Genomic DNA, 72,089 nt, shown 5'->3' with positions numbered 1-72,089 from the left:
ACTTATATTAGTGTCTGATGTAGGTATGTAAGCTTCTTCAGAGATATTCTCTAATTCAATTAATTCACTTCAGGAAATTATAGGAATAATTAATTTTTTAGGCTCGAATACCACATTGAAGCATGCCTGCATCTCTAAGTTCAATAATTTGATGGAAACAAAACCTATGTGTGAATTATGTTAATGAGTGCCAAAATTGGTGCTCAGTCGTTTAAGTATTTATATATCTCTGGCGATCCTAGAATGATTCCCAGTGATTCAAATATTCTTCATTTCAAAGTGAAATTCGCAGACTTTTCAAGTTTATTTTTATTGATGAAGTATCATTCTAATTGTGAATGAAAGACACATGAACTGTAAACCGCTTAATGCAGGAAGTGGATTACAATTAGATTTGCTCAAAATATACGATAGTCAATTCGAGATATATGGGAGAAATAATTCTTTATTTATCTTTATAATAATAAAGGTCCAAGGATTGACCCTTGTGGTATCCCAACCTTGATCTCCTTCAGGTCAGTGACGATATGATTCCACTTTACTGCCTGAAATTTGGATTTTCCTGAGAACTACTATAGAGAGCTGTTTGAATTTTTTCTCGAAATCGATTGCAGATACGACAAAACTATAACAAACCAAAAAGTGTAGTACTGAACCAGAGTTTCTTTATAAATTTTTCTAAACTACCAGAAAAAATTCACCTATTTTATCTGATTTCAAAATATAATGCAAATCATTTATAAACACGACGAATAAAACAGGTCCAAGGATTGACCCTTGTGGTACCCCAACCTTGATCTCCTTCAGGTCAGTGACGATCTGATTCCACTTTACTGCCTGAAATCTGTCTCTCAAATAGGATCGGAAGATATTCAATACCTTTCCTCTCACATCATAATGAAAAAGTTTGCTCAACAAGATTTCGTGGCAGACACTGTCGAACGCCTTGCTCAAATATACACACACCAACTCTGCTTCTTCATGGTTATTTAATGCTTCGAAAACTGTCTCCACTATATCAACCATTGCTGTGATTATTGATTTTTTTGTCTGAAACCATGCTGGGAGTTATGGAGGAGTGACTGCTGTTCGAGGTAATTCACCAGACTTTTTTAAAATTGATTCTAAAATTTTAGACAATGCAGGCAAGATGGAAATTGGTCTATAATTTGAACATTCTAAGGAACTTCCTTCCTTGAATACTGGTGTTACAACATCGATTTTCAATTTTTCCGGAAATATTTCCTGGTCGATACAGTCGTTGAAAATTTTACAGATTGGTTCTTTTATAAATGGAATAATATCCCTCAAAAGTGATACAGAAAGGCCATAGATGTCTGTGGTACCATTGTTTTTCAGTTTTCTTCTCACTTTTACCACTTCCTCCTCTGTGATTGGCGCAAGAAACATAGAACCGGAAGTATTCACACAAACATTTTTCAACAATTCATGTGACTGTTCTGGTGATGGTTGGACCTGACCCTGAATTCGCTCTCCGACCGATGAGAAAAACGCATTCATATGTTCAGCATTCATATCAATGTCAGCTGAGGAATGTCGCCCCTTCTTTCCAGTTTCCTGTTTGATCAAGGACCACATGGCCTGAATTTTATTTTCCGCTTGATGAATTTTTTTTTATTTCACTTTTTCCACTATTAGTTCTCTCAACAAGTTTTTTAGATATTTGTAAAGTATTTCAGAGTTTCCATCTCTCTTTATTTCAAAAATTGTTTTGTCTGCCTCTTCTTTATTTCTTAATAATTTTATATCCTTGGAACAGTGATATTTTTTGTGTTTCTAATTTTCAGTTTCTTTTTAGGAAAAGAACGATGAAATAAATCCAACAGGGCTCCGTGATATGAGTTGAACTGTACCTCAGCATCGTTGTTATTTAGGAGTTCCCATTTGTATTTTTTCGCGAGTGAAATAAACTGGTGAATATTGTTCTTATTGATTTGCCTCATATATTCGAATTTAGGTTTTTGTTCTGTTACAGGTACTGTCGGATATGGAATTTTCATTACTTGCGCTCTATGATCTGAGATGAAAGGTTCACAGGTTTTTTTTGACTGTCCTCTTCCGGGATATTCGTATAGACATTATCTATGCAGCTACTTATGGTAATGCTCCGTGAAGACATGGGCAAGACCAAATATGTTGAACAGTTCTGTGAGTTCAGTTCGCTGGGCAGAAGGCTAAATAACATCCACGTTAAAATCCCCAATGAACATTATCTTGTCTGTTGAGTTCTCAAAACAACCATTCAGCACTTGAGCAAGCACAGACGTGAAAACTGAGAAATCTCCCGACGGAGGGTGATCATAATGAGTCTTAATGTTGGTAAACGAATTGCTGCTATTTCGATAGTTTTCTCTATACCAAATGATTGTATGTGCTGCAGTTCATTACAGAGCAGCCTTTTTCGGACAAAAATTGCTGCACCACCATAATATGACTCAATACGACAAAATGAACTGACCAGCCGATAATTTTGAATGTTTACTCTTTCAATTATCTCGTTTGAGAGCCAGTGTTCAGTTACACAAGCAATGTCAATTTTTTCATCATTCATAAAAAATGTGAATTCGTCTATTTTACTTCTCAATGACTGGGCATTGAAGATTAAAATGGCGTAATACGAGGATCGTCTAATCGATTTTATTTTCTGCGTATCGTCGAAAAAAGAAACGACGTACTGTGATTCTACTTGGCCAATTCTCACTATTAACTAAATCTAAATCGCCGCCTACCTTGAATGACATATACTAGTAGACTCTGCTTTCTGCTTGAGTTCGTCTATAATGGAAGATCGACCAGGAAACAATTGTTTTAGGTGGTTTTCTATAATCGCTGAAGTTGTACCCAATTGAGTTTTCCCAATATGAAGCCATACTCTCTGTCTGGTAGCACAAAACGCACTTTGGCCTTCAGTCGTTTCTCTTGTACCTTTTATTATCTTTGTAGTAATTGTATTCTTACTACTTCTAAGTGGATCCTTGTTATTGGAATTGTTTATTTTGGACGTTCTTCTGTTTTGGATCCAGCTGATCTCACCGTCTGTTTGCAATTATTGTTTATATCTTGATTAGGGGGCAATGAACTGTTCTTTTCTTTCATATCAGGAAGCACCTCTACATCTGGAGTTTTGTTGTCTTTCATTATCGCCGAATATTCCTCATTCTTTCCATGTTTGATTTCTGTATTATTTTTCAAATCACTTACGTCAGTAATTCTGTCCTTTTCTAACACAGTAATCTTGAACAAGAGGAGCCGGTTCTTGTCTTCCACCTCGGAAATCAGCTTCTTCAAGAGAGTATTTTCTTTCGAAATAAATTCGTTTTCACGGGATAAGTCACTTATTATTTTTTCATTTGTTTAAACTATATCTTTGATTTCAACTACCGTTTTGATAGAGGAGTTCAGATCTTCTTCACTGTCGCTTGTATTTTTTAGGTTAACTGCACTCTGTTTTAATTTACAACATCTTATTCGACTTTCATCTGTTTTAACTATATCACTGAAGTACTTAATACAACCTGGGTGCATTAATGTTCCACAATTTATACACTTCAATCCGGTACTCGGCATATTATGGCACTTTTTACATTTTTTCACTGGGAGCTCATATGAACACGTCTTACTTTCCGCCATCTTGAATCTTCATTATATTGTGCAACAAGTGGGCAAAGCCCAACTTTTCTCACGAGTGTGGAAGTTTGTGCCGCAAACACACGAGCGAGAAAAGGACTTTCTCCACATGTTGCACACTATACTTTTCCTACAACTGCACAAATTTCTATAATTCAATTAATTGACTTGATTCAAAACAAACAGTATGTGCTAATTTATTGCAATTCCATAAAAACGACTAAAAAGCCCAATTTCATTGGTCTTCCAAGCGAGGTTTGGGCAAAGTGCCGTGAGAAATAATATTTCCCACAGTATGAGCAATACATAGTTTTGAAATTGAGTAAGCTATTAAGAATACGCTACTTTCCATAGCAGTTGTAGGAAAAATGATTTTTTTACCGTTCCTACTTTCTTATGAATTGTGATATTTCATTTTATATTTTTATGCTTCAGTATAAATAAACTTAATGTTTTTGTGAGATTTTCAATCAATAGGTTTAGTTGACCCCAAATATCGAATGTGTGCATTAGCCTTCTCATTGAGACCCTGTCGAAGGCCTTGGCAGTGAAATTTGTGCTTCTTGCAAATTTTTTAGAATCCTCCATATTTTCATGACAACGTTTATATCATATCCAACGGAGGCGATCCATAACAAACAGTAGAGGTGAGATGATATTGGGTAGGTGAGAAAACTTTCAGTCGAACTCCACCAAATACAAACTTCATTGATAACGTGGGTGTAGTATCAAAAGGGACATGTTTCGAAGGAACAATCCTTCATCTTCAGCCAGAAAAAGGTCTACAGAAAAGAGAAATGTCAGTATTGTGATTAACAGTAAAATTTTCAACCTACCATATGTGGTGGAAAAAATAATAACCAAGAATATATGTGAATCTTAAAAAACTAGAAAACCAAGAGTAATTTAACCGCAAAACTTTGCGGGTCCCCTAATGTTAGGGGTTGTGGTTAGATCGGGCGAAAATAAAATTTTTGTTTATATAGTATTAATTAATAAAATTGTGACCATGTGTTGTTTTTGAAAGGGTTATGACAAGGAAGTGACGTTTGACATGACATGAAGTTTGAGGCCGATATCTGTCATCCACCGAGCGAGACGTCACGAGCCAAGGCGACAGAGTTACTGTCCAATGGACCTATGGTAAAGAGCAATAATCAATAGTACAACATCAACTGACCGCAAAATTGGGAATTTTTAAAAAAGCTGAACTAGAAAAACTGTAATGTGTTACCATGGTTGTTGAACGATTGCGAAGTAAATCCAATACAGAAAAGAAAATTACTTCTTTTTTCCAATTCAAACTTACCCACTTATCACATACTGAACTTATGTTCTCTTGTGGATTTAGTTCTCAAACAGAATTTCTTTCAATTTAACAACTCTTTTTAAGTTCAAAAATCAGGTCTAGCCATGGGCTCTGATCTTAGTCCTTTTCTAGCTGAGGTTTTCATGTCAAATTAAGAATCCACTATTTCAAAACACCCTAGTTTCTAAAAAATTTTATTCTGGCACCGGTATGTAGATGACATTTTAGCAATTTTCAAGGGTACATTGGACGACCTTAACAATTTTCTAATTTTGCTTAATTCTTTCAATCCAAGAATCCAGTTCACTATGGAAGTGGAATCAGACAATAAATTACCTTTTCTTGATTTAATGATTCACAAATCAGATACCCTTGAATTTTCCATTTACAGAAAACCCACCAATACGGATAATATCATACCGTTTCACTCCAACCATCCATACAACCACAAATTTGCATCCTTTCATTCTCTGTTTAACCGTCTGTTTACTATTCCACTGAATAATTCCAATTTCTTGAATGAACTTAATATAATTAAACAAATCGCTCACAACAATGGTTTTCCAATACATTTAATTAATAGGTTATATTACAGATATGTAAACAAATTTTCAAACCATAGATTAACTCAACCCAAGCCACAGAACAAATATTTTTCTCTAACCTATTTTGGTCCTATATCATTGAAATTAAAAAACACATTACTTAATAAACTTAATACCAATAATATTTCACAATTCTCAATTTCATTCAAGACTTCAGATAATTGAAAACATTCCTTGGTAAATTCAAAAGACAAAATCCCAATGTTGGACAAGTCAGGAGTTTATAGGTTGAACTGTTCTAATCCTGATTGTAAAGTTTGTTATATTGGCCAGACTGGTCGCAAGATTAAAACTCGATTATCAGAACACGTTAGATTAATAGAATCCAATTCCGACAAGGATGAGATCAACTCTAACTCAGTTTTTTCCAATCACATTATTAATGAAAAACATAATTTTGTTCCTAACTCCGATGTTAAGATTTTACATGTTTGTGATAAAGGGAAGAACCTCAATCTACTTGAGACCCTAGAGATGAATAATGCAATGAAAAATTCAGAAGTTCAATGCATGAACGAGCAAACCAACTTTGACAGCTTAAAACTATTCAATTCCTTATTGTTTTGATTGATCGATTTGTTGATAATTTTCTTTTCTGTTATGGATTTACTTCGCACTCGCTCAACAACCATGTTTACACATTACAGTTTTTCTTGTTCAGCTTCATTAAAAATTCCCAATTTTGCGGTCAGTTGATGTTGTACGATTGATTATTGCTCTTTACCATAGGTCCATTGGACAGTAACTCTGTCGCCTTGGCTCGTGACGTCTCGCTCGGTGGATGACAGATATCGGCCTCAAACTTCATGTCATGTCAAACGTCACTTCCTTGTCATAACCCTTCCAAAAACAACACGTGCATGGTCACAATTTTATTAATTAATACTATATGAACAAAAATGTTATTTTCACCCGATCTAACCACAACCCCTAACATTAGGGGACCAGCAAAGTTTTGCGGTTAAATTCCTCTTGGTTTTCTAGTTTTTTAATATTCACATATATTCTTGGTTATTATTTTTTCCACCACATATGGTGGGTTAAAAATTTTACTGTTAATCACAATACTGACATTTCTCTTTTCTGTAGACCTTTTTCTGGCTGAAGATGAAGGATTGTTCCTTCGAAACATGTCCTTTTTTGATACTACACCCACGTTTCAATAAAGTTTGTATTTGGTGGAGTTCGACTGAAAGTTTTTTCACCTACCCAATAACGTTTATATCATCCTAACCTAACCAAGTTTTATATGAAAAGCAAAGAAGTTATTTTCTCTATTTCTGTATCGTAATGAGTTCATTACAGTTCTAAAAAACAGTGCTGTAATGAACTCATTACAGCATCGTTTTCAGATATATTTTTCGTTTTGTGGTTGTCTATGCTGACTTCCAATCCTATCAAATTTCAACAAACGTCAATAATTGTCAATATAATATAAGGTGTGTGAATAAGTCTTTCCCGTTTTTTTTCAAATTTTGAGCCTTTATTGTGAAAAAATGGTTACAAATGAATTATTGAAAGTATTGGCCATCGCTAGCTACAACTTTTCCCCATCTTTCTGGCAACATACGAATCCCGTTGCGAAAAAATTCGACCGGTTTGGCCTCTATCCAGTCATCGACCCATTTTTTGGCTTCCTCGTAGGAATGGAAGTGCTGGTCAGCCAGGCCATGCGTCATCGATCTGAAGAGATGGTAATCAGACGGAGCAATGTCTGGACTATACGGCGGGTGGGGTAGGACTTCCCATTTGAGCGTTTCTAAGTATGTTTTCACCGGCTGTGCAACATGTGGGCGAGCATTGTCATGTTGCAAAATAACTTTGTCGTGCCTGTCGGAGTATTGTGGCCGTTTTTCTCGCAGTGCGCGGCTCAAACGCATCAATTGTCGTCGATAGACCTCGTCTGTGATCCTTTCATTCGGTTTCAGAAGCTCATAGTAAACCACACCTAGCTGGTCCCACCATATACAGAGCATGAGCTTGGCGCCATGAATATTTGGCTTGGCCGTCGATGATGATGCATGGCCGGGTAGTCCCCATGATTTTCTTCGCTTCTGATTATCGTAACGGATCCACTTTTCATCGCCAGTCACGATACGATGCAGAAAACCCTTTCTTTTATGTCGCTGAAGCAGCTGTTCGCAAGTGAAAAAACGCCGTTCGACGTCTCTCAGCTTCAGTTCGTACGGCACCCAATTTCCTTGCTTTTGGATCATTCCCATGGCTTTCAAACGCTTGGAAATGGTTGTTCGGTCAACTCCCAATGCTTCAGTAATTTCTTCTTGCGTTTGACACGAATCTTCATCAAGCAAAGTCGCCAATTCTTGATCTTCAAAGATTTGCGGCCGCCCGGAACGCTCCTTGTCTTCCACGTCGAAATCGCCACTTTTGAAGCGTCGAAACCATCCGCGAACACTTGAATCATCGACACAACCTTCTCCATAAGCTTCCTGAAGCAACCGATGCGCCTCGGCAGCAGATTTCTTCAAATTGAACCAATAAAGTGAAACTTCCCGCAAATGACGTCGACTCGGCTCAAATTTCGACATTTTCACGATTTCAAAAATTTATGATGCGAAAAAATTTCAACTAATATGTTAGTGTGGAATTGTTGTGTGTGTGGAATTGTTGACAGATGAATAAGCTTTGATTATGACATATGTAACCATTAAATACTCGCACAGTATTGGTGGCGCCATCTCTTACAAAAAACGGGAAAGACTTATTCACACACCTTATATAATTTGGGGATATAGAGAAATGATTCGCTACATTTTCGCAAATTCTCATAATTCTGGTAGTGTTCAATCGATTTCGTCTGACATAATTCACGAATTTAATGTTTAATTGTAAATTATGTCTAAATTCGAAACATACGATTCATATTCAAATTCCGTAATCTGTCAATTTTCGTAACAGTCACACAAACTGCCAAGATACAATACAAAAGTCACTAGGATATATAATCTGAATTTTTCATTGAATTTCGACAATATTTCGCAAAACTTGACTGAAATAGAGAAAATATCGTCTAATACTCGTTGCAGAAGGCAATTCCAACACTCATGCGTTCCAAAACTCGCTCCTTCGTCGCTCGTTTTCGAATTTCGCATTCGTGTTAGAATAGGAGCCCATTCTGCAACTTGTTTTAGAATATACTATTTTCTATTTCAGTGTCGTAATGAGTTCATTACAGCTCTAAACACAGTGCTGTAATGAACTCATTACAGCTCTAAAAACAGTGCTGTAATGAACTCATTACAGCATTGTTTTAAGTTATGTTTTTCGTTTTGTGGTTGTCACAGATATCCAATCCTATCAAAATTCAACACATCAATTATCAATATAATATGATTTGGAGTAAGTGAAATGTTTTGTGGCGTTATTCGCAATTTCTCTTAACTCTGTTGTTAAATCGATGTCGGCAGACATAATTAACGAATTTAATGTGTAATTATATTATAAATTATTTCAAAATTCGAAACGTATGATTCAAATTCATATTTCGTAATCTGTCAATTTTCGTAACAGTCGCACCAACTGCCAATATACAATAGAAATGTCAGTAGAATGTATAATATCTATGAATTTTTCATTGAATTTCGACAATATTTCACAAAATTTGACTGAAATAGAGAAAATATCATCTAATACTAGTTGCAGAAGGCAATTCCAACACTTCGAAAACTCACTACTTCGTCGCTTGTTTTCGAATGTCGCATTCGAGTTGGAATAGGAGCCCATTCTGCAACTTGTTTTAGAATACACTATTATAGAATCACCTATAGAGGCCATAATTGAATAAAATACATGCCTAGAGAAACATGTTCTCTATTTACAGAACCACCAACATTAGAAAAAAATCATATCATCGCCGATCAGTTGAATTAAAGTCAATATGAGTTGGAACAATCGAGCTAGCCGATTGTGTGTGCGAGCTATAGGCGTGGAGATTCCTGATTTTATTGTTAAATGCTTTATCAGGAATCCTTTTTTAATAACTCCACAATAGCTAAATCACTAAATTGAGAAAAACATTGACCCTTTTGAAACGCGAAAGAATTTTCATGAATAAATCACAGTTTAGACTATTTTTGAGCATAAATTGATAATTTCGAAATTAATCAAATTATGTTACGATATTGCTATGTTGGCCCATCAGACAAAGAGTGACGAATGTTGGCATCAAAACAAATGCATCAGGCGATTTTCGTTCCTCTTATTAATGTTCTAAGAAGAAGATAAACAAAGACCTAACCTAGAAAAATCCGAAGGAAATGAGATATTTCTGAAACTGGTGAGTTAGTAAGAAGAGAGAATTAATGATCAGAAATTGCTCATTACATTACTACAGGAAAGTAATACCATGAAAGGTTATTCACAAAATAAGGTCTCAATCGGATCTTCTATCGACAAAGTTGTTAACACTATTGCCGAAGTTGAAGGAATTTCTAAGCGAGGAGAGAAAGATATGGATGATTTTGATGGTACTATAACGATACTGCAAATCTACCCTGTTCAAATGTTGGATTTCAGTTGGTAAAAGATAAAAATGTCAAGAGAGAATAATTAGATATAGTCCTGATGACGACTCTTTATTTAATGTGTTTATTGGAGATGAAGGGTTCTGCTTGCAGGTTGGTTGGGGGGAGCGTTTAATCCAATTTTCTCCTAATTTCAGTAATAAATCGTTCCAATAACGTTATGTAATATTCATTTTTGATAGTTACATTTGTCAAATTAGTGAATATAGGTACCATGCACTTCATAAAATACGAATGCCATAACCTTGACACCCAATGTTTAAGATTTTAGCCGCTTTGGACAGTCTTCGCCAGCTGCTTTCCACTCAGCTGACACTCTGACACACTGTTTATTGAACTTAAACAGATCAAAACAGCGTTCACAATAGGCATCTGAAAATAAGAATGCAGAGCCAAGGTGAGCAGACGTAGAACTAAAGGGTGTTTTTTTAGAGCTATAGAACTTTAAATTGCAATAAAACAACGATGGATTATTCGATTGACATGAATTTCATTTATCCGCAAGATAATCTTGTGGCATTACATTTTAAATATGATTTCTGGCATATGACCACCACGGCTGGCTCGGATGTAGTCCAATCTGGACGTCCAATTTTCGATGACTTTTTCCAACATTTATGGCCGTATATAGTTTATTCTCGATAAACATTAATCACAGAGGCGTGAGCCTGTACGTGATTTGTAATACAACTTATTAAATTAACCATAGCCAATATAAAACATACAAACTTGATAATAATTCTAATGTGACAGGAGTAAAGCTTAACTTAGGATCTTACATAATTAATGGTTTCAATGACGAAACGCATCAAGACAAAAAGGGGTCCCTGGTCTCTCATCTACAAAATAGTCGAACTAATGATTAAGTGTAGGGAAGGTTTTCATTCGATAGTAGTGATTTCAGAATAATATTTTAAAAATATATAACGATCTTTCATTATGGATTGATAATTGAATTAAAATATTCCCTTCCTCTTTCAATTACCCATTTTTTCAATTCAGTTCTAAGTTTTTTAGGATTTACTATCATTTTCAACTCTTTGGGAACCGTAGAGTATAATCGCGGAGCAAGGTAATTGAAACTTCTTTGGCCAATACGTTTTTTTGCTCTTGGTGCAAAGCATCTGTTGGTCTTATTTCTTTTGTCATAAGAGTATTCTCTTGGTTGGATCTGAATTTTTCTCGAACTTATGGCGGATAAGATTTTCAGTACAAATAGCTGATGAGGATTCATAATTTTGGATATTTCATATCATATAAATCATCGGATGGAAACGAAAGTGGTTTTCCTTAGATAATACGAAGCAACCACTTCTGGATTACTTCAACTTTTTTCATGTGACAATTATAAGCTCCACCCCATCCTATTATTCCATACTGAATCTGAGACTGACACAAGGCAGTATAAATCAGCTCCAAATTCGAAACGCTCAGGTAATTCTTCAGGTAACTGAACTTTGAGAGTAGATACCTTAGTTTTCCCACTAAAGGCGGCAAATCACGAGGCTCCCATCGTCGAGCGTACGGATAGTTTTACAGTCAGACAGCTCGGGGCACGGCCGCACGACTGAAAATAAGAGTATGAACTTCACTGCCCGACTGGAATCTCTTCGACGCTTGCTACCAAACGCTCGAAAAAACGCTTCGTGAGTGGCGGGCATAAGGAATCGATGTGCTTATCCCACTTCAGATGTCTGTCAATTGTAACCCCAAGATATTTAATATGATCCGCTTCAGGAATGGATGTATTGCTATCAACTACTAGTTCACCCATATGTAGAAGACCAGATTTGTAGGATGCAAATGGTAAGTAGAGTGTTTTCTCAATGTTCATTGTGAGTTTATTATCTTCAAACCACTATTTTATGTGAAAAAGATCTTTTTCAGTCTCTTCCTTGAGTTTTTCCCACGTATCATCCTTATACACTATGACAGTGTCGTCCGCAAAGCTGATCGCTTCCCCCTTATTCCTCATTAACAATAGGCTGTTCACATATACGAGAAACAATACTGGTCCCAATACCGTTCCCTGGGGTACTCCATACGTGACAGTCTTTGGTTTGCTTGTGTGTTCTCCTATTTTCACACACTGGGTTTTCACTAACTTGTACGCTTTCCCTCGAAATCCATTCAAGTACAGTTTACGGAGGAGTTTCTGATGTGACACAGTATCAAATGCTTTCTTGAGGTCTATGAAAACGCACAGACCCACCTTGTCTCCATCTAGCCAGCTGTATATTTTCTCCATGAGCTTTTTTATTGCGTCCTCCGTAGATTTACCTCTTCTAAATCCAAACTGATTTTCAGACAAAATTTTATTTTTCTCTGAAAAATTCACAAAACGAACATTGATCAACTTTTCTATTATCTTGGATATGTTGGAAGTTAAACAAACTGGTCTATAGTTTGATATGGCAGTTTTATCCCCTGATTTGTAGACTGGTTTAATAATGCATCTTTTCAGAATATCTGGAAATTGACCAACTTCGAAACAATAATTGGCTAGCAACATCAACGGTTCCGCTATTTTTTCACGAATATTTTTCAAAAGTTCTGCCCTGACACCATCCTCACCCGGAGTCCCATCGACAATAACACGGCGAATGTTGTCTTCCAAATGGTCAAGGGTTTGTGGCTTATCCGCATAGATCAATGACTTTACATAGCCCCACAGAAAGTAGTCTAGCGGTGTTAAATCACAAGATCTTGGAGGCCAATTCACAGGTCCAAAACGTTAAATTAGGCGGTCACCAAACGTGTCTTTCAATAAATCGATTGTGGCACGAGCTGTGTGACATGTTGCGCCGTCTTGTTGGAACCACAGCTCCTGGAAATCATGATTGTTCAATTAGGAATGAAAAAGTCAGTAATCATGGCTCTATACCGATCACCATTGACTGTAACGTTCTGGCCATTATCTTCTTTAAAGAAGTACGGACCAATGATTCCACCAGCCCATAAAGCGCACCAAACAGTCAGTTTTTCTGGATGTAACGGTGTTTCTTCGACATACACTTGAGGATTAGCTTCACTCCAAAAGCGGCAATTTTGTTTGTTGACGTAGCCATTCAACCAGAAGTGCGCTATATCGCTAAACAAAATAAAATGGACATAGTGCGCGATACGTATTCCGCACAGAACCATTATTTTCGAAATAAAATTGCACTATTTGCAAGCGTTGTTTAGGCATGAGTCTATTCATGATGAATTGCCAAACCAAACTGAGAATAAATCACTTGACAACTGTCAAATCGGTCGCTATCTTGAAAAGTAAAACCAATTTAAAGTTATATACTTCGAAAAAAAACACTCGTTATAAATGTTGACATCGGAGTGTTTTGTTGTATTAGTTGTGTGTGTATTTGCGTAATTAAAATTTGATTTTACAATAAATATAAAAACTTTTCAGACTTCTATAGTGAACAAGTGTGTTACTGTGTATTTAATATTTTCATTTTAGGTAAAGGCGGTAGATATAATCATTTGTCTCAGTTCAGTCTAGTGATGTTGAAAGTTATGCAAGGATGGAAGACTTCGATAAATGACGAATAACAATCGTGTGCATATAATATGTGAACGGTTCATTCAATATTTTCATACTACAGGATTCTAATAGTATCTTTTTTAGGTCCAAATGGCAAGACTGAATTTAGTAGAATACTTGGGGTATCTTAAAGGCACAACACTTCTAGAAGTGTTTATGTAGGTGAAGAAGTTTTAAATGCTGGTCACATAATAAAAATGTTACATGTTATTTGCATGACTAGTAAACTTTAGTTGAAAGGTTTTTTTACTTATCCGAATTGATTATTTCACGTTACCCTTCAATTATACAGTCCAAACAAAATATTACAAATGCTATAATGTATTGAATATTTGGAATACTACAGAAAGTTGCATATCCATTTTTATTTATTTACTGAGAGATAACTCAATTTACAAAAAATGTTTCTAAAAATGAACTTATATTACAGGGTTACTTGAAACTACTCATATTGATACCTATTTATCGAATTATATTATTGCTTGACTAATAAATCATCAAAAATAATGAGAATTCAATTGAAAATATTTCACTTATGAAATGTATTTATTTTGAAAATATATTCGGCATACTATACGACTATCCTAAAATAATTAAAATGTGATAGAGAAGTATCATCTTCTTCGTCGGGTGCCTATTCGTTCCGAATATTGGCTATCATCCTGGATATGATAACTTTATTCACGGCCGCTCTGAATAACTCGGTAGTAGTTTTCGAGAACCATGTCCTTAAAATTTTAAGCCATCATCAGTGTGCTCTAAAAAAATATATAGAATTTCAGAGTACATGTCCAAATATTTCTGAGGAATTTTTCCAAAAGATTGTAAAGGTACCTTAGATTTGAAGACAATGTATCTTTGGCACAATTTTTGTGAAATGTCAAATAAAACAGATAATTTCACATATTATTATGAAAGATCACATTTCAATTTTGTTAAAACTAAAACAATACGCTGCTTGATTGTTCAACGATGTGATCTTTGATCACTCTGTAAATAGATTGTACTACTTCTACTATTGTATCTATTAGTTTCTTATTATTGAGACCAGTAAAACTGTTAAGAGCTCTATCTGTTGTTATCAGGTCACACAAAGAAGATACTTTAGGAGTATTCACTTGCACTTCGAAATCCTTGAAAGTTTTAGGCCCATTTTAATCAGGCTGACCCTGAAGAAGCTTTAATAGACCTTGTGCAGCTTCGATTTTATCTTGGGAAGTAGATTGTAGAGCAGGTTCGATTTCTTCACAAGAGCATTCTTCAGCAACAAGTTTTCCTTTGTTTCAATCTTTCAGATCTACTACTATAACATTCAGGTTCTTCCTTTGTGGTAGTAGATCCAACAGGAAGATTTCTGGAAGGCACAGCAGTCTTTTTCAAACATTTTTTCTGTGTAGAACTGGAATCTGTAAACGATTATTATTATTATTATCCCCATAAATATAATATAACATTTCATGTGCTATCAGTGCTTACCTCGATAAAAATAATCATCATCGATAAAATACAGGTAACATACTTTCATATTTCTTGTCACTGGTTTATCGATTTCGAATTTCAATTGCCAAGCTTTTTGTCGATCCATCAGCACTTTACTCTCCAATTTCCCTTCCACCAAACACGATATTTATTATCAGTTTGAGGAAAAGCATGGAACTTGATATTTGACCTTTTTTTCCCAGGAAGAACACTGAGGAACTGAACAATAGCGATTCGAACGACTCATAACTATTGGAATGATTTAGAAAAAATATAAATATTTGTAGAATATCACACAAAAACAAAGCAAAATGCAAGAACTTCAGAGGAATGAAAAGGACTGACTACCTCTGAGGCAAGAACCATGTCAACATTTCTAGTTACTCTGATTGTCACAAGGTGGCGTAGCGCTTATGTTGATTCGCCTATAGACGATGCGTTGTTGATCAGCGGCCATTTCGAAGCAGAGTTTTCTCACGGTCAAATGTTCACGGAAAATAGTTAATACACTGCATTCTGATATCCCCAACTTCCCTCAATTTCATTTCGTGGACTAGGTTGATATCTTCTTGAACAATTACCGAACTCGCGAGACCTGAATCGTTGGTGGTTCTTTGATCCACGATTGCAATAAGCATACTACCTAAAGAAATGCTGCTCTGATTTCTGTTTATAAAATAATTTTCGCTAAAGCTACAATCTGATAAAGCGATCATATTATGGTAATTGAAAAGAATAAATGAATTTTTCTTCAAAATTCGATATATATTTGAATTTCTCTGAAGTGGGTCCAGCAATAATCAAGTATATTCATCTCATTCTTCAATTCGTGTAATGCGGTTTCCATTTGACATCATGTGCCCTATTTAGAAACGGAAGCAAGTTCAGAGATTAAATTGCAGAATGGGAAATAAATATTAACGTTTCGACTTGAAAGATCTGTTCCACGAAAAGGAACTGGAACAAATAACATTACTTTCACCTTCTCATGATCTTGATATCGTGTATACAAAGGTGAGTGCCTAGATCCCGAAAAACAAATGTTTATTTATATTTATACGGTAGTCAGCGAAGTCAAATGGAAGCAACCTGGCGATACACGTAATACAAATACAAAGCTATATAATTTTACATAATTATGCTTTCACAACTAGATTCTCCTCTTCGTTTTCAAATAACCTGCATTGTAAATGTGAGTCAATCGAAACTAGACTATTTCTGACTAATAATAATATAAAAATAATAATAAAAATATATATTGCTATACATGGATGACCTAACAGGCAATAAAAACCACTTGCAAATTATGGTCAAACTGGTGGAAGATTTTTCGAAAGACGTGGGGATGAAATTCGGATTGGACAAGTTTCGTACGTAGTGCGTGGAAAAATCCAAGATGAACCGATCGCTCTCTCCAATGGACAGGAGATAGAAGCAATGAAATCGGACGATCTTTATAAATACCTAGGAATGAAACAAAACCGACGAATAACCAATCAAAGAATGAAAGAAGACTTAACAACTGAGTTCATTAGGAGAATCAACAAAATTTTAAAACAAACCTCAACAGCAAGAACATGACGAGAGCTATCAATACATAATATGCATGTTCAATTCTAACATACTCTTTCGGTATAATTCCGTGGAGCAAAACAGATATATATATATCTGTTTTGCTGCACGGAATTATACCGAAAGAAAACCTACAACGCAAAATGAGAACATTGATGACAAAAGCACACAAGCACCATCCGAAAAGTAGCATTGAGAGGACGACACTGCCGAGGAATAAAGGAGGCAGAGGTCTGCTAGACATCATGGAACTTGCCCATGGGCAAATTGAATGCCTACGAACATACTTCAAAGACAAATCAGGCTCGTCAGAGATCTTCAAAGTGAAGCAGACGAATCAACACCTTTACAACTGCACAAGGATCAATTGTCATACAACCACTAGACAATCCAAGAAAAACTGCAAAGATGGAGAGAAAAGCCCCTACATGGACGACATTTCAACGAGGTGAACCAGGATCATGTCGACAGGTAATTAAGATTACTATTATTATTATTATTATTGTTTGAAAATCAAGAAACAAGCAGTTATATGTGGTTCATTATTTAGGTGACAATGAATTAATGAAATGTTGATATGCTGGCAAAAAATAGTATAATGTTCATATAGGGTTAGTAATTTCTACTAGAAGACTCGTAGGTAAATCACACGCAGTTTTGAAATAAGTACACCAAACTTTTCCTTGATGTTCAGGAATTCGCAGTTAAAAGTTATCACTGTTTTGTTTAATACTGGCTTTGATGTTTGAAGAACGAACGAAACAAAATGGCGGTAGCAGCAGTTCCAGGAATTCTACAGGTACATACACTGACACTGCTCAACAATTGATAGGGATCACTTACTTGTCCTAAATTTATTTCTGAAATATTAGCTCCAAGATTATAAATTTAGTCAAATATCAGAGTATTTTCAGTTGATAATATGGTTCACTTGAGAAAAGAATGAAGAAATGGAAAGTTGGAGAGACTTTATTAGGAACACTCAAAATTCTGTGTTTGAATAACATAAAAATTTTATGATGAAACCACAAGAAGGCTGAAGTTTCGGTTAAGCTAGTACCTAGTTGGTCCCCCACGAGCTCGTCTCAAGCATTCTACCCTACGAGGCATACTTTCGATCAAACGATTTATAAAATGTTGGGGCAAATTCGTCCAAATATCCCGTAAAGCGTTAGAAAGGTCCTCCAGGTTATTGATCGGTTGTTCTAAGGTTGACAATTGTCTAGACATCTCAGAACAGACATGTTCGATGCAATTCATGTCTGGAGAGCGAGCTGGCCAGTCCATCCTATCAATAGCATGAGTTTCTAGCGCTTCATTAACCAGACGACTACGGTGTGGACGGGCATTATCGTCAATTAAAATGAAATTCTCGCCCACGGCAGCCGCAAACGGAACAATTATGGGTTCAATAATCATATCGTGATATCTCTGGCTGGTCATGGTGGTGTTCTGCAGAACAACCAACTCTGTGCGTTGGTTCAAACAAATGCCTCCCCATACACATATAGAACCTCCGCCAAAAGCTGTTGTGGGTACCATAAAATGTTCTGCATACCTTCGACCTCTTTCCCTCCAAGCAAGAATACGTCCATCGGAGTTGACCAAACGAAATCTAGACTCATCCGTAAATAAACATCGGCTCCAATCTTCAAGTGTCCAATTGCGGTGCTCCTCAGCCCATTGCCGTCGATGAACCCGGTGTTCCCTATTCAAAGGGGGATGTTGTACCCTCCTACGTGCTCTCAAACCACGAACATGTAGTCGTCGTCTTACAGTCTGGTTCGAAATTAGAACTCCTGTTGCAACTCTCAGTGATCTATTGAGCCGCGACGCCGGGTAAGTGGGATTTCTCCTAGCATTGAGGATCAAAATACGATCTTGGGCAGCTGTTGTACTGCGCTGCCGACCTCCCTCATGAACATAAGCTACTGAGTCGTTTTGGATGAACCTATTCCAGGCCCGACTCACGACACTTTGCGAAACATTCAACCGCCGGGACACTTCTCGCTGGGACAAACCTTCCTGTATCCACCGTATGATTTGGTCCAGTTGCACAGGAGCCAAACGTCTTCTCGGCATGAATGATAAGCTGATATTGTTCTCATTTCTTCAATTATTGTCACCTTATGTGTTTGAACGAGAGAAAAAAACAGATTTAATAACAAATACCACATTGCTTTCCACTCCACCTGTAACAGCCTACAGATAATAATCGATTTTGTGAACAAGAGCCGATGAAGTGAGGAAGACTTTGATATAATCAACTCAAAACATCTTACTTTTTCCTTAGAGAACATATAATGTACAGATTATCACGAGATAACTTGAAAAAATGAAGAGAAGTTCATAAGTGATCCCTAGCAATTGTTGATCAGTGTATATGTTGATTGATGCATTCAGGTAAGTAAAATCAACAGTCCTGACGTAGATTTCGTAATCGAAAATTTACTGTTGTAGATCGATAATTCTTAAACCTCCGGAAGGCACCCTTAAAATTACAATTCTCACATGTAACAAAAAATATAATAGTCTTACGAGACTCACCTTTTAATATAAAAAGGGTTCTTATGAATTTGGTCAGAATCTGAGTGTTACTGAACGAAACGAGAATAATTTCTGTTTTAAAACTGTAATTTTAAATTTCTAATTAACAAATCCCTTTCAGGTCAACAACGAAATACGAAATGAAAAATCTGGAATGTCTCTTATCAACTACCGATCAGATAAGAATCAAGAGAGCCATGGACACCGATCGCCACCTGTCTTTTATTCATATTGTTACTCATATTAATGAAATATATTTCTGCATATTTATTAATTGATTTCAATTATTCCCGCAAGATGGATTGAGGAAGAGAAGAGGAAAATCCTTTTTGCTTTCAAAATGGACTAACTAACTAACGAAAATAATTTTGAACCGTTACTGTATATACAGGGTGTCCCGTAAAGACAACGTCAAACCGAGGGAGAATGTAGATCAAAGGATAACCCACCTGCTATGACAAAATTCCCATTATAAAAGTCTTACCGTTTTCGAGATATTTTTTTTTTTGAAAATAATGAATTTTTGGCCCTCTCAATAGTTTTGCCCATACAGTTGCTACAATTTTACATCTTTCTGGTTAATTGTTTCTGCAAAATATTGCTGAAGAATGATTTTAACGTTAACATTAAAAACATCCTCCGAAAATTTTAAAAGGGGGCTATGATAAATATTTTTATTGGAAATTTTGGTAGTGGATTATTTTGTTCATAAATTTTAGCACATCGTAGTGAAAAAAAAATGTACCAAGCTACTGCTGCACATTACACCAATAAATTGTCCATCTTATAGTGATTTCAAAGAGGTATCTCACAAGTCATTTGTTATTCAAAGAAAAAAGATATGGCTGTTTTTATCCAAATGGGTACGTTTCTGACAAAATCAAGTTTGTCAATTCTGTTAAGAAATCTTCGATGTTGCATTACTTAGTGAACAATGGCAATTGTTTACGTGCGAAAATATTACTCGCATAATTATTCACCTCAACGAAATTCAATTTTGCCGGCAAATTTTGGAAAACATCATGCAGATCTAGGTTTTTTTAATAAGATCATTTAGAGCGACGAGTCTTCCTGTACTAAGGATGGGTACATGAACCTCCACAATTTGCATAGCTGGAATATCATAAATCCACACGAGGTGAGAGAAGATAGATCACAATATCGATTCAAGATCAATTTATGAACTGGAATATTTAATGGTGCAATTTTGGGGCCGATCGAACTTCGGCTTCATCACCTATGGGTTTTGCGTATACTTGGTCTTTTAGGCAGCCCCAATAATAAAAGTCCATAGGATTTAGGTCCAGTGAACGAGGAGGCCACAAAATTTCACCTTCTCTTCCAATCCACCGGTGGGGATAAGTTCTATTCACCGACCCTACTGATATTTTAAATATCTGGGATTGAGTGAATGTTCCTCTTAGCGAGGAGTGAGAAGCCGACCGGCGAGGAGAAATCCTACGCGTATAGGCAAAAGTCGGAGGGGATAATGTTTATTTTTATCCCGACTTTTGCCTATACGCGTAGGATTTCTCCTCTCCGTCGGCTTCTCACTCCTCGCTAAGAGGAACATTCACTCAATCCCAGATATTTAAAATATCAGAAGGGTAGAGCTCGATCGTGTCCGGTCCTTGTAGTCTCCCTGGTTCTCGCCGAACTTCTGGTCCTCTTACACGTGATCCTTGGACCCGTCCTTCGCTTTCTAGGAATTTTCTCACCGTTCTTGCAGTACCTAAAAGAACAGCTTTTTGCATTATATTACATATATACTCACTAAGTCCCAGTTGCTCGATATCCCTTTGAGATTTATGGGCACTATTCCAGTTGTTGAGATAATAATTGGAATAGTTTTCGTTGATACCGCATTAATAGAACTCAAAACACATAGATCTTCAATGATGTTAAGATGTATAATAAACTTCCCGATCACATGACATCACTTCGTGGAGCGACCTTTAAGAGGCTTGTGAAAAATTTGCTTATTGAAAATGTCTTCTATTCCATAGGAGAATTCATGAACCATCAATTCTAGTCATTATATTCACTAGTCAATTTTGTATATGTATTATATATTTATTTGTGAGGTGAAATTTGATTTCAGGGTTAATACTGAATATATTTATTATTCACAATTAAAAGTGAACAGGGTAAGTAATAAATCAATAAATTATATATTTATGATTTATGTGTCTAAATGTTATTAATGTATGTACTAATGTTCAGGACATTTGTAGGTATACGTTGTCTTATATTTTATTGACCTACCCTGTAAAGTTTTGAGGGAAATAAACGAGTATGAGTATGAGATATCATACCCCACTGACGCTTTATCTGAAATTCGAGGTCCCTATATTTTGAAATTTTTTTGACCCCTTTTTGACGCAGGTTGTTGTTATTTAGTATTGCTACGTCGACGAGTAATGCTGCCTTTTGATTTTTATCGACTAGTAACATATATGGTCTATTGTAAGGAACTATTTTATCAGTCAAAACTGTACGATCCCAGTACAGCTTATAGCGTTCGTTTTCCAGCATGGTCTCCGGTCGGTACTTGTAATATGCATTTTTTCAGAATGAATTCGTTTTAATATGGTTGCCAATTCTTGGTGTAGTATATTTTCTACTGCATCGTGTCTCTCTTTATATTCATTTCCTGCAAACATTCGACATCCTCCTGTATCGTCCGGTATCGATCGTCAGTAATTAGTCGATCCTTTATGATATGCCTGCATTAATTTCTAGTTGAGATCACTTGATCTTGGATGGCTAAAAGAAAACCTTCCGTTTCTGGGTACATTGCACCTGATGCGAGCCAATAGTTCGACGCTTCAATGTCGACATGATCCTGGTTCACCTCGTTGAAATGTCTTCCATGCAGGGGCTTCTATCTACATCTTTGCAGTTTTTCTTGGTTTTTCTGGTGGTTGTATGAAAATTGCTCCTTGTGAAGTTGTAAAGGGGTTGATTCGTCTGCTTCACACAGTATTTTGTAGAACTCTGATGTACTTGCTTGATCTCTGAAGTATTCCCGTAGGCTTTCTATCTGCCCACTAGCAAGTTCCATGATGTCCGTTAGACCCCTGCCTCCTTTATTTCTCGGTGTAGTCCTCTCAATGCTGCTTTTCGGATGGTGCTTGTTTGCTTTTGTCATCGACGTTTCTTCATTTCAAATTTTCGATGTCTGTTTTGCTCCATGGAACTATACCGAATTGAACACTTCCCGTAATTTAGAATGATCGATTTTTTTGGTTTCTGTGGGTGGAGAAATGAAATTATTGGGTAGACAAACGTGGACCTATGATGGAGAAACGATTCTGTAAATTTGAGGTCAAAATTCGCATTAGGTGGTGCCAATTTAATACTTCGCGTAATTTCGAATAGTCGATTTTTTTTAATTATGGGGGTGGACAAATTAAATTATTGGATGGACCTACGATGGACCAATGATCCTGAAATTTTAAGCTCAAAATTCGCATTCACACTTCCCGAAATTTCGTATGATCGATATTTTGGTTTCTGTGGTTGAACAAAGGAAATTATAGGATGGACAAAAGTAGACTAACGTTGGACAAACGATCTATTTTTTAAAAACTTTTTTGCAATTTGGGAGTGCTGCTCAGAAAATGAACGGAAAAGATGTATTTCCTTAAATCTCTCGAACTGTGCCTGGACAAATGAAAAAAAACGGGTGAACAAACGTGCACCTACGATGGTCAAACGATCCTGAAATTTTCATCCAAAAATTCGCATTTGGGGGTGCCAGCTTGACCTACTTGCATGTGAAATAGTACTCTATTCCATAACGCCTACTGTCCGTTGTACATGACGCTCAACATCAAACTGAGGCTCACGTCTTTCTCCCCGACGTCGTCTAACCCTTCTTCCGCCATCATGTGCACCTAAGGAGAATCGAGATTCATCAGAAAAGATGCAAATGTGCTTGTTTCTCCCTCACGATTTTTTTTTTCTAAATTCATCCTTCTTTATTTTTGGGTTGATTGAATAATTGTTTTTGGATTCGGAAGCCTGGGTCAGGTATAATTTCCATACGTGTGAAACAATTATATGAATACGAAGTTTGCCAATCGCACAAAATCTCTCTACTTCACATCAGTGCTTTTTTGAACAAATGTTGAACAAATTACCGTTCCAAATAACATAAAATTATATTTATGTTTAAAGGATAACGAGGGAATTATTCAAAAACAAAGAAAAGATGACTGATGTGGGCCGAAAGCTCGAAACACGTGTCTACGATTAGTTCTTTTCTTTGAGGGACGTACTGAATTTGTTTCTTTGATTTCATAGAAAAAGAGTAAGAGAATATTTTTTTATGTTATATCGATAAATTATAAGGAACAATTGTGATATCAATTTTTGCGGTTCCAAATCATAAAAATTTATGTTTTGTGATTTCGAATACGGTTCTGTCCATGAAATGAATCCCTTCAATATGTTAGGAAATCCTTGTATAACCTTGTTATAACCTTAACCTTGGTACGACAAATTTTGGATACCTATTATCATGTCTGGAGGCTCACATTCAGTGGATTCTAATAATTTCCAAACAATTATTCTATTCATGTGACATAATGAATCTCATCCATTCGTTTTATATGTATTTTATTAGGTGAGACCCGTTTGAATTGAATTTCGAAAGCCCTCAGACAATTTTATATTAAGTTACTTCTCACAGAGCTATTATTATAAACCTCATTTGTATTTCAGTAATTTAGTGAATTAAAAATTTCACCTTCGTCGGTGTCGAATGAGAAAATGGTTCTCGCTAATGACAATAAACACATTCTGTAAATTAATTTCGAAGAATGCCATTTTGAAATCTTGATTCAAAGTAATTGTCCACAGCCCTAATATACTGAGTTGTCCCATTTTCTCTATTCTCATGCGGATTTGTCTGTTAGTTTTACATTCTAAACCGAGATTATTTAGCGATTTTTATGGTCACAGAAGATCTCTATTTGAATTCCATCCCTATACTCAAAAATAAAAATGATAAACTTATAAAAAATGGTAGAGTAGAGGACTCGATTATGGAGGGAACTCAGGAAGCACTTCGCAAGCTGAAGAAATCATAAACCTCAGGTTTTGACAAAATGTTTGCTGAGTAAATATGTGGAGGTACTTACGAAAACATCTACACAAACTCATAACGCTCCTCTGAAAGTAGGATTAAAAAATCACTTCTTCTTCTTTTGATGCCTATCCATTCTGGATGTTGGCTAACATGATGGCGACACGGACCTTATCAATTGCTGCCCGAAATAGCCCTGTGGTTGTTGAGTTGAACCAAACTCTCAAATTCTTCAACCACGATATTCTTCGTCGTCCAATGCTTCTCTTTCTCTGAATTTTTCCCTGTAGTATCAGTTGTAGAAGTCGATACCTCTCCGGATTTCTCATAACGTGACTCAGGTATTCAAGTTTTCGTCTTTTTACTTGGTACAAGATCTCCTTGTTAAATCTGCGGAGAACTTCTGCATTCGTGATGTGGTCAACCCATGAGATCTTCAGAATACGACGGTACAACCACATCTCATACACCTCTAATTTCTTGCAGGACGCTTCTGTTAATGTCCATGCTTCGACACCATACAAAAGCATCGGAAGGACATAGCACCTCAGTAGTTTTATTTTGGTCTTCATAGCTAAGGTACTCGTAAAAAGCTTTTTCATTTTGAGGAAGGCACTTCCGGCTTTCTCGATTCTACATTTCACCTCAATAGAGTGATCCCAATCTTCATTAACGTTCGTTCCTAAGTAAGTAAAGCTGGTGACTCTTTGTACAAACATGTTGTGGATGTTCAATTGAGCGGTTAGTTCTTTATTCTTTGTGATGATCATGAATTTCGTCTTTTTCACGTTCAGATGTAGTCCATATTTTTCACTCACATTTACTATCCTATCCATCAACCTCTGCAACCCATGTATATCATTCGCCATAATAACTTAAGTACTTTCGATTTCATGTCGGTGAAAGTGGAAGCTGTATAGACCACTTTTTTATCAGAAACTTAAGACGAGGTGGAAATATTAATTTAAATGGTTATATTCTACAGTATTTGATTACTGATCACTATCCGATTGCCCTCACTTTGAATATGAAAACAAAAATAAAAAGCAAACTCAAATCTTAGAAGCAAAGAATTCATTGATTATAACTCGTTGAAGACAAAATTAGCAGGTGAAACATGGCTTCAGATGTATGAAAAAATTATGCTGATTCAATAACGGAAACATTCATTCAAATTCTGAAGGATTATATTAAGTCAAATAAGACTACAGTTCGCAAAAAGAAGGAACAAGCGATCAGGAAAAATTGGATTACGAAAACATTACATAAAGCAATCAACAAAAAAAAAACTTTACTCAAAACTAAAACATGACATCAAAAATAGACAATTGAATCATCAATATAATCATCATAAGAAAGAAGTACATAAATTGATCAAACAAGCCAAAAAAAAAAAATACTTAGAAGAATGTATAAAAAAAAATTAGTCGGAGTCCAAGGGCATTTGGGACTTTCTGAAGGAAACATGTACCTTATGCTTCTAAACTAGAAAAAAAAGTGAATTAATATAAAGGATCTAGGGCAAAATATCATTGAAAATGATGAAAAAATTGCCAATATATTCAATAAATACTACAATACTATCGGAGAAACATACGCAAATAAATCAAATGCATCGGTTGACTGTATTGAGGAAGATGTTCATAAAAAAAACATTTTATTCAGAACCAACAACACCCAGTGAGATAGAGAAAGCAAATTATTGAATTGAAGCCAAGCCACGGAAAGCACCGGGGCATGATGGGCTGAAGGCGGAGACACTGGAAAAAATAAAAAGGGAAATCTTCCATCCCTTGATATACTTGGTGAACCATTGTTTCGAAACTGGATGTTTTCCAAACATGCTAAAATTAGCAGTCGTTAAACCACTATATAAAAAAAGGGATAAGTTCCAAGTCAGCAATTATCGACCAATTTCATTCATATCGAACCTAGCCAAAATTATAGAAAAGATTCTCAAGGTCAGAATTGTGAAATTCCTGGATAAATATAAAATTATATCGAAACTACAGTTTGGATTCAGGCAGGGCAGATCAACTGAGGAAGTTATAGGAGAATTGACGAAGAATATATATAAATTTCTTGATGAAGCAGTGCCATCTTTATGTGTATTTCTTGACCTATTCAAAGCATTTATACTGTTCGTCATGAAAGATTGCTGAGAATGGGAAAGCTCAAAAATTATGGATTTAGGGGAAGATACATCAACTTCTAGGGAGTTACCTGAAAAATCGTAAGAATCTAACAAAAATAAATGGAATTAGAAGTCATGAAGAAATAGTTTCTTACGGAGTACCTCAGGGCACAGTTCTTGAGCCTGTTTTATTTATGTCATATATGAATAGCCTCTTCCATCAAAAAAATAAAGGAAACATCATTAGCTTTGCGGACGATACTGTTGTCCAGTACCACGCTGAGTTCTGGGATGCCTTGAAGGAAAAGGTAGAAATAGAATTTGTTGACATCAAAGGATGGTTTGATTATGATGGACTCACCATAGAGAAATGAAGGAAAGAGTAACAACTCAGTGGTAAAATAAATATCTAAGCATGATTGTGGCGCCCTTATGAGCAGTGTTTTGAACTAACGATGCTGATTCTGCGCATTAGGCGCCTTAAATCATAATTCCGAACAATTTCACGATTTGAATGAAAACTTGAACTGAAAATTGCAATATCAATTACAGTTTTTTCAATATTTCAGTGAGGTTTTGCATTCAACTCAATTTTTACCTAAGTAATAATACTCAACGAATTTTGAAATACTTTTTATTGCACATAATTATACAAATTGATATTTGTCAACAGAAATAAATGAAATAATTGAATCAAATTAGATATATCGTATTGTACCACTTAACTATGAAAGAAGGAAAGATTTCATTTGGAGATTGACACTAAAAAAATTATTTTTGTGATTACCGACAAAAATCCAGGAAATCGAAGGATTGATTTAGAATTGGAATGTTCAATTCTTTGGCAGAACTCCAACGTAAGCCGTTTGAAACCTGGAACAAAGTGAAAAATTAATAGTGATCCTGAAGAGATTTTTATTGGAAGTATGTAAGGTGATATCAATAGAACAATATGATGTGAAAATATAGCTCTGTTTTCTTCAAGCTATACAACTACCACCCTCTTTGACATTTACTTATATAAAAAAATTTATAAATGTTAAATGACTCTTTTCCTTGGTATTAACTTGATTTAAAATGCCTGATCCTTTCTGCACAAAAGGGGAAACAGTCAGAGTACTCGGATTGTTATTTCCGATATCTGAACTTGAATCTGTTAAACTAGTACTCGGCACACAATTAATTAAATTATTCTTATCTGAAAGCAGTGCATAATTTGGAAAATCTGGCAGGGCTGAAGGTGAAAGTCTTGTTTTGGGTGTATTGAAAAAATTGTCCTCAATGATATGGTGCTCACATATTCTACTGTTCATATTAATATTTGCTGGAATGAACAGCTGAATGAAATGACGATCAATTAAGACAAAAGGTGCTTCATATTTATACTTATCATACATACGAAAAAACTAGAAGATAAACTTGATCCTGCAAGAAACTAAAAATCAAGACAGAACTGAAATGAAACACAAAAGAGAGGTTGGATATTACGCCTAAAACGTTTCATCATTTTCAGTAGATAAGGATGAAAAATATGTTTTTGTGTGAAATAGCGATACATTAGTTCCAAACCCTCGGGTCGCTAGCATATACATTTCAAACGAATCTACGCAGTCGTCAGTCTTCTCCTTATTTGTCTATGGGACTCACTTTAAACCTCGACAAAACAAAATATATGCCATTCTCCTCATATAGCTCTAGACTTCCCTCACTGAAGAATATAATTGTGAATGATGTAGAAATCCCTGAAACACATACGATGAGATACCTTGGCATAGAAATAGATGGACACCTGAAATGGAAGAATTATGTGAATAACCTAGTAAAGAAACTCCGGGGGTTTCTATATCAGTTTAAAATAATGGCTAGATATGTGACGAGTACGAAACACCTTAAGATGATATATTATGCTTTGGTGGAGTCGCAGATAAATTACGGGATCATAGGATGGGATGGTATTTATAGCAGTCACCTGCAGAAACTTGAAGTGGTGCAAAAATGGATTTTGAAAATTATATTCAGGAAGAAACTTACTTTTCCGCCTTAGCAGATATATACCTTGTCGGGTGTGTTCGATCCTAGACGATTGTATACTCAAAAGATTCTACATCGTGTGTTTATGAAGAAAATTAAAATTAAATTGCCGGAACATGAACACAATACGCGAAATAGGGAAAGAAATTATAGGACAGACAGATGTCAGAAGAGAATAGGACAAAGAAGTTTCATGTACCTGCCGCCAAGGTTATATAAACATTTACTTGATGATTTGAGAATTATTGACAAAACAAGGACCTTCAAAATAAAACTTGAAATGTGGATCACTGAAAACAAGGACTTGGTAAAGACAATAATAAATTAGTTACGAAAAAAGATTAAACAAATATCTAATAAAGATTAATCAAGTTAATCAATTGATTAATTAGTTAAAAAAAAATGTATGTAAAAAAAAGAAACTCACCTAAGAAGAAAATAAAAATAGAAAAATTTTAAAACTCACCGATTGGGACTAAAAGCACGATGACGACACTATTTTCACTATTCAAGGATCTATTACTATTAAAGCAAAAACTTGAAACGACAGATTGAAAACGGTTACACATGTTGGCATCAGGATTCTGATTATAGCAGACTGCACAAGAAAAACAAATATTTGATTGTATGTAAATAATTGCTCATTTATATCAGAATCAGTCTTGAGTTCAAATAAATGTAGGTACCACGTACAGGTAATTTTTTAGCAATGAATTATCACCTCTGTGGTAATCATGTTTATAAATGTTACTGTATTGAATCATGAATAAACTTTATTATTATTATATTATTCCCCGACTTTTGCCTATACGCGTAGGATTTCTCCTCTAAGAGGAATTAACATTCGCTCAATCCCAGATATTTAAAATATCAGAAGGGTAGAGCTCGGTCGTGTCCGGTCCTTGTGGTCCCCCTGGTTCTCGTCGAACTTCTGGTCCTCTTACACGTGATCCTTGGACCTGTCCTTCGCTTCCTTGGAATTTTCTCACCGTCCTTGTAGTACATAAAAGAACAGCTCTTTGCATTATATTACATATATACTCACTAAGTCCCAGCTGCTTGATATTCCTCTTGAGTTTTTTGGGCATTATTTCAGTTGTTGAGATGATAATTGGAATAGTTTTCGTTGATATCATTCGGCATTCCTCACTAACGCTTTATCTGAAATTCGAGGTTCCTATATCTTGAAATTTATTCGACCTCCTTTTGACGCAGGTTGTTGTTATTTGGTATTGCTACGTCGACGAGTAATGCCGTCTTTTGATATTTATCGTCTAGTAATATATCTGGTCTATTATGAGGGACTGTTTTATCAGTCAAAACTGTACGATCCCAGTACAGTACAATCTTATATAGCCTCCTTTGTGAACCGCTCTCTGATACAAACTTTTGCAAGTACATACATTATTTTTAATCTGATTATTCAAAACGGCATTCCTGATAAAATGATAACATATATTACTAAATAGTACCATAGTATAAGGAATGGATAGAAAGAGAGTGTAGTGCTTTATTCGATTTTGTTGAAGTTGAGTGCCATCTATAGTATCATGTTGTAGGTACTCAAATCACACTCAAGTTGTACTCAATAAAAATGGCCCTCTGAAAAAATCGGTGTTATTTTGAAGAACTAAAATATTTGAAATAGCATGGTCGGAAGTCAAATCAAGTTCAACAAGTCGTGGAACAAGGTAGGAAATTTTTCTTTTGAGACGAGGCTCGGAAAAATTAATGAGCTGCTTGTTCTGCAATTCCATTTGACTTTATTTAGTTATTCACTGTTTTGTATATTTTCTGAATTCTATTCACTTGAGAATTTTTTTACTGAGATCTGTTTTTCTCTTGTTTGTTTCAATCAAAATTGTAGATGAATATTTCGATCACCGATTCTTATTTGTGATGATTTATTTTCTGTAGACTTAGTGTGTTGATTTTCGCTTGTTATTTGTTTCTGGCAAACGGGCGAAGTTAATTTGTGTGAATTTGTCAATAGATATAAGGTACACCATTTTGATTTTTCAGGGTAAGAAAATGTCCTATATAACAATTTTATGTTGAAATAAACTACTATATTTTTTATGCTTTCGAAATATGCGTAGTTTCAAATGAAGCAAAAATGACTTTTCACAGAACTCATTTTATTTCTTAATGCGCTCGTTGAAATCGTTGCTCAATTATGCATTATATGGTCTATTTACAACTGAAAACAAGTTCAGAGATTCGGTTACGGAAAGTGGAATTCTATCAATGGTTCGAAAAGTTAACGATAGTTTCGAGGAATCGACACTCGAACAAATTAAATTCCGTTTCATTTGGATATTTCTGGAATGAATTGGAAGATTAATGGATACAGTTCTTCAAAATGACTGGCTAGAATCATTTAATAATTGCTTTAAGGCTTTGTTAGGTTTACAAATCAAACGAATTACTCTCAATATACCACCTATTTGAGAGCAACGATGCTTCAACATTTAGGACCACGAATCTGACGCAAAAAACGTTCCGAAATTTCATTTTAAAGACGTGAATTTTCAGAAGATTGCCCAGGACTCCAAGGAAATATAAATTTAAATTGTGTTAGATTTCAATCAAAAGTGCCTTACTTTTATCTGCCAAAAATAGACATGAAAATTTTAATCGATTCAGAAGGTACTTACTCCGTCATCAAATCAAAACCTGCCTTTGAAATATTTTCACAATTTTTATACTAAGAATTCAGCGTTTCGGGCTGAGGAAATATGATTGAATATTTGGGATTTTTTTTTTCTATGAATTGTGCCCATTTTCTGACAATTTGTATGTTACGAATTTTGAGCCTATTCACTTTTCAAGATATTTCGAGTTTTTCCCGTCACAGCGTCAAATTGATGACCCATATATGGGAATTTCTTTTTTTCGATTATTTTTCTCACATGTCCAAATCTGACATTTTGGAGGTTCAACTAATTTTCGCAATGCGTTATTCCAGCCAATCATTCGGGATTAAACTGATGAATTTTGCTAATTTTGCGCCAATTTCTGCCATATATATTATGAATTTTGTGGCCATTCACTTATAGTGATAATGATAATAACATATATTCATCATCAAAGTTTACATATACATAAACATACATATGAGGGACTAATGACATGAATATTCAAAAAAAATAGAGAAAACCAAGTGAAATGGTTTTCTGTTAGTAAAATCACAAATATTACAAAATTTTACATTAGCCTTAATGTGTAGGTAAGTAGATGCAGAGTATCATTCCATTTCGAGTTTTCCCTCATTTGACGCTGTGACTCATATATGGAAATTCAGAGAATTTCTTCTTTAAATGAATTGTGCTCATTGTGTGCCAATTTGTACCGTATGCTATGGATTTTGTGCCATTAATGTTTTCGAGATATTTGAAGATATTCCAGTGAGATGAAATATAGCAGAATTCATCGACGATCATTGTACGATATAATTAGGTTTTGGATAAAAGTACATTTGATTAACTACATATGCTAATGCATATTCGAGACTTTTTTGGAATTAGAGAGCATATTTAGTAATTTCTGTTCTATCTGCATATTTCCAAGAAAAATTTGTTTTCAAACGAACGTGGACGAATTGAATAAAACCGGACTTCGAGAATATATTTGGTGAATCCCAGAGAGCTTTTATGATTTTTTATGAGCTAATACCTAACCAAACTCTATGGAATGGAGAGTTCGGAGAAAATATTTATAATTTTAATCTTCCAAAAAAAACTGTTGCTGAATAACCAATAGAAGTGTTTCTCTGAAAATTAAAGTTTATTTTATCATAGAAAATATAATGTAATAACACAATTTAATGAATTATAAAATATACCTGAAAATTAAGGAAACAACATTCAACGTTAATTATTCAATCAACATGCAAATTTTTTCTTCAAATTTAAATTTCAGTTCCTTATATTTCTTTATAATTTGATCACATATAACCAACAGTCTCCTTACATATTTATCCCGATCGCTAACATCAACAACATCTGGTAAGATAGATATTTAACCAAAATTCGTTTTGAATAAAAAGTTTGTTTGTTTGATTTTGAAGAGCAAACATCACAGTGTTAAAAACATCCAATGAAAAAAGAATCAGTTAGTGCAGTTTTGAACCAATTCGTCGAACACTTTGGCGATTCTACAACTGATGGCAGACGGTAGTGTGCTGTTTTGAAAATACTGTGGAGTGGGTGTAACAGCAGCAACGCAATATTTGCAAACCAATAAGCACCAAAAAAATACGAACCGAAACTTAGGAAGTCAGCAGCCGATTAATAGTAGAGCTACAGAGCCATTATACAATGCCACAATACAAAGGCTGCGAGAAAAAGCTAAAGATAAAATATTAATCATTAAATTGAACAACAGATGTAGGACAAAGATGCGTAGTAAATTATGTTTTTGAAATTTAAGGAGTTAAAGAAGAAATATATGAATCAAAACTATTTACAATAAAAATGTCAACAATTACCATATTTTTAATGATGCTCCAAATATTTTATTTCGATTCTCATTGAGCCTAATAAAACATATTTGTTTTTCCGAGAATATTTAAAAATTGTAAACCAAAGGACTTTCTGGAAAAAACGGCATATGAATTATTGAAAATGTTTTTTATAGGTCGAGTTGATTAAATAATAGTAGTTTTGCAAAAACTATCTTCAGTTTAATTAATCTTCAGTTATAATTAATAATAATAATAATAAATAATATTATTTTCTCCGACCGCTGAAGGTGCTGCGCAGGATCCCCAACCAGCACTCACCCAAGCAGGTCTACCAAGAAGACGCATGAAATGGACGAGTTCGATAAATGAAACTATCATGCGCATATATTATGAAGTGACTAATATGGAAGAGGATAAAATAGGCTACCGGCAAAAATTATTTGCAGAATTTCACAGAAACTATCCCGAACTGAAGAAAACTACGATTGTGCTGAAAACCAACACAACATCAATGCACAAATGAACACTGAGGAACAAAACAACGCAGATGTGATAATGGATCGTCACCGGCAACATACAACATATGATCCAAACAATGAAAATGCTCAACAAATTTTAGACACACTGAAACAAAAACTTAGTGTGTACTCCGAAAGACTCAGAAGATACAATGAGAGCTATAGAAGAAAACAGGATAATTTGATTTTTGAAAACTCCGAAAGAAAATTCTATAGAATGTTAAACAATAATATGTCAGCAACACCAGGAAGTTATCCAACCGTCGAAGATATTGAGAATTTTTGGACAGATCAACTGGCTACACCAACCTCCTACAACTCCCAGGCTGATTGGATAAGAAGTGAAGAGAAATCCTGTGAGACAATAGAACACATGCCGCATAACGCAGTTTCTATAGAAGAATTCCATGAAATATTGAAAAACACACACAATTGGAAATCACCCGGCCCGGATGGAATCCACAACTTTTGGTTGAAGAAATTTTGGTGTATACACGGCAGGCTAGTTGAAACCATAAATGGTGTTATAAGGAATCCAACGGAAATGCCCAAATTTTTAACAACAGGGACCACCTATATATATACCTCTTACCGAAGAATCTGCAAAATAGAGCGGATCCATCAAAATACAGACCAATTACATGTCTACCAACAATATATAAAATCATCACATCATTTATAGCATTTCATATCTACAAACATTGCGAGACAAATAACATAATGACAGTACAGCAGAAAGGATGTTCCAAGAATGCACTAGGATCGAAGGAACTGCTGATAATAGATTCCATCATATGTAACCAAGCCTTCAAAAAACACAGAAATCTTTATATGACATATTTTGACTATAAGAAGGCCTTCGACTCTATTCCACATGGGTGGCTGACAAAAAATTTGAAAATAAACAAGATCGATCCAATTACAATAAACTTTCTGAAGTATGCAATGTGCAACTGGAGAACGAATATCGAACTCTCTACGGCGAACATAACTACTAAAGAGATTCCAATAAAAAGGGGAATTTTCCAAGGAGATTCATTAAGTCCCTTATGGTTCTGCTTGGCGCTGAACCCCCTTTCTAAACAACTGAATGCTACTGAAAAAGGTTTCAATGTCAAAGGAAATAGAAATACCATTGCACTCAATCATTTGCTATACAAGGATGACCTAAAACTTATAACAGGCAACAAAAACCACTTGCAAATTATGGTCAAACTGGTGGAAAATTTTTCGAAAGACGTGGGGATGAAATTCGGATTGGACAAGTGTCGTACTATTAGCGTAGTGCGTGGAAAAATCCAAGATGAGCCGATAGCTCTCTCCAATGGACAGGAGATAGAAGCAATGAAATCGGACGATCTTTATAAATACCTAGGAATGAAACAAAACCGACGAATAAACCATCAAAGAATGAAGGAAGACTTAACAACTGAGTTCATTAGGAGAATCAACAAAATTTTAAAAACAAACCTCAACAGCAAGAACATGACGAGAGCCATCAACACATATGCATGTTCAATTCTTACATACTCTTTCGGTATCATTCCATGGAGCAAAACAGATATGGAAAACCTGCAACGCAAAATGAGAACCTTGATGACGAAAGCACACAAGCACCATCCGAAAAGTAGCATTGAGAGGACGACACTGCCGAGGAATAAAGGAGGCAGAGGTCTGCTAGACATCATGGAACTTGCCCATGGTCAAATTGAATGCCTACGCTACGAACATACTTCAAAGACAAATCAGGCACGTCAGAGATCTACAAAGTACTGTGTGAAGCAGACGAATCAACACCTTTACAACTGCACAAGGAGCAATTGTCATACAACCACCAGACAATCCAAGAAAAACTGCAAAGATGGAGAGAAAAGCCCCTACATGGACGACATTTCAACGAGGTGAACCAGGATCATGTCGACATTGAAGCGTCGAACTATTGGCTCACATTAGGTGCGATGTATCCAGAAACGGAAGGATTTCTTTTAGCCATCCAAGATCAAGTGATCTCAACAAGAAATTACTGCAAGTATATCATAAAGGATCGAACTATTACTGACGATCGATGCCGTTATGGGTGTCCAACGAATGAGACAATCCAACATATCCCGGGAGGATGTCAAATGTTTGCAGGAAATCAATATAAAGAGAGACACGATGCAGTAGGAAAGATACTACTCCAAGAAATGGCAACTAAATTAACACTAATTCATTCTGAAAAAGTGCCATACTACAAATACCGACCGGAAACCGTCCTGGAAAACGAACGCTATAAACTGTACTGGGATCGTACAGTTTTGACTGATATTGCTAGTTGATAAACATCAAAAGGCAGCAATACTCATCGACGTAGCAATACCCAATAACAACAGCATGCGTCAAAAAGAGGTCGAAAAAATTTCAAAATATAGGGACCTCGAATTTCAGATAAAGCGCCAGTGGGGAATGATATCAACGAGAACTATTCCAATTATTATCTCAACAACAGGAATAGTACCCAAAAATCTCAAGAGAAATATCAAGCAACTAGGATTTAGTGAGTACCTATATATGTAATATAATGCAAAAAGCTGTTCTTTTAGGTACTTCGAGGACGGTGAGAAAATTCCTAGGAAGCGAAGGACAGGTCCAAGGATCGCGTGTAAGAGGACCAGAAGTTCGACGAGAACCAGAGGGACCACAAGGACCGGACACGACCGAGCTCAGCCCTTCTGATATTTTAAATATCTGGGATTGAGTGAATGTTCCTCTTAGCGAGGAGTGAGAAGCCGACGGCGAGGAGAAATCCTATGCGTATAGGCAAAAGTCGGGGGATAAATAATAAACTCCGCCTGCGTTCACTGCTGGGTGGAATGAGTAGCCTAGCACTGTTCGTTGCCGGTCCCAAGCCCGGATGAAGGAGGAGGGTTTATGGAAGAGGTTAGCATCCTTTCCATTGTAAAAACGATAATTGCTCATAGAACTGTAAATCAAGCCTCGGAACATGGACGGAACTTACGGAAAAATGACCCGGCACGAAGCAGGATAAAACGATTATGGAGATCACAGAAATTGCAAATTGGTTCATGGAATATAACATCATGGAATAATAGAGACCAGGAAGTGATTATGGAACTTGACAAACACAAAATTGACATATTATGTGCATTGTCGGAAACTAAGAAAAAAGGCAAGGGAAACACGGACTACCAGAACTACATACTGTTCTACAGTGGAGCGGAAAAAGATCAGAGAGCGAAGGCCGGAGTGGGAATATTGGTACATAGGAAATTCAAGGATAACATTGTGGACGCCCGATATCTAAACAGTCACATAATGTATGTCACCTTAAAACTTGGAATAGAAGTGTTATACATGATCAGTGTCTATTGTCCAGATATAAACAAGCCTAAGGCAGAGAGAAGCTGTTTCTTTGAGGAACTACAGGAAGTGTTAGATAGCTTACCAAAAAAATCGAAAGTCTTCATTATAGGTGATCTGAACTCCAGAATAGGAAATACGATTATCCCTGGCGTTATGCAAAGATTCAACGAAGACGTTCTAAATGATAACGGAGAGATGCTGATAACAACATGTGCAGAAAACGAACTTCGCATCAATAATACATTCTTCCAACCCAAGCAGAGCCAAAAATTCACCTTTGACAATACAAGGAACCAAAACTCTTCCATTGATTTCATAATCTCTAATCGAGAGGTTCATCCGAGCCAAATCTTTGATATACGAACACTGACATCAGCTAATGTAGGAACGGAGCATGGTTTAGTACTGTGTAAATATCGCTGCAAGGCCAATTAACTGAAGAAAAACCCACCGTTTGCATGGAAAAATGTAATATAGAGGCATTCAGGAATGAATCTACGAAGAAACTTTATGGAAACAGACTGAAGGCAAGCTGATAGCAGAACCTGTAGAGGATGAAGAGAACGTAGATAAAGTCTGGGACGAAATCAGGACTAGTATAATCGAAAGCGCAAAGGAAGCAATTGGAGTTCGGAGAGTTAACCTAAACGGAAGAAAGCAGACTAAACCATGGTTTACGAATGACATCAAGATCCTGGCGAAGCAAAAGAAAAAAGCATTTCTTCGTTATATAAACGCAAAGACAAGAGAAGCATATGATGAGTACAAGCTGGTCAGGAACAGAGTAAATGGTAGCATAAAAGATCTAAAGAAAGAATACTGGGAACATTTTTCAAGTGAAATGGAAAACGACCTATATGGAGGGCAGAAGAAGATCTGGAAAGTATTGAGGAAATGCAAACGAGATATTAATGGGGACATTCAGGTGAACAATATCAGGCCGGAACAATGGAAAGAGTTTATAGCAGGTCTTTCAAAAAAAGAGTGACACACAGACAGAAGAAATTCATGAGCAACATGTAGAAACACTGAACGAAGAAGAGATAACACGAGACACAGTTCACAGGACATTGATGAAAATCAAAAACAGGAAAGCACCTGGTCCCGATGAAATCACCAATGAAATGCTCAAATATGGTGGTATCGAATTGGAGGAAGCTTTATCAGTGCTATTCCGAAAAATAATATCAGACCGAAAAGTTCCGGAAGAGTGGAAACGAAGTACGACAATACCTGTCTACAAGAAAGGGAACAAGAACAACCCCGCGGATTATCGACCTATAACCTTATTAAACAGCGTGAGTAAACTTTTCACGAAAATACTGACTGTACGGATAACAACCAAGATAACCATCAGCGAAGAACAGCAAGGATTCAGAAACAATAGATCAACGACTGATGCAATCTTCATATTGAGACAAATAATAGAAAAATCGGTGGAATTCGGGAAGCCACTATATCTCTGCTTGGTGGACTTGAAAAACGCATTTGATAGAGTTCAGCTGTCGGACGTTTTGAAAATTCTTTATGAGAATGGGATAGACTCCAGATACATAAAAGTGATCGAACAGCTGAACACTGACAACAAAACACGTATAAAAACGCAGCATGGATTGTCTGAGGAGGTGCCGATACTATCAGGAATCCGACAAGGTGATAGTCTTAGCCCGACCGTCTTCAATCTTATTATGGATAAAATAATCGGAAGCGTCAACGAGATCAATGGGGGATATAGGATGGGAGACAGGACAGTAAATATTTCATGTTACGCAGACGATGCCATACTAATGGCAGAAAACGAAGACGATCTACAGCGACAACTGTACCGATTCCAGATAATGGCAGAAAAGTTTAATATGATGATTTCAGCCGGGAAAATGGAATCGATGGTTATCTCAAAGGAACCTATCCGATGTAAACTGGCTGTCCATGATAAACCCATCAGACAAACTTTGCACTGCAAATACTTAGGGTTTTAAATATCCAGTCACAGGAATGTTTACCAGGAAGTAAGAGCACAAGCAAATAAGGCTTCAAGAATATCGGAATGTCTGAGAGACATGATATGGAGGAACGAGCATATGACAGCAGAAAGCAAAGTCCGCATTTATAAGACAGTGGTAAGACCAATTTTAACGTATGCAGCTGAGATCCGAGCCGAAACAGCAAGAACAAAGTCGCTACTTAGATCTACAGAAATGAGAATCCTGCGCACAATTAAGGGAGTAACATTACGAGACCAAATAAGGAGCAGCGTCATACGGGATGAGTTGAAGGTTCAGGATGTTGTTCGATTTGTACGATCAAGACGCCGAAACTGGAGGGACCACGTAGACAGAATGGGAATTGATCTATTGGCAAAGTGGGCAAAGAACGAAAGACCCAACACTCGACGCCCTCCTGGCCGACCACCAAAAAGATGGCATGAGAGCTGGACATCTACGTCACAGGAGGCTGGATAAACAGAAAATAACAAGACAATAGTCTTAAGAAAAAGTGGAAGAAGAAGAATAATAATAATAATAACTACTTTATTTCCCAAATTATCACATCAACATGACAAAATTACGAAAATGGTCAAATTACAAAAATAACCCCTATATTAAAGCATATTGAAAAATCAAATAAACTGATACAAGAGGCATAACTAAATATCCACAAATTTCAAAAAATAAATTCATAAAAAATGCAACGAATAACAAAGTTTATCTATTACAAAAATCAAAATATTCTTCCATATTGTGAGGCTCACAATCAAGTATTAACTTATATACTAGCTTTTTAAATTCTTTATGTACACTTATTAGGTGCAAAGCTTTAGGTAAAGCATCGAACAACTTCAATGCAGCATACTCTGGATGTTTTTCAGTTAGTGATAGTGAATGTTTACGGTAAAAATATGGTTCTAGTCGTCTAGAGTTATTTGTATTCTTGTAGGAACTATAAAGATGTTGGTTTTCATGAAGAAACAAAAGTAATCTAAATATATACAGACCATAAATAGTCAGAATATTATTTTTCTTGAATATGCCTCTACAAGATTCCCTATATGCTAATCCAAACATATTTCTCAATATTCTTTTTTGCACAACGAATATTGATCTCAGGTTAGTGCTTTCCCAGCAAATAATACCGTACGACATTATTGATTGTGCATTTGCATAATATATAATTTTGAGAATATTTTCACCTACTTGTTTTTTCACAACTTTCAAACTGTAATCGACCGAGCAGAGTCTCTTCAGGACATGTTCTGTGTGTTCCTCCCATTTAAGCTGTGCATCCAACAATACACCCAAGAATATGCTACAACTGTTAAATTTTAATTCAACATCATTATAATATAAGGCTTGGGTGGAGAAATCCCGAGATCTAGGAGAAAACATTATGCATTCGGTCTTCTTAACGTTCAATGCTAGTTTATTGTGTGCAAACCATTAACTCACACAATTCAGAATCTCTTTGGTTGATTCGATTGACGACGGTATATTGACATTATTTATCAAAATATTTGTATCATCCGCATACATAACGAGAAGAGTTCGTGTAAAATCAAATAATCCAGCGAAATCATTTATGTGAACAACGAACAAAAGGGGTCCAAGAATACTGCCCTGAGGCACTCCCATCAGCAACTGTCTCTCACCAGATACATATGTAGCGCCATCAATATTCAAAGCTGTTTTCTGCCTCCTACCACTCAAATAACTCCTTATCAGTTCAAGTTGATTATTCCTTATACCGCATTGTTCCATTTTACCTAGCAAAGTGGTGTGATCCACACAGTCAAAGGCTTTAGATAGATCGAGAAATAGACCTACCGGCACCTCCCCTGACTCCAAAGACCAGATTATTGCTCTTGTTAGATCATATAGAGCTGTTTCAGTACCCTTGTTTCTGATGAAACCATGTTGACAATCATTTAGAATCTTGAACTTTCTGAAAAAATTCAACAATCGATTTTTTTTTCTTTTTTTTTATAAGAGTTTATATATCAGCAATCAGAATACATTCTATGAGCTAATTTTAAGAAAATAAAATAAAACATGTCGTGAAGATATTCTCCCCATTAGGAGAATCTCTTAGTAGTCCATCAGGTCAGTTGGCCATTTCCTTTGCAGTCTTCTTGTTTCGTTGACTTGTGTTAAAGGTTGTAAAAGGATATTTGTGTGTACTTCCAGTTTAGACTGATATTTACTACTTCTTGTTTTTATGACATCCTGAACACAGGGTATTTTCAGATCTTCATGAAGTGTTTGATTAGTAACATACTATGGTGCGTTGGCTATCATACGCAGTATCTTAGACTGGAACCTTTGGAGCTATTTGACTTACTCGCGCATCCCCAAATTTCAATTCCGTACGTCCAAATTGGAGTTATAATTGTTTTGTATAAAAGAATTTTATTTTCTAGAGACAGTTTTGACTTTCTCCCCATAAGCTAATAGATTTCCTTGATTTTGAGTTCAACTTGTTTCCTTTTCTTTTTGATGTGCTCTTTCCAAGTAAGTCTGATATCTAAGTGGAAACCTAGATACTTGGCCGTTTCTGCTTCTGGTATTGCTTTACCATTCAGGTGAATTGGTGGGCATCCTTCTTTCCTCAAAGTGAAGTCTACCTTTTTTGATTTTATTTCATTCATTTTAATTTTCCATTTGCTGGCCCAAAATTCTACCATATTAAGATGTTCTTGTACAAGTTTTGTTGCTGTTGTGGGATCTTCATGGCATGCCATTATGGTTGTATCGTCTGCAAAAGTTCCAGTTGTTGTGTTGTTAGTTGTTGGCAGATCAGAAGTGTACAGAAGATAGAGGATTGGACCCAATACACTTCCCTGAGGAACCCCGGATTTAATTGGGTAATTTTGAGATGTTTCCTCGCCTATTTTTGTCCTGAATTCTCGATCCGTAAGATATGATTTCAAAATGCTGAATTACTTTAGAGAAAAAGTAGTTTTGATTTTATACAGTAACCCAGCATGCCAGACTTTGTCAAAAGCTTGACTTACATCTAAAAATACTGAGGTGCAGTATTGTTTATCTTCGAACGCTTGATTGATGACTCTGGTTATTCTGTAAGTTTGTTCAACCGTTGAATGTCCTTGCCTGAATCCAAATTGGTGAGAAACAATCGATTTGAAAGAATTTTCGCAAAAGAAGACAAAGAACTGATAGGTCTGTAATTTTCTAAACTATCATTATCACCGCTTTTATACAGGGGAGATATTACTGCTATCTTGAGAGAATCAGGAAAAATACCTTTTTTAAAAGCACAATTCATTATATGACAGATGTGTGGGGCTTTTATAGGCAAGGGAAATATCATCATAGCCTCTCGCATTAATATTCTTTAATGAGTTGACACCAACTACCAGTTCAGCTTCATCAACATAAAACATATATGTATATTGAGTTTGGGAATGAAAATTTAGGTATAGAGTAATCTCCCAGCTGAGGAAGAGTTTAACAGATATTTGGAGCAATATCAGTGAAGTTTTCAACTAATTCACCAGGATTCCCTATCATATTCTTCGCATCAAGTATTTTTTTTTGTTATTAGTAATTGGGTTAACAACGTCCCATACTGATTTCGATTTATTCTTAGAATTTTTAATGAAATCACAATAGAATTTTTTTTTTTCATTAATGATAGCTCAGTGTCATATCGTTTTTTGATAATACTATACTGCATCTTGAGTTCTGGTCTGAACTTATAAAGAATGAAAAGTTTATCCAATAAATCTTTTGAATATTTAACTTCTTTAGTCATTTTTATAGTATTTTTCTTTGTTTATTAACTTTAATCTTGTGTTGGGGGGAAAAAAAAAGCTATTTTTATAAAGAGTGAAAAAAAATTCCCATTTCTGATTGACCTGCTCTGATTCTATCGAATATAGCTCATCCCAGACAATATCTTGCAAATCAGATAGAAAGTTACTCATAGATCTATCATTAATATGCCTAGTAAAAATTGTCTCAGTATAATTTTTTTGTTAAATTTGAATTTTATGGCCGAATGATCAGATATGTGAGCTTCAAGAACTCTAGATGGACCATTAATATTAGTTAAAATATTATCAAGACAAGTCATAGAAGCAGATCGTGTCGGTTCATTGATTGTTATCTTGATATTGAAAGAAGCGTATAGCAGTCTAAATTCACGTGCAAACTTGTTATTATACAAAAGATTTATATTGAAATCACCTACAATAATAACTTTCATTGATTCAAGTAAACTTTGTTCCAGTATGTAAGTTAATTTCTCAAAAAAAATATCTATATCCCCATGAGTTGGAGAGTTTGGCCTATATACAGGGTGGCCACTTTTTCAATGGGATTGTATTGGTAACTTTTAAACCATAAGAGTTAGAAGGTCGGTCAAATGGATATATCTCGAGATATAAGCTTTTGAATTTATTGGGTTGAAGTGATTACAATCGTTATGTTTTCTTGTTAAGATAATTTTGACTAACATCTTAACAGCAGTTTTTGATAAATTGCATTCACTACAGATACGACCCAAAGAAATTTGGATAAGGGTCAAAATCACCTGAAAATCAACTTTGAATGGCATTGTATGATATATCGTTGAATTCAGCGTTAAAAGTTATTTCGAAAAGTGTCATTAAATATACAGGTCCGTATTGAAAAAAATGAGGTTGAGGGTGGCCCAGTGAGCACGAAACGTTGGATACGAAATCTGATTACGTCAAATTGAGAACAATTTACTGTCGAATAAAAAATTCCTTTAACATTTTTTGATAATATTTGAGATAAAGTGGGAAAAAAAGAAAAATCAAAATGACAGAATTTACTTTTCTTATTATATCTCAATAACCGGCCCTGATAATCTCGATTTGTTTGAACTGCTTGATAATGCTTCTATGCATGCAACTTATTCTCCATTTGACCGACCTTCTAACTCTTATGGTTTAAAAGTTACCAATACAATCCCATTGAAAAAGTGGCCACCCTGTATACAGACAATTATAATTTTATTATTTTGAAAATTTATTTGTACTGCCGAACACTCGAAGACGTTTGCCACAATAAGTGATTTAAATCTACCTTTTTCCTTTGCCTCAACATTGAAGCGACAATAAATGGCGGTACCTCCATGCCGCCCCGAATCACGACAGAAACTTGACACCAGGTTGAAACCACCGAGCTTGTAATATTCAAGCCCCCCTTGGCCCCTTCACTTCTCCAATGTTCCGTCACTGCAACCACGTCACAGTTTTCCTGAGCAATTAAAACTTCCAATTTGTTGAATGCTGTACCAATGGATTGTAAATTTTGATGAATTATGCAAAATTCTTTAGTGCACTTTGCCGGCTTTATTTGATTCACTATTGATGTTTTGTGTCTTGCCTATGAATGTTGACGATTGCAAGTTCTTTTTATATTTCAGATTTTCGAAATAAACTACGAAATGAAAATTCTCTTACGATAACTCCTTCCGGCCAGTTTTCAGGGTTACAAATGGAACTGAATAATTCCTCTGTATGGACGCCGACACTGAATGCAGAATTATTACCAAGTGTGTTAAGCTTTTTAACCTCTATTTCTTCGTTTTTAATTTTGTCCCTGAGATAATCTTTGATTTTTTGTTCAGATATATCTTTACCTTGTATTCTGCCAACGTATATCCATCGTCTTTTCATTACACCTTTGATAGATGAGTTTGTTGTTTTGTTTACACCTGTGCATATAATATTCCTTTTTGTTTTGCTCTTATTACGACTAATTGTTTTCCATTCATTGTTTTCTTGTAATGAAGGTCCTCTTAGTTCATTAATTCGATTAGATTCTCTTCTCAAGTTGTGTCCGTCTTCTATAATCTTATCAGTTGTTTGTATACTTGTTGTCTTTTGAGTTGACAAGTTATTTTTAGAGGTTAGTAGTTCCAGAGATCTAGGCTTTGACTTTTCAGCATACGTTGGTTTCTTATGACTAACTTCATTTCTCACATCTTGACATTCTTTGCTGTTTGATACTTTCCTATCTTTGTTTATCTTGTTGACATTGATAGAAATTTCATTGTTTTTATCAGTATTCTCACCTTGAATCATGATTTTTTCATTCAATAGGGAGTTATTATCCATTAATATCTTATTTTTTTCTTGTACTTGCTTCAATAGTTCTTTCAGGTAAAGTACCTCAATATTCAAGATGTCTTTTTCACTTCTGAGTTCACTGATTTCTTTAGCGAGTTTATAAATGTTACCCTCTTCGTGCTTGCAAGAAGTAGATTTTGAACTTGCCGATATATCCATACATTTCGGGTGGAAAATATCAAAGCATTTGTAGCATTTAACTGAATCCACCACTTTTTTTCCGCATTGATAGCATTTAATTTCAATTTCTCTAACATTTTTGTCAGAGCCACTTTCAAATACGTCTTCATCACCCGCCATCTTTGATACGAGTTACAATGTGCGGGTGCAATAGTGACCGAAAAATATAAACTTAGTTACATGATAAAAATGCTTCCGACCTCCGAGTTATGTTGGTTATTTAATCGATGTGCTGAAGGAATCGGACCAAAGAGTGGAATATGTGAAAAATAAAATAAAAATGCTCGAATTGAAATGAAAAGTTGATGGAAATAAGAGCCGTTCAAGTCTATTCAAAATGGAACGAAATAAAGATAAAGTTTGTTTCAAGTGCGGTAAATATGGTCGTTTTAAAGTGCATGGAAATCCATAGGTGGCGCACAGCAGCAAGGAAGCTGGCGTTATCAACAATTTGGACGAAATCGACGAAGAGGAACTCGAGGAAGTGGTCGAGGTTCAAGACAATGACAAGGTTGGCAGCAGAATCAACTAATAGCAGAAGTGAACACGGTAACTCAAGCATTTTTTGGCTGAAACCTGAAACCAAAGATTTATCCTCGGATTTATCTAAATTTGAAAATTCAAATAAATAGTTGTAATAGTAGAATAGAATGGTTACATGATAGTGGGTGTACTGATCATATTGTAAATAATGACGAATATTTTCATGAGTTTGTAGAATTGAAAGAACCAAGACAAGTTAGAGTAGGTGACGTTCGTTGCTTACAAGCAACAAAAGTTGATAATATTTTGCATGCATTCAATGTTTATGTTCAAAATAAAGTGGACCAAATAACAAATGTTTTTTTCGTGAAAAATATGGATAGAAACTTGATAAGTTATGTTGAAAAACATTTAATAAAATTGTATCAATAGGAAATATTTCGAAAATTTTTGATCCAAAAGGAAATTTGATTGCATTAGCAGTTAAGAGAGAGAATCTGAATCATATGAATAGTGAAATTATTAGAAGTGAATCAAATTTGACTATCAAAAACAAGTTGTCTGGAAAGGAAAGATTACATAGAACATAGAACATAGAACGGGCAAAAGAAATGTTGGTAATAATACATACAGATATTAATAGACAACATAGTACTACAGACTACAACGGCGAGAAATATATTTTAACTTTTGATGATGATTATAGCAAAGTAGTCTATAGAATTAATTTAAAAAGTGAAATTAATAAATGTTTTGTTTATTATGTAAATTTAATGGAAAATTTAATGAGAAAAAAATCAAGAAGTTAAGATACGATAACGTCACGGAATATATAAATAGAGATGTTTAAAATTTTGCTAGTGAGAAAGGAATTTCCATGGAACCATGTCCACCATACGTACATGAATTGAACGGAACGGAGGAAAAGTATAAAATAGATTCGATAGATATGTCAAAGAGTTAGGCAAACGTACCGTACTTTAACGATATTGGCCTGAAATCATTAAAACTGTAGCATATTTGAAAAATAGGGTTATTACTAATACAGTCGAAAAGAATAAAACTCCTCTCGAAATAATGTTCGGTGAAAAACCAAGTGTTAAAAATGCATGGAGGTAAAGTTTATATCGGAGTACAAGAAAAAAATGAAGATTCGAAATGGGATAGAAAAGCAGACCTGGAAATTTTGTTGTGTTATACTGATGTAGGTTATCGAGTTTTCGTAAACAATGAAATATTAATAGCTAGACCTAGACATGAAGACGATGTAGATTTTATTTTATTTTATTTTATTTTGAAAATAATACATCCAACAGGCCATAGAGCCCAATTACAGGTGTACATAATTAAACTATCTTATAAAATTATACAATAATTATACTATCAAAAAAAAAAGAAACAAATCATGATAAGCCTACTACAAAAGTTAAAAAAAAAAAATTCAATTCTGAAGTGCACTGAACAATAAGTGCCTAAATTGGTATAAAGACAAGAAAAATATATCCACACTCTGAAGATTATTATAAATCCTGCACATTGACGTAAGTGGACAATGAAAATGATGCTGAGTATTAGGTACATCAATATGAAAAGTTGAATGCGATCTGGATGTAAAACGAGGAACATTCAAATATATTGACGAAAGGAGAATTGTCGAATCGATACGTCCGTGAATTATCTTATAAAGGAAGACCAAATCATTAATTTCGCGGACCTTTCTGAGCGAAATGAAATTGAACTCATCCAAAAGAGAGTCGTAACTATATCCTCTATCGGGATAAAAACCATGTTTTCTCTGAAAACCGAATTTGAGAAACCTCCTCTGTACACCCTCTATGCAAGTTACATATTTTGCCTGGCAAGGATTCCACACTAAACTGCAATATGTCAATTTACTCCTCACCAAAGCTTGGTAAACAGAGGAAATTGCTTCAAAGGATGAAAATTCTCTACAATTACGAATCACAAAACCCATCATCCTCATAGCACTTGCCGTTATATCTCCAATATGGGAAGAAAATGTGAGTTTCGGATCGAAAACAATACCCAGGTCCCTTGACTCGTTTACTTTTCGTAATAGCGTGTTATTAAGGTGGTAATCATAAGCAATATGGGATGGCTTCCTAGTGAACGCCATAGTTTAACATTTACTTATGTTTAGGAATAACTTATTCTCCACACACCATGTATGCAATCTGTCGAGGTCACCTTGCAACAATAAACAATCCCAGCGATCCCCAATCTCCCTGTAAATCTTTAAATCATCCGCAAAAAGTAATTTTTGAGAACAAAAAATATCTGAAATGTCATTGATGAACAGGAGAAATAACAGTGGTCCTAAATTAGAACCCTGTGGTACGCCCGAGGTGGAAACGAATGAAAACGACCTCACTCCCTCATATTCTACAAATTGTTTCCGATCTCTTAGATAAGATTCCAGCAGAGACAGGAGAGCACCGGTAATACCAAAGTTGGATAGCTTCCTCAGCAGTTGTTGATGCGAGACACGATCGAACGCCTTGCTGAAGTCCGTATAGACCACATCTACCTGTTTTCGAGAATCTAGTGACTTGGAGACATATTGAGTGAATATACATAGATTCGATGCAGTGCTCCGGGACCTGACAAAACCGTGTTGATACTCAGATAATGATGTTCGAACGTGGTCATAAATTATATCAGACAAAACTATCCCGATCAACTTAGAAAAAACTGATATTAGAGCAATTGGCCTGTAATTAACAATCTCCGAATTCTTTCCCGACTTTAAAATTGGGCAAATGCGCGAAATTTTCCAGATATTCGGAAAAATGCCGGATTTTATCATCAAATTGTATATTATGCATAGAGGTCGGGCGAATAAATCCATATGAGACTTTACGAGTCTAACCGGGATACCATCTGGTCCCACAGTCAGTCTGTTTTTAAGCCGTTTGGATGCTGATATGACAAGGTCCTCGGAAACGTTAGAAATATTCAAAAAACTGTTGGAGTTAACAAGTTCCTCATTTCCACCGTTGATATATGACAGATTTTTATCGTCATTCATGACGTATACATTTCTAAAATTTTTTGCAAATGCATTGACTATCGACTCTGGAGTTGTTAAAGTCTCCTTATCAAAGTGCATCTGTCCGGGAATTCGAGACTTGTTTTTTTTAGAATTTACGTAGTTCCAAAATCCCCGAGGATCTCCCTTCAAATCGTTCTCAGACCTTTGAATGAACTCTCCGTAAGAAAATTTAACACCGCGCTTAACAGAACGTCTTAGACTTTTGAAACGCTCGAGATAAAAAAGTGATTTGTGCTTCCTGTACATTTTTAGGTAATGATTTTTCGTCTTTATTTGAGTAATTAATTCATTTGAATACCACAATGGATAATTACGGGAGCAGCATTTTTTTAAGGGTACACACTTTGAAATTATATTCTGAATAATATGGTCAAAAATATCACTAGCATAGTTTACGTCTTTGATTTTACCTAATTGTTGACACCAGTCCACTTCACCGAGAAGCCGACAAAATTTTTGATCATCTAAATTTCTAAAATCATACCGTTTTGCTCTGGAGGAGAAATTTCTAGGGATAGTGGGACATGCTGGAACCTGCACAATAAATACTGGATGATGTAGATCAACTGGCACTAATGGATCGTCATGGGGTAGCACTTCACAAACTGTTTCCTTATTTGTGAGAACCAAATCCAGCAATCTATTATTATGGTTCCATTATGGTTCCTAACCTCGTTACATTGCTTCATATCACAAAAATTGAGAAAGCTGTTGATACGGGCTGTCAAGTTAGTTTGGAGATCACCATCATACAAATTTTGAAGTTCTGGAATATTGAAGTCACCCATAATTGTTATCCTGTCTATTTCTTCCTTATTTTCTATTAATTCAAAAAATTCATCATACTCATTAATAGTAATATTTGGTGGAATGTATTTTAATAATACAATCATTGGAATATAATTAGCTCCAGAAATTTTTACCGCCAGGACATCAATTTTTTGAATAGGACAGTCAATCTTATATATTTCCGAGTTGTATTCATCACTGTTAACTGCCAGCAAAACTCCTCCTCCGCGAGTTCCTGTACTACGATCTTTACGATAAACTGCATAGTTTTGTGGAAATAACTCACCATCAAGTACACCCTCCCTCAACCAGCTTTCAGTAATAGCAACCACACTGTGGCCACTTGTCAGTACATTTTGTAAGAATATGTGCGTCTTGGTATTCAATCCTCTACAGTTTTGGTAATAAATTTTCAGTGCGCTGGCATATGTCTTCTCGTCTGAACGTCTGCTGGATGAGTTTACAGCCTCCCTAATAGAGGATCCTGTAGCTATTATTGTAGTGTCATCTGCGTATTTCAAGGTTACCATACCAGGAATATCAATATACCCTTGTGCATCTTTGACAAAGATGTTAAATAAGATAGGATTTTTCGGTGATCCCTGTGTTAAGCCTACATGTGTTTGTTCTGGTCCTATAAGTTCCCCGGTAAATGGATCAATGAGATAGACGTTCCTCTGTACTGTCAATGACTCAATGACCTTAATAGTTCAATTATATTTTGAGGGACATTGATGTTCAATAAGCTTTGTTCAAGAAGGTCAAACTGGACAGAGTCATACGCTTGCTTGATATCAAGGAACACTACAATGGAAATTTCATTTTTTGATAGTGCAGAATATTGTCATCAAAAGTGATAAAACATCATTCACTGATCTTCCCTTGCGAAAACCAGAATGAAGTTCCTGTCCATCAACTGATTCTTCGTAAATTCTCTCCAACCTGGTGGCTATAAGGGATTCAAATACTTTCAGGATGAAGGAAGTCAGAGAAATAGGTCTGTAACTCATTGAATCATTTGGAGGTTTATTAGGTTTACAAATGGGGAAAACGTAGGTATCTTTGAGTGATAGAGGAATATGTGGGGCATTGAACAGTTGATTGAATACTCCCGCCATCAACATTGTAGCCTGGATCGGTAAATACTTCAGCATACTATATGTTATTCCATCTTTACCTGGGCATGATTCTTTTTTTGTCCTTATAGCCATGATCAACTCATCCAGAGTAATAGGTGGAAAAGTTGAAGGGCGGTAATTTTTTGGTATAATGGTCCTTGGAATATTTGTATTTTATGTCCAACCAGAGCTTTCTATCATTACATGTAGATAAATTTTCACAGAACATCCTGAATGAATCACGTTTGACCTGCTGAATTTTGTTCTTGGTTGCAGCTTGAACATTTTCAGCATAGAGGAATTTTTCGAGAGATGGATCCTGTAAATATTCATTGAAAGCTCTTGCCCTCATCGTCACCGCTTCAGACAAATCATCGTTCCACCACTGTTTCCTGTAGGGAGTTGGCCGAGGAGTTTTTCTTTTAGGTATGGAGGCCTCAGCTGCTTCTAAAATAAGATCTCTTAATTCCTCCAAATTATCAGTGTTCCTACTTTCTATGGCACTCTCAATATACTCTTGATATTTCAACCAATCTGCCTGGGAGGTGTTGTATTTTCTAGTAGAAAAATGAGATCTATATGTTTCGAACGATTGTGGTGAAAAATTCATTGATGTCATAATAGGAAAGTGGTCACTATTTCCAGGATCAGGGATTATTTCCCATTTTGCTTTAATTTTAAGATCACTTGAACATATGGCAATGTCAGGAGCGCTCAAATTGGTACCAGGTATGGTGATTCCGGTTGCTGAACCATCATTAAGTATAGTCACATCATCTGACAAAAGAAGTTCACTCAACACTTTGCCATTTCCATTTTGAGTACCCGACCCCCAAGTAGGATCCTGAGCATTCGAATCACCACATATGATATAAGGCTGTGTAATGTTATCAATCAAAGATCTCCAAAATGTAATGGGTAACTTAACCTGCGGAGGGGAATAAATATTGATGATAGTGAGATTTAGATTATTTATTATGATTCCCTGAACTTGAGTCCTGTCAGGGCCTTTGACAAAATTCATATTCAGCTCCGAGAAAGAATGTGTTAGATCTGCCTGAGAATAATTACTTTCATAAGATGATTCATCTATTAAGAATAGTCTATTCAAAGTTTCTTTAGATTTTGGTGTGAGAAGATCTTTGGTTTTGACTTTTGGTGAAGGGGGAAGGGGGTCCCCAGACCCCCCTGATGACAAGTCCATCAGAAAAGGAAAAAATTCCGTTATCAGTTAGCTTCAAAAATACCCGTATTAGTATAAATTGACCCTAAAAAGGCCTACCTTCTAGTATACGAATACTACACAGTGTAAGTGGATGTTGGAATATTAATAATTACCGAAAATTAGATTAATTTATTGATTATAAGGAAAAATCACAGGAGAATAAACGCCAATGTCAACGGTTAACCTCCGAATTTTCATTTAGTTTTATCGGTACCATAATTCTATGAAAACACTCTGTGACTTTGTGAATATTCACTTTATAGAACACAAACTGCAGGTTCATACAATTTTGAATCCATGCATACATTTGTGATACAAAACTATCCACTTTCCTTATTCAAATTCCTGATGGGGTTTCAACTTTCAACCCTCTCCATGGGGTTGTTAGTAGAAACAAGCTTTGTATCCCAGATCATGTCATCAAAGATCGAGCTGTCTGAGTGTTTTCACAAATTCTGATTCGTTGGTGAGTTATTGAGGGTGGACACTTTTAAATGAGACATTGTATCTATCAAACACCAACGTGTAAAATTTTTGGCAAATTTCATCTGAACTTCTTGAGAAATGCTGATGTTATGTTTCAAATTCAAATGTCGACACCCTATATTTTGAAAACGTTGCAGATCCGTCTTCCATAATAAAAATAAATTCTGGTGATAGTCCATCGGTGGAATTATTGATAATAGGAATAAATAATACTTATTATTTATTCCTAATAATAATAAAGTTTTATTAACCCATCATTCGCAAATTAAATTGTATTGGACATGTCAAAGGCAAAAGAATACTACGAATTTACAAACTGAAACAAACCTTTTGAAGAGAATTATGAAAAATAGAAAAAACCCAAAGAAACCCAAATCCCAAAAGCCCTGAGCCGTCAAAATTTAATTAATTATATCAAATAAATTAATTATAATATGTTTGTGAAAAAAATTCTGAATTCTGAATGATGATAAAAAAAACACACTGACCTAAGTACATTGTTCAGTTTTTTTTTTCTGAAAACTCTCAAGGTAGTGGCATTTCTTATTTCAAGAGGCAGTAAATTAAAAAAATAACCTCCTGCATACTCGGGAGTTTTTTTATATCTTTGGTAAGTAAATCTACTCCATTTCAGTTGATTGACCCCTCTGGTGTTATATTCATATTCATATTTTCGATCTCATTCCTATTTTGGTACGTACGACACAGTACTTTCATCAGATATATATATATACACAGGAATGTAAGTATAGCTTCCCTCTTGAAAGTTTTTCTGCAAGATTCCAATGGATGAAGGTTGAACATGAGCCGAATAATCCTTTTTTGGGCAATGAACACTCTTTTACTTTCAGTTGCATTGCCGTATACTATTATATTATAACTTATTCTTGAGTAAATTAATGCATAATAAGCGCTCATTAGTCCTGGTTTGTTCAACGTTTGTTTCAAATTTAATAAGGCATAATAACCGCTATTTAAATTCATTGAGGAGAGAATTCAGTTGAGCTCAGTTATGTAAACGTACCCCCAAAAGTTTTGCTGTTTCTTCGGGTATCAAAACATGTTCACTACTTATTTATCTGCACTGTGAAATTTTCATTTTTGGTTATAAAACTCTTACGAAAGTTAAGGCAAACTGTTTTGGTCTGATTTAATATAAGATTATTCCTAAGACACCATCCACTACGTCACTAATTACAGCATTCGCCTTTTGACGCAATTCCTCCATTATAGGGGCCGATATAACAATGGATATGTCATCTGCGTACAGAATTGGCCCCAATTGGGCCCAAAAATCACTCCCATAAATATTGTCATTCAATTTGGAAACACCCTGTATATGCATTGTCGACGAATTTCTCCCCTGAGACACCATCCACTACGTCACTAATTACAGCATTGGCCTTTTGACGCAATTCCTCCATTATAGGGGCCGATATAACAATGGATATGTCATCTGCGTACAGAATTGGCCCCAATTGGGCCCAAAAATCACTCCCATAAATATTGTCATTCAATTTGGAAACACCCTGTATATGCATTTTCGACGAATTTCTCCCCTTATCGTCATTTTTTCATCGATAGTGTGTTTGTTTCATACCAAGGTTTCTTAGTAGACTTTGGATTTTTGTTCACCTTTCTCCTCTCAACTGTGGTCCCTTCATTTACGGGACATTCTTTGTTTTAAGTTTGTTTGTTTATTTTCGTTTTTTCAGATGGTAATATCTGTTTGGGAATTTCTAGATCCATGGGAACATATGATGGCACTGTCAATAAACGTGTATTTTCCATATTTGCAACATTACTAGACGATTCGTCTCCTGATGTTGTGAGTTTCTTATAATAATTAATAATAATAAATTTATTCATCCCAAAATCAATTACAAAACATTATTATAGCTAAGAAGAGCGATTTGGCCTAAGTTAAAACTTGTGTGCCTTAATCACCCTCATCACAAAAAATATGTATACGCAATCGGGCATAATGGGCTGCGGGAGCACAGAAGATAGATGGTATTGGTTGTCAAACAAGTAATTATATTCACATAGATAGATGTTCAACAATTAGAAAACAGATGCAGGAATTTAACTTTATTTTCTTCAATGAAGGATTTTATGGATTTACATGGAGATACAGCTACAAAGGAATCATTAATCTTTGGCATAAAATTCAAGCTTGACAGTATATAGAGATTTCTAATATTTAGAATGTTAAGTTCTTCATAAAGTTCTAGAGTTGGATATCTAGATGGTTTGAACGATAAAATTTTCAATATTCGATTCTGACATGTTGACAAAGTCTTCAAATTTGAATCATACAAACCGCCCCAAACGACAATGCCATATCCCAGAACCGATTCAACCAATGACTCATATAATAAAATAATCAATTTTCTGTTCAATATCTGTCTTAATTGACTGAATTTAAAGAATAGTTTTCGAATTTTTGATGTTAGATAAATTATGTGTTTATTTCATTTTGAATTTTTGTCTACAATTATCCCGAAGTATTTGACCTCTCTAGCCTTGTTTATCTTCGCACAACTGCATGATCCAATTTTTAGGCAAGATGATGAATGAATCGACAAAAATTTAGTTCTTGGTTGATCTGCTATGGTTGGGGAAAATGTCATGAAATTTGTTTTATTATAATTCAAGCTGAGCTTACTCCCTGTCAGCCATCGACACACATCACCAAGACCATGCTCCGCTCGTCCATATACTTCACTCCAAGTATCAGTATTTGTACTCTTTGCTTTCGATCAGTTAGATAGTTTTTCAATAGTAGCAGTGGAGATCCCCGTACACCCAAATTCTCCAGTCTCTCAAATAGTATTTCATGTTCCACCGAGTCGAACGCCTTAGATAAATCTAAAAAGACCGCTAAAGTTTTTTTTACTGTTACTATGCTGTTTGTAAATACTACTGATACATTCAAAAATTGCATTTTCCGTAGACTTATTTTTTCTAAATCCAAATTGACAGTTAGTTAAAATTTTGTTTTTTTTCAAAAAAATTTTCAATTCGCATCTTTATACACTTTTCGAACAATTTGGCAAAGTTATTAATTAATGATATGGGCCTATAATTTGTTGGTAGACATTTATCTCCTGACTTAAAAACTGGCGTAACTATGGAAACCTTCCATGCATCTGGAATTGAGTTCGATTCTATACATTTATTATATACAGGGTGTTTCCTAAACATGCGGCAAAAATTCAGGGGGTTGTTCCTTGGACTATTTTAAGCATGTTTTGTCCTTGGATGATTTTTGAAAAACCTCTTTGTTTCGAAGATACAGGGCGAACAACATTTTTCATATTTTTAAAATTAATAATAGTTTAAATAAAAATGCGTACCGCACTGTGTTTACTAAGTAGGTACAATTTATTTTTAAATTTGTTTAACAACATTCCAATTACTAAAAACGGCCAGTTTTTTGACTAAAAATTGATAAATGTGGAAGACTTGCGAAATCTGATCATTTCTGGGTGTAACTTAATAAGAAATGATCCTGGTGTTTTTGAAAGGGTTCGACAGTCAATGAGGAGAAGATTGGATGCTTGTATGCTGGCTAGAGGTGGTCATTTTCAACAGTTTTTGTAGGTTGAGTTGAATTTTCATGTAATTTTTCATAATAAAATGTTATTATCTGAAATTTTGTTTCCCCTATATCTTCGAAACAAAAAGGTTTTTCAAAAATCATCAAAGGACAAAATATTCTTAGAATAGTCCAAGGAACAACCCCCTGAATTTTTGCCGCATGTTTAGGAAACACCCTGTATATATGGAGCAATGGACTTATTAACATTTTATGATAACGCTGAATTATATCTGCAGTAACTCCATCATCTCCAGGAGATGACCGAGGTTTAAGAGATCTTATATGCAGAATCAATTCATTTTCAGTAATTGGTTCTAAAAAAATCGAGTTGCTTTGTCTGAAAGATCTATTATCGGATGCTTGCAAATTTAAAGTCTGGTCAATATTTCTTTGGACCTCCTTTCCAACATCTATGAAGAAACCGTTGAATGCATCTGCTACATCTTTCTCATTCTCTAGGAGTTTGTTATCTTGAATGATGGAAATCTTCCTTGGTGAGGTTTTTTTTTTGTTTATATTAGTAAATGAATTCACAGTCTTCCAAAGTTGTTTATAATCTGTCCTAAATTCTGAAATTTTATTTATATAGTATGTATTCTTAGTTTTTTTAATTAATTTATTCAAAAAGTTTCTGTATGTTTTATATTCGTTTGATAGTTCCTGTGAAAAAGTCTTAAGTGATAGTTTTTTGAGAGAATCTCTATGTTTTATAGCATTGATTATGCCTTGCGTTACCCATGGTTTCCTTTTTTTATTTTCATTCTTAACTACCTTTTCCCGAGCACACCGATTGACAATTGATGAAAAAGTCCCAATAAAAGCCTGGTAATTTTCATCAACCGTTTTCTCATTTTCATAAACCTCATGCCACGTTTCATTCTTCATCATTTGTAGCAATCTACCGTGATCAACTATTTTATTTATTTGAACTGTATCCGCTCTATTACATATTTTAACATTATGTATGCTGACACCAATGCAGTAGTGATCAGTTATTGCGGAATGAACAATTTAAGGTTTTATCTCTTCTTTTTCTCCCTGAGAATTTGGTACCTTTAGAAATAAATGGTCTATAACCGTTGCCGAGTCTACGGTAGCTCTTGTTGGTTTATTAATACATGATAAGAACCCATTCTCAGCTAAAATATCCAGATATTTATTCACTTCATAATTACCAGAGTTATCAATATTAATATTCAAATCTCCTATGAAAACTTCAGTTTCTTGTATATCTATACTTGAAAAGTAATTTTGAAAGTCTTCTAGGAAAATATTTAGATTCGATTGAGGGGACCTATAACTAGCTGTAAGTCCATATGTTTTTTCATCAACCCTCAATAGACATCTCAATAAATTTGTTTCATGTATTTTATGAATTTCACAGTGTACTCCTTACATATACTATTACTCCGTCATTTTTATTAAATGAAGATTCATTATAAAAAATATCATATCCATCGATTTCAAAATCATCTTTATTCTCAACTTAAAAAGTCTCCGATAGCACAATTGCGCCAATATTATTTAGTTTCACTTGATTCAAATAAATCATCAATTCTTCAAAGTTTTTTCGGATACTACCAATATTAAAATGTATTATATTGAAGTTATTATCATCAGAAATGTACTCCACTTCGTGAATTCCCTCGAAAACCTTTGTGCTCATACTATTATACCCATCAATTTCTTTGAAATAATCTAACAACATTCAAAACAATATATAAATGCAACCAATCGTCGAAAGAAAAACAAAACAAGATCAAATTGAACAGATTGGCTCCGCAATGTAAAAAAAATATATCATCAACAAATATGTAAAATAACCTAATTATCTGAACTTAATTATAAAGGTGCTAAGATTATTAATTCTTAAACTAAGTATTGTTCAAATTACAATGTTCTTGTTATTAAACACAGACAAATCTGCACTGTCATGAATTTTTTTGATTTTATTATTCAATGTACGAAAAAGTGTTAAAATACAGGCTGAAGGACCCTTGGTCGATGGCCAATTGCATATGCAATAAAATACTGTTATTATTATTATTTTATTCATTTTCACAAAAACATCCCCGAAATTGGTAAATACCAGTCTCCTATCGTGTATCTGAATTGCTTCCCTATATAGTTGAAATTGTTTCTTCTGCAAGTCCTCCATAATTCCAATTTGTGTTCCTTTCAAAGTTGAGCAATTGTGCTGATATCTCTCAAATTTCACAATAATTGGTCTAGTCTTCCCATTATTCTTTCCTATTCTGTGAGCTCTCACTATATCTTCCTTCCTGATGTTTGTTTTCAATTTCGCGTTGAAGAGGTTGAGTACTTTATCAGTTGTTTTTCTCCTTGCTCCTCGTCTAAGTTGTATATGCAGATATTATTAATTTTACTTCTTTGTTGTAAACTCTGAACTTGATTTTTCAGCTGACCTTTGGTTAGTTATGGTAACTTCCAGGGCATTCGGTTTTTCCGTGATTTTCACAAAAACTTTATCAATAAATTCGTCATCATTGAAAATATCTTTCAGTGCTTCTTTGATTGTGAACTTCATATCGTTAACAACTTTCGGAACCATAATGATTTAAATTAAATTATAACAAATAAACTTGTATTAATTATTTTATCTGTGCAATATTCAAATGAATTAGATTCGTTTCTTTTCACGGAGCACAACCGAAAACACGTCTACCTGATGCGTGCCATATGATGAATATCTTTCTTAATATTGGAACTTTTTACCTTCTGTGCACTGGTTTTTGTTGGGACCTTGGTTGACTAAATCATTTCATTTAATAAACGATTATTTCCCATCAGAATATTATTCTTACTCCTACATTCTTACCAAAGCGACTTCAGATAAAAAATTTTCGATTGGAGCAGTTCACTTGAATCGTTAACTTGGGAAACTTCATCAGTCGATTTTTGCATGTAAATCTCATGCTGACAGGTGGTTGTTTTTTGCTTGCAGCAAGTATCAGACACGATGGATGAAACATACCCCGCACATTTAGTGCAGTTGACAAACTCCTCAACTCTTCTATTGCAATCAAAGCAAACTTTATCCCTTAATTTAATTAATTTCAATGTTTTCTTGAGAAATCGTGAGTCGACTTACTTTTGCATCCACACTCGAACACATCTCGCGTAAGAAATCTTTATTGAAATCCTGGATGAATCACCCCTCTCATTTTGTGTCTCTAATTCAACCTTGTAGATGAATAAAACATATGAAAATCAATAATATATTACTTTCATTTCATAAACATGTGAAATAAACTAACATTAATGACTTCAATTTCTATATCATAACATATTTTATTATTATTACCTATATTCTGCAGGTACTTTGGAAATAAACAAAAACCTTTGTTTTTATAGTTTTACCTCACACTCCGTAGTCAGTCCCTAAGAGCTGATTTTTTCTGTTTCATTCATAATAGGTAAATCCTCTTCATTCAAACTCTCCCCAAATCACGAAAACAATATCTAACCTAATCCTGCCTTGCCTTGACCACGAAAGGAAATAATGGAATAAAATAATATTATCGAATTAACTTAGTTAACATCGGAAATGGGTGACATAAAAAAGATGAAAACACGAAGATCCTTATAGATCTATTGTCATTCTTATTCATTTAATCGTATACCTTCGAAACCTCAGTTGAATACATGCATCTAAATAGGACATGGGGGTATTTAAATGAATGAACTACATTCCATAACTCAGACAGCAGTTTGCGCCAAGAGCAGACAGTTGGCTCTCTATAACCAAAAATCAGAGTGTTTATTGAAAATAACAACAACAAAAATACATCATGATTTCACTGCTTCTCCTCAGTCAATTCACAATGATATTAATCGTTATACTCATGGTTATAGTACTTCTGGTAATCTATGAAAACAAGAGATCCAACAGTAAACTTCCAACCTTAGACAATGGTCTTCTTCTACCTCCAGTGCCTTTTCAACTGCCGCTAATTGGTCACCTTCATCTGATGGGCGGATATGATGTCCCATATAAAGCCCTAACCGAAATCGGAAGAAAATATGGAAATGTGGTGAAACTACAGTTAGGCAATGTGAAATGTGTAGTTGTAAATGATCAGAGAAATATCAGAGAAGCTATTATCAATAAGAGCCATCATTTCGACGCTAGACCAAATTTTGCAAGATATGAACATCTTTTTTCTGGAAACAAGCAAAATTGTGAGTATAAGTTTTCTTTTTCTTTCATTTTACTTACTAAAAATAATTAATAATTAACAAATCTGATCTCAAAGTGTTATCTGCAAGAATTCAATGAACGTAGAGTTCAAATTAAACTGGCACTCAAAAATTCTCGAATTCTCGTTGAAACGATTCGATCCCATCCAAGTCCTTGACCTTAGTTTCATCTCATTTATTAATTTCACATATTCAAATGTTCAGTTCATTGAGGAAGGCAGGTTAGGTGGTCGCCTAGGGCGGCAAAATTCAAGGGCGGAATTTCAAGCTCAAAAATCGCCTGTGTAGAAATTCAAAGTTCCAAATGAGATTTAATTCGGTCAGCAATAATAGGAAGGAATACCGACAAATTTAATTAACATCAAAAATCATCAAAGGTGCCGCATTATGCATTATACTGATAAATAACCAGATGTCTCGTTATCCCCTCATAGTGCTGTTTACGAGTTATTGACGCTGAAAGAACACATGCATTCATCAGGCTTGTCGGTGTTCGCTTTGCTGAACATTGTCGAATTTTATTGCCCCTTGGGGCGGCTTCTGGACTATTTTTATTTTCAATTCCTCGATCAGAATGTTTTCCAGAATAGAATGCAAAAGATACGAGAAAATATTCCAATTCACCATTTCCTTCTTGAAGAATATAAGAAGTTTTATTATTTCACCACATTCCATTATATTATAATATTTTTCATTTTCTATATCAAAATAACTAGTGTTGGGCGTGGACGGATACAAATTTAAAATAATGGTTCATCCGCATAATCCGATTGTTTTACTCGATAATCTTAAAGAAAAAAATAACAAAATGTTCAAACTTTTTATAAAATCAAAACTGAGCAGAAAACCAGAAACCGCAGAGTCCGCACTACAGAGGGGCGGTAAATAATGGAATGATGGAGAGCCGCATTATCTACTTCTTTCGAGAAATCAGGATTCCTGGAAGAAAGAATTAAATAAATTTTTTTTTTCAAATTCACTAATCTTAAACATCCTTGCATCGAGAATGTCTGCAACATCTATTCGAATTAAAAATAATGAATCATCCGGTTCTTTTATTTAATCATATAAAAAAACGGAATGTTCGAGCATTTTATGAAGTCGAAACTCAGCAGAAGAATCTGAAACCTGAATTAAATTAATATATTTTATAATTTATTGATAAGAATTCAGTTGAGCACGTTTATTGTTTATTACGTACATACTACGTTTTCTAAATCATCTATTCAATTTAAATTTGAATCCATAAAAAATAATTACACTTAAAATACATTTTATTTTCTTAAAAAACTTTTCATTAAAAAAGTGTAGAGTTTTCCATTTTAAATCTATACAAATTCACGAATCCAACCAAATAGCTCCTCCCCACTGCTCTTTTGTGTCGTACAAAATCTGCAAGGGTGCCGACGATTTGTATTTTTGCCAGGACGGCAGAATCGCTATAGCGGGCCCTGAAACCTGATTATCCAATATTAATTTTTAGCATTCTCCAGAGTTAGCTTTTGTTAGGGCAGCTAATTGGGTCTCTGTCTAGGGCGGCAGTTTGGCTAGCGACGGCCCTGCATCCGATTTTAACTTTTACTCTTTTGCCACGTTGAAACCTACCTTGGGTATAGCTAAATTACATTATACCCACAGAGAATTATTCAACAAAAATAAAAAGAAATGCTCATCCAACTCCTACTCATTTCTATGATGATCAGAGAGATTTAAATTTTGCTTTGAATGGTAATGAAATTTGGCATTGAGTGATCTTGAGGTTTTACAGTAATCCTGTTCGAACTAAGAAGATTAGCATTTAAAATGACGAATAATAAAACATATTGTTTTGCATTTAGGATCACTGTTTGAGATCTCCAAATAGGATACTTTTTCTCAAAGTGCATAATAAGAATATTTGCTGATATTTCAATCAATCTGTCAAGGTTTTAGGAATAACCGAATATCTCATGAAAAACTAAGATGAGAAACTAGATTCAATCTCTTCCTTTTTTTTCGATATTCTGTCCCCATTTTTAATTTCCTGATGACACTATCAGCACGAAATTTTACGCTTGAATTTTTTTAACTTGAATCGGTCAAAAATTTCAAAAAAGAAATATCTTACGGAAAATTGTGTCGAATAAAAAGTTTATGGTTTTGACGAGTGCTCTCATGCTAAAACCTTTTCTATTTACGTCGCCCTTGTGGAAGGAATGGAACCGGTCAACTTTGGAATTTTAAATAGGAATTCCTATTTTTTATTGCAGATTCATATTCTACAGTAAAAATACAGAAGTCATCAAATGGCTATGCAATCGAATTCAAATTTTCCATCCTAATGGCCTTAACGTATTCGTTCCATTAATCATTCACATGAAATTCTGGCGTTTCCCACTAAAGTGTTTGTGTTTTCAGTTTATCTACTTGTACTATCCTCGATCATTTGCAAATGGTGGAATTATTTGTTCTTGTTGTTTTTGGTTGAAAAATCGCCTCATTAATTGAAAATGATGAATCGAAAGAAATGAAAATAATCGAAATGGATCTCTTTCATATGGAATCCAGTGCAAATCTCAATCAACTCGTCTTTCTTTATGCGTAGAACATTTTCCATCGTTTTAATAGTTGGTCAATTAACTCTTAGAATTTCATGCTAATTATTAATCGAACCCATACATTAAAGTCATTCCGACGGAAAATTCAAATTCGATTATAGAGCCATCTGTGACGAATAATGAAAAATTGTTCGAACATCACTTTCGTTTTTTGGCCGTAGAATACGAATCTGCAATGAATAACGGGGGTTCTCCCATTTAAAATATCAAAATTGAGTTTCCTTCCGCCACAAGGTTGAAGGAAATGGAAGAGGTCATAACATAAGTGGCCTTCCCCCTGAAAACTAACTTTTTACTATAAACTTTCCTACATAGGACCTTTCAAGATTTTCAACTGATTCAACTTAGAAAATTCACCCGGTATGCATGAATATTTTCTACTAGGTCAGATATGTTGTCACTGAATTTTTTTTTCAGATATTTTGCTTGAATTTTTTATGATTCTGATGGCGCTATCAACACAAAATTTTTAATTTTTATATATCTGAAGATGTGATCAGCAACTCCGTCGATTTTGTAGAATTTTGTTCGAGGCTTCAAATCATCATTCGACATTCGAATGCATATTTTCATCTCGATCGAATTTTTGAAATGAACAAAAAAAAAAGAAAATTTCGAACATTCATAGTAATGGAAAACCTAGTCAGATCATTAACAAACTTAACCGCGCTATTCGAGATCCGAACGAACCTTGGAAATTTCTGTTTCTGGCTCCGTTCGTTCGATATTTATCTCATCGGTAGATATATGGCCAGGCAGACGGACAAGAACGAATTTCAGTACGTATTATTCATCAGCGAGTTGAACGTAGGCCATTTCCGGCATGAAATTCGAAAATTGCGGACGAAATGATAAAGAGATCAGTTCGGAGTGACGAACGAGTTATTCATAAAACATGAGACAATCCTGGTACATTCATTTTCTTTAAATTAATATTGGCGATAAAAATGCTCTTCTTCCGTATATTAATTACTAATGATGATTTCGATGACTGACAAAAAATGTTGGTCTCATTTACTCTTTCTTAGGAAATTCATGTTTGTTTTGAATGGGTCTTCCTGCGGAAACCACAAATGGACGGTTGGCTTCTGTTGTGGACTCCGTTTGTTTGTTGTTTTCCTTCAAGTGTTGCTCATCTAACACTTTTTCACCGTACTGATGAGGGCCGAAAGACCGTAGCACGTGTCTACGGTTGGCACTTCTCCTGAGGGCGTGTTCAATATTCTTATTCCTTGCTGAATATCAATAAATTCGAAACTCTATCAATAAAATTTATCCGGGAACAATAGTTCATCGTAATTTTGATAAGCACAAATAATGAAATCTGTTTATTCACCAATAACTAAACTCAGAACGGTAGGAAAAATTTCCAGAAAATGTTTTGACTTCGGGTAGTTGATAATCGTTATGTTGCATATTTTATATAGAAGATTTTCGGTGGCATGATTTATTTTGATGAGTTTTTTCCTCTTCAAAATTGAAAAGAGTCACCCTGTATATGCGCTGAGGAAAAAAATACTCTCTTTCTGTTTTTGTAATGTGGGATTTCCGTATTAGTTAATAAATAAATAGTGTTCGAGAGAACTAGTGAATTTTCAAACAGAAAGAAAAAAAACAGAATTATTGCAGCTCATAATAATCAATGTCGCTTTAACATTTCTGGGAATTCGTTGACCAGAAGAATAAGCGGAAACTTTTTTGTCGTTTACAGATAACTTGAACGCTAGCGACAAACTATCGATTTAAATATTTTCTAAAAGAATTTTTTTGGGGAGTAATTACCAAGATGTTCTCATTTTGTTTCAGCTTTGGCCTTTTGTGACTGGTCTGAAGTGCAAAGAACACGTAGAGATATGCTGAAATTCCATACTTTTCCAAGGGTATCTACTGGTATCTTCAACAGTTTGGAATCCATAATAAACAAAAATACACAAGGGATCATTGCGAAAGTAGACACAGGAAAACCAGTGAACTTAAAACCCATTATCATACAGCACTGTGCCAATATTTTCACTAAACATTTCTGTACCAAACAATTCAGCTACAACGATAAAGAATTCCTCAATATGGTCGAAGACTTCGATGAAATATTCTACGAAGTAAATCAAGGATACGCAGCAGATTTTTTACCCTTTCTTATGCCTTTTCACAAGGGAAACTTAAAAAGAATATCTTCCTTAACCCACAATATAAGAAATTTTGTATTGAATAGAATTATTGAAGACAGATACGAAAAATTCAACAAAGAAAATGAACCAAAAGATTACGTTGATGATTTGTTAAGGCATGTGAAAACCGAAGGTGAATTCGACTGGGAAACAGCCCTATTTGCCTTAGAAGACATAATTGGAGGACACTCGGCTGTCGGAAATTTTTTTATGAAATTGTTAGGTTTTTTGGTTAAAGAGACTGAGGTTCAGAAAAAAATTCAGAAGGAAATCGACAATATTATAAGCTCAGAAGGAAGAGATATACTGATTAAAGACAGAAATAGGATGCCATACACAGAAGCTACAATATATGAAGCAATTAGATTAATCGCATCTCCCATTGTCCCGAGAGTTGCAAATCAAAACAGTTCTATTGACGGTAAATATTTTACATTTTTATTCAATATTTTCATCTTCTTTGCCTCTTCACAATTCTAATTAATAGGATGTGTGTTGGAAATGCCTTTGTCATTTTATTTCCTTCGTCTACAAATGGAATTGGCATACAGTCGAATTGGTGTAGAACAAAAATCTAACTTGCGATTTTCTTCGTTTCCGACATTATTGTCTGACCAACTAACTCTTCATGTTAGTATTTCTCCACTGTTTTTAACGTGTTGAATTCAGATGATCACCTTAATTCTTCAAGACATAGGTGAGTCACTTTTCTGTTTGAGGGTCTGCTTAATTTCGAGCCTTCTCTATGACAAATAAGCATTTTTTCAACATCTTCAGTGTGATCACAATGTTCTAGGAGTTTCGTTTGGGCGCTCACCTATTTTTTTTTCCTTCAAAGGAGGTCGTGATCAACTTCCATTCCAAATCTTTATGAAGCTGTTTATTTGTGACAAATCTATAAGGTATTATAGACTTATTAGGTAGGCTGATTGCAGCTCTTGCTTCACAATTACTTTTTCATAAGATTTCTCTTACATGTGGAGTAAGTCAATTATCTAGTTTTTTTTCTATTTCATATCGATCTTTTTTTAGGTTGTTATGAATTTCTAGCTTCCTCCTGTTTTGTTATGTGAAATAAAACGAAGTCAACTTGGAAATGGTACTCATAAACATCGTTTTGTCTTTTCTTTCCGGGATGATTTAAAATAAATAAGTCATATTTTAATAAAATATCAGTCTATTATAGGCGGACGAAACGCATTTTGTTTCTAGATAACTCTTTCTATTGAATTTCTGGATAATCCACTACGGAGATGAGAGTTTATAAGGCAAGGAACATTGATGATCCCATCAGTGTTCCCGGAATGAACATCGAAATCTCTTGAGAACGCTTGGCCAAAATATATTTAAAACAATTGATAGATTTTTTTCATTCCCAAAGAAAGAAATTGATTAATATTGATAAAGAACTTTTTGAAAATTTATTTGTTCAATTCCTACGTATTATTCTTCATTCAAGGGTGTTGAAACGGGGGAGTACTGGGGGTAATAACCCCCCAAGATTTCCGAAATATTGAATTTTAGAAATATCGCAAAGACAAAAAACGAACATTTTGAGTTCATTTTCGCTTTCAAGATTAGTACTTTTATTGCACTACGTGAACGTCATACAACGTGCTACACAACCGAAAATGCCCACAAACGAAAATGACAGATTTCTCGGATCATTTCAAGAAAAATAGTCCTATAACATGAGTCCGCAAACGCTTTGTTTTCGAGATACTGGTGTTTAAGTTCAAGTTTTTTTTCAAACACCTTCCCATCACAAGATATTTAACTTGACTTGGCAGATATATTCCAATTTGAAGTTTTCATCTTGTGATATGCTTATGTTGTATGCAAATCTACAGGGTGATATTTTTTTCTGGAAGGGTACCTGCTTCTTTCCTCCAGAACTACAGAACCACTGGTTAAATGAAAAATCTCTGGTCTGTTACTACACTTTTTGGTTTGTTGTAGTTTTGTTGTTTCTGCTTTCAATTTCGAAGGAAAAATCAAAGAGCTCTGTAGTAATCCTCAGGAAAATCCAAATTATTATAAACATTCAGTAAGTAAGCTGTGATGAATAAATTAATTATAAGTTTTGGTACTTATTTACCTATTCTGTAACAAAGATTGATAAAGATTCGATTAAATTATATAAGCATCACTAAAAAGTACGACTATACAAGAAACACCCTGTATCTCGAAAACAAAGCGTTTGCGCGCTCATGTTTATGGGACTTTTTATTCACAAAATCATCCAAGGAATCTCTCATTTTTCTTCTAACTCCATTTTACTAAAATTCAGTATAAGGTAAGAACAACCGAATTGGTAATAAACAAAAATATTTTGAGTAATTTGATTCAAACTTCGTTATCAAACTTCTTTTTCTGACATTAAACAGATATGAGAACACGTTGTGGTAAAAAAAAAATTTTTTCGCAGTTTCCGGCTCTATGTTAAGTATATTTCGTTTTTCTAGATGGTCTTCTTCCGTTCACACATTAGCATTACCGTCATTGTAAAACAAGCTGTGAGGGTGTTTTCTCGAGACGGAAAGCCAAGAAGGTGCAATCTTACAACTGCGAATTTAAAAGAATAACAGATAAACTTTTCTTATCGCCTGGTGATGACACATGCCGCATGCGGCTGAAAATAACCAACAAATCGATTTGAATTTTTTACGATTCAAACTACAAATAATAATTAGAAACAGAATCTTCTGAAATAAACCGCTCCGTCACAATGTAAGAATTCCAAACCTCTCAAAGATGTTAACAGCTGATAATTTTGACGCTCAACATCAGCAGACGAAGCCGTACCTAATACCTCAATATATCTGTAGCTATCAGTTAGGTGTCATAAACCAATTATGTCACAAAAAAACTAGGAGTTCAAATTTTGTTTTCCTAAAATATATTCAAAGGTGTATCATTGAATATAGCCATTTTGTTGACAATATCAAGTTTGAAAAATTTATTTTTATGTCTATTCTATCTCAAAGTATACTGTGTCCAATCATCTTGCTTTCTTCCAAGTTATTAGTTCTTCTCCTGCTACTTTACGCCACTCTGGATCATTTTTCATTGTCTGCACTCTGCAACTCTCCCAATCAATTTTGATTGTATTGAAGATGTATGGTCAGATCTTCAACTATTCCAAATCAACACAATGGATTCATATTTTCGAAAAAAAGCTGCATAGTTATTTGCCTATTGATAATCTGGATGACAAACATTCTTAATGAGTAAAGAATATCATTAAGGTACTTTCAAACTTCAATTTTTCACTTGATAGAAATCCCTTTGTTTTATATTTATGACAATATATTTTCAAATGCATTTCGTGTTTCTAAAGTTTTATTTTAAATTCTACAATTAACCAGTACAGACTCCTTATATGACATTAGTTATCAGAATTAGGTTAACATGACATTTATACGTAAAATCATAAAATGTACACACAGTCATAGAACCAGATATACAACACCCTTGGCCCTATATTACTCAAAAATCATTCTAAAATCCAGTTGAGCTATCCAAATCTTAAGTTTTTCAACATATTCCTATAGAAATCAGCAAGATTAAACCATAGAGGTATGTTTTGAAAACATCTGCAGAAGTAACAAATTTAAAAAACGTGTTATGTTTCAATTAAAAAAAAATACAAATCAACACATGTGTATAATCAATCAAATATTAATAACTATATACTTATGATACTTGTATTTCTATAGGTTATCTGATTGAAAAAGACACCCTCTTACTACTCAATAACCACGACCTCAGTATGTCGAACAAACTTTGGTTACATCCTGAAAAGTTTATGCCTGAAAGATTCATCAAGGATGGGAGAATTGTGAAACCAGACCATTACTTACCATTTGGAGGTGGTAAAAGATCTTGTATGGGATACAAAATGGTTCAATTGATCAGTCTAGGGATACTAGGAGGATTGTTGCAACACTACACAATCCATCCGGTGGATAAAGAGGAATACAAAGTGCCAATTGGTTCACTGGCTCTGCCAAAAAATACTTTTCATTTCAAATTCATCAAAAGATTCGCTCCTAGTTGCTAATCTTCCTAAAGTTAACTTGAGATTTTTATTACTTCCTGATAAAGGATGCCTCATTTCATAATCATTTCCATGAAAAGAATCATTATCTTATTTTACAAGTAATAAATATCTCAATTCTATCATTACACATTGTGGCGAAATGAATAAGCAATACATTTGTTCACTTAAATCAAAGAGCATGATATTATACGCTTATGAATTTGTCAAATGCAGATGCTTTTATTTATGGAGAAGTTAAAATATTCAATATCCATTGTAACAGTATTAGAGAGAATGTTTCTATAAATTCATCAGTCTCATATTATGAAAACCTGAAACAGACTGTAAATTTCTTCACTGGAATAAAGCGTCTTACATTACAAGTGTTATACTTCATAACCCTGAGATATGATGGATATATTTTTTATTTATTATTGTATTGAGATTGTTATAGGTTCATCTCCTCTCGAACTGACTTAGTTTTATTATATTTTTAAGATTGAAGGTATGTAATAATATGTATTTCGTACTCAAAAATTGACACAATTATATTCGATGGAAAATAAAGAAATAAATATTGATGAAGAATTACTACTACAATTTTATCAGACTTATCCTTTCGCAAATCAATGAGTATTCTTTATCTTCAAAATTGAAGAAAACTGCTAAAAAATTGAGTTATTCAGGCAGACATACAAAAAAAATTGAAGTAACTACTCAATAGAAGTTCACTTATTCATAAATGAAAAGATTTAGCCATTTTGATTTTCCCTAATTAGCTAGGAAACCCCTAGAAACCTGGTGTTATATTTTTTTCCAGAATTAAAGTAAAAATAAAGATGTAACTGTGATAAAAATGGCTTTCCTAATTACTTTCAAAATTCAAAATTAAAACAAGATTCTCAGATAATTCATTTTGATTCATGATATATTCAAAAGTAGAATTATATTTCGTCAAAATATGAAATGTTATTTAGAATTAGATTTTGAAAGTTAAAAATTAATTGAATATAACTCAAAAAAGAAGCCAACGTTATCATTCATCAAAAAAGAAGTTAATTTGATTGATGAGAATTCCAAAATAAGGCAACAGCAGTTTCATAGATAATCCATAGACACTACGTACATAATAATAGAGCATCGAAGGCAGAAACAAAGTTTACGATCGACGAAACATAAATAAATAAACATCATTCGTCAGGTGGACGTTACGTAGAAATTGAGAGAAAGGTGAATTGAGAATTTTATCGAGTTCCGAAGTTGGACGTCAAGAGGAAAAAACTGAAAAGTAGAAGTAGAAAATTATATTGAATTGAAGGCAGACGGAATTAAGAAAATAATAATATTTATAAAAACCTGGAAGGAGACACATTTTGTTATAAAGTAATATACTGTGAACAGTATGTAATGAAAAGCTCTCATTAAATTTACGAATCCGGTATGTCCAAACTAGAAATTAATTTTCGAAAAATATTAATAACAATACCCAAACATCAATTAAAGTGAAGGATATAGGATATAAGATATATTCATTCAATATCCGTACAAAATTTCGATTTCCAATTCAAATTTATTAATTTGTTTATTATTTTGTTTGGATAAATGGACGTCAGCCTTGAACAGAAAGATTCCTATTGATGTTATTTATTTGGATTTCTCCAGGGCCTTTGATAAGGTTCCAATATCTCTTCTGCTGTAGAAAATGAAAAGTTTTGACATTCATGGTGCACTCCTCATCTGGATCAGGGGATTTTTGACCAACAGAACATTCTCAGTGAATGTCGGACAAGCGTATTCAGAGCCCAGGGAGGTGCTTAGAGGTGTGCCTCAGGGGTCGGTACTTGGCCCTCTTCTGTTTTTAGGATATGTAAGTGATCTGACTTCTTCTATTGTCTCACCAAGTGCATCCTATGCGGACGATGTCAAGTTTTTCGAAGAGGCTGAGACTTGCTATGGACAACTCCAAGAAGATCTTAATAGAGTTTCCCTCTGGTCATCTCTTTGGCTAATACCTCTAAACCAGTCAAACTGTCGTGTTCTCTAGCTGGGTGCAAACAATCCCCGACACAGTTATTGTATTGATGGACTTGGAGTGGAGGGTTGTACCACGCACGTTGACTTAGGTGTGACCATCACCAGTGATCTCTCCTGGTCAAGCCACATAGACAAAACGCTGAATAAAGCAAGGAGACTCCTCTTTATTATACCGAAATCTTTTCGGGGATGTGATGTCGCTACCGTAGGCCAGCTTTATAAAACATACCTGAGGCCAATTTTAGAGTTTTCCGGTCCTGTTTGGCACCCTTGGCTCAGAGGCGATCTGACGCTCTTGGAGAGGTTTCAGCGCAGGGTGACTCGTCTGCCTTATGGTGTCTTAAGACCATCGTATCCGGAGAGGTTGGAGAGGATGGGGCTGTCTTCACTGGAGGATCGACGGCTGCGCGGAGATTTGATCATCACCTTTCGTGCACTCCATGGAATGTTCGGTACCGATATCTCGCATTTATCCCAACTGAACACAAACAATCTACGTGGTCACAGTTTAAAACTCAAGCGTGAAAGTTTTCGTGCAAAGTGCCGCGAATATTTCATTTCTAATAGAGTGTTCAATGTATGGAATAGACTCCCCGGTGACGTCGTGAATGCACCTTCCATAAATATCTTCAAGAACAGACTTGATACCTGATTTGAAAATTGGTTTCGCATCTGAACATTCTATTTATTCCCTTACTTTTGTGTTTGTTACCGGTTCTTAGTTCTATTACTGTTGTCTGTATATGTATAATAATAAACATTTTATTCACCAAAAATCATCACATTTCAATACAATAAAATTGGGAAACGTCAAAAGAAAAACCAAAATACAAATGAAATAAATCAATTCAATCCTGAGAGGAACTCTGTAATGTTATAAGGTTCTTGATGAAGCAATAACCTGTAGATCTCTTTCCGAAACAATTTGAAGTCACCTATTTCTCTTATGTGTACTGGTAGTGAATTAAATAGTTTAATACACATATATGTCGGAGATTTTTCAGTAGATACCAGATAATGCCGGGGATAAAATAAAAAATTATGTCTTGTGTTGTGGCAACTTGTCTTGTTGAACTTCCTGAAATATTGCGGTTGCTTAAAT

At 34.9% G+C, this 72,089-nt stretch overlaps 2 protein-coding genes and 1 long non-coding RNA gene across 3 annotated transcripts; 2 read left to right on the top strand and 1 right to left on the bottom strand.

The window, feature by feature from the left end:
• Window positions 1-27,094: 27,094 nt before the first annotated feature.
• LOC123676303 lies at window positions 27,095-29,554 on the bottom strand. Its single transcript, XR_006746909.1, has 3 exons — window positions 28,972-29,554; window positions 28,122-28,263; window positions 27,095-27,347 (listed from the first exon to the last, which is right to left on the bottom strand). It is a non-coding gene; the product is annotated as an uncharacterized LOC123676303 (long non-coding RNA).
• A 7,042-nt stretch (window positions 29,555-36,596) lies between these two features.
• On the top strand, window positions 36,597-37,839 carry LOC123675310 (craniofacial development protein 2-like). The gene is made up of 2 exons (XM_045610659.1): window positions 36,597-37,232; window positions 37,372-37,839. Exons 1-2 carry the CDS (start codon window positions 36,597-36,599, stop codon window positions 37,837-37,839), a joined length of 1,104 nt encoding a protein of 367 aa, XP_045466615.1.
• Window positions 37,840-56,159: 18,320 nt separating this feature from the next.
• LOC123676406 (cytochrome P450 307a1-like) lies at window positions 56,160-69,504 on the top strand. The gene is made up of 3 exons (XM_045612285.1): window positions 56,160-60,128; window positions 64,550-65,332; window positions 68,631-69,504. The coding sequence occupies exons 1-3, from the start codon at window positions 59,738-59,740 to the stop codon at window positions 68,972-68,974; spliced, it is 1,518 nt and encodes a 505-aa protein (XP_045468241.1). The 5' UTR covers window positions 56,160-59,737; the 3' UTR covers window positions 68,975-69,504.
• The last annotated feature ends 2,585 nt before the right edge of the window (window positions 69,505-72,089 follow it).

This window comes from Harmonia axyridis, chromosome 3 (genome assembly GCF_914767665.1).
Source record: "Harmonia axyridis chromosome 3, icHarAxyr1.1, whole genome shotgun sequence".
Taxonomy (NCBI): Eukaryota; Metazoa; Arthropoda; class Insecta; order Coleoptera; family Coccinellidae; genus Harmonia; species Harmonia axyridis.
Note: the sequence above shows the minus strand (reverse complement) of the source record. Positions and strands in the feature narration are given on the sequence as shown.

Excerpts from the sequence above, each read along its gene's own strand:
- LOC123675310 (XM_045610659.1), top strand. The coding sequence starts at position 36,597 with ATGGAACTTGACAAACACAAAATTGACATATTATGTGCATTGTCGGAA. Across the intron at positions 37,233-37,371 it reads GAACACTGACATCAGCTAAT|ACTGAAGGCAAGCTGATAGC; the intron begins GTAGGAACGGAG and ends TTATGGAAACAG.
- LOC123676406 (XM_045612285.1), top strand. The coding sequence starts at position 59,738 with ATGATTTCACTGCTTCTCCTCAGTCAATTCACAATGATATTAATCGTT. Across the intron at positions 60,129-64,549 it reads TTCTGGAAACAAGCAAAATT|CTTTGGCCTTTTGTGACTGG; the intron begins GTGAGTATAAGT and ends ATTTTGTTTCAG. Across the intron at positions 65,333-68,630 it reads TCAAAACAGTTCTATTGACG|GTTATCTGATTGAAAAAGAC; the intron begins GTAAATATTTTA and ends GTATTTCTATAG.